Below are 68,856 nucleotides of genomic sequence, written 5' to 3'. Positions count from 1 at the left end.
GGGACCATCCTGCTGCACAGACGCAGATGTGGAGAGCGTGGCAGAGGGAGCAGCAGGCCCTGCTGGGGAGCCGACATCTGCTTCTGCAGAGCTGCTTCTCTTGCTCAGAAGCACATCACAGCCAGGGAACGTGAGGAGCAGCCCTGGAGTCGCCAGCAAGGAACCCAGAGGCTCCAAAGCCCTCACAGCTACAGAGTGCGGGTTAATGAGAAAACCAAGAGCCCCCAGGCCCAGGCGCCTCCCACACAGGGGGCTGTGTGCTCCAGCCCTGGCCATGGATGCTGGAGGCTTGACCACGTGATGGGCGCCTTCTGAATTGGCCTGGCTTCTGCAAACGAAGCTACTGCTTCCAGAAGGGCTGGGCTGCTTTTCTTGAGTCCATGGTTGAGTTCTCAGGGTTCTCAAGTTGTAGTCAGACCAGAGAGAAGTCGGCAGGCTGGTCCAGCTGCAGCCTCTGGGGATGCTGTATGTCCCAGGGGAGCAAGTCGCCCCACCAAGACCACAGGAGACTGGGCTCCCCCGACAGAAGACCACTGCGGAGAGCCCCAGGATGGGGTGGCAGGCGTCAGGGTGGCAGGGCGGGGGCAGGCGCTTATGGACAGAAATATCCAACAGGCTGCGCAGAGACGCCCGTACCAGTCAGTTATCTGAGGGCACCTGGATACTAAGTGTGATGAGTGATATTCTATGCTGTACGGAATGTCATGTAATGTGCAGCTCAAATGATGTAACTATGAGAAAAACTAATGATGTAACCCAAAAAAAAGGTGTAACCAATCAGATAGTATAAAAGAGGTGCAACCAATCAGAGGCAGTGTACAAGAGGCGTAACCAATCAGAGGCAGTGTACAAGAGGCGTAACCAATCAGAGGCAGTGTACGAGAGGCGTAACCAATCAGAGGCAGTGTACAAGAGGCGTAACCAATCAGAGGCAGTGTACAAGAGGCGTAACCAATCAGATTCACTGTAGAACAACCACACCCAGTGCTGCCCACCTTATCAAGCCTCGACAGAAGCAAAGGAGAACTATAAGAAGACCGACCAGAGAGCGGGATAGGACAACAGAGAGCTGAGACGAGAGCCAGACCAGACGACAGAGAAGAGAGATGCCAGCCTCCGCTTCCCCCTGCGGCGAATTCTCCAAGTGCCCTCCTGGTCGGATGGCCTCCCTGCGCAGCCGGCCTTAAGACATGTCCCATGGCGAGCACCGGGGTGTCGGTGCGAGACTTGGCTTAGGTCAGGATAAGTACCTGTGACTGTGCCGTGAACGAACCAGCACTGAGGATTTGTCCTTTCTCTGGTCTCATACCCTTGGGACACTCAACTGGACTCCTGTGGCTTGTCTCACCCTGTCTGGGGAAGACCCAGGAAACAGTCAGTGCCCCCACAGAGCCCAGGGCAAAAGGCATCCAGACTGCTGCTGTGGCTGGTCAGCATGGGTCCCAACCCCAGAAGCCACCTGTCACCTCTAAGTTCCCAGGCTTCTCTAGAAGACTTGGCCTGTACACTTGAACCCCAGATATCTGCCTACCTTCCTACCTGAAGTCCTGCCGTGAAGAGTCCTTAGCACCTCTACGTGAAAAACAAAGGTTTAGTTTGCGGCTCCTTTCTTGTGTCAAGGTAACTTTCTTTCTTTCTTTTTTTTTTTATTGTAAACAAATGGGATACATGTTGTTTCTCTGTACATGGCATAAAGGCATACCATTTGTGTAATCATAAATTTACATAGGGCAATGTTGTTTGATTCATTCAGTTATTTTTTCCCTTCCCCCCATCCCTCCCACCCCTCTTTTCCCTCTATACAGTCCTTCCTCCATTCTTGCCCCCCTCCCTAACCCTAACTCTAACCCTAACACTAACCCCTCCCACCCCCCATTATGTGTCATCATCCACTTATTAGCGATATCATTCGTCCTTTGGTTTTTTGAGATTGGCTTATCTCACTTAGCATGATATTCTCCAATTTCATCCATTTGCCTGCAAATGCCATAATTTTATCATTCTTTATGACTGAGTAATATTCCATTGTATATATATACCACAGTTTCTTTATCCATTCATCAATCAAGGTAACTTTCTAAGGTGACCACAGAGGTCCTAACTGCTCCTGAAGAAGCAGCTAAATGCCAACTGGCAGTACTTAGCAAAATCAACACTTCAAGACTCAGGAAGTTCGGGGCTCATGAAGAGCAAGGAACATTGATTCAAGAAAAGAGCTGAATAACTAAGAACAATGAGCTGTGGGCCCCTTCAGGTTGTCCCAATCTACCCCTCCAGGTGCACAGCAGCCATGAAAAACACAGCTCATAACCTCATGGCCAAGCAGCCAGTGGAGGGTCCTGAGCTCCCAACCCCCACCCCAGAGAACCCATCACCACTGATGGGTTGTGGACCCATCAACCCAGGTCCACACGGGCCCGAGAGGCCCCAGTTTCTCCTTGCTGCTGACCTTCAGGTTCTGTCCAGGGAGTAAGTGAAGCCCATGGGAGGGTGCAATGCCCAGCTGGCATTCTTGGTGGTACCCCAACACACACATGGAGTCAGCGAGAAGAGAAGAAATGGCATCTGGGGACCTCTCTGCTGACCACCAGTTCAGGCAAGCAGAGATTTCAGTGGCTGCTCCTAAGAAGAGCAAAGGCCTGGCCAGCTTCCTGCAAGTGAGGCGCTAGACAGGCTTTCTAGAAACTAGGTCCTGGACCTGGAACAGTTGTGCACACCTGCAGTCCACCTGCTCAGGAGCCCGAGGCATGAGGGTCCTCCAACCCAGGAGTTCTAGGACAGCCTGGGCAACAGTCCAGACACTGGAAAAGAAGAGATCAGGTGCTGCGTTAACAGTGCCCCCAGAGAGAGGCAAATCCCAAATCCTTCCAGAGGAAAACCACCTTCAAAGAGAAGCCCAAAGACTTCCCAGAGATACACTTCCAACAAATACGAAGTCAAAGTCAAAAATAAAAACACTTCATTGAATAGCAAGGAAACAAGACAGGTCCAGGAAAAGCAGCATATGCTAGAGTAAGAGTCACAAAACCACGGAAATCTGGATCACATGCAGCATTTAACAGAATATATGTAAAATGTTCAAAGAATAAAAATTTGTCATGATCAAGATCTGGAAAACAAAAACAATATTTAAATTTGGAGCTCAGAAGCTCCAAATTCAATATTGAATTTGGTTTTAGAAGCGGATGGGCTGCAGATGTGGGAACAACCAGTGAATCTGAAGAAAGTGGCTTAGAACAAAACAGAAAAACATGGTGAGTGCAGTGGCCACACAGTGATCCCAGCCACTCAAGAGACTGAAGCAGGAGGATCCCAAATTTGAGACCAGCCCAAGAAACTTATCAAGAGTCAGTCTCAAAATAAAAACTAAAAAGGACTAGGAGTGTGGCTCAGTGGGGTATGGCACTCCCATACCACAAAAAGAATAGGGTTTTCGAAGGGAGGTCAAATGCAACACAGAGAGCCCTGCACACGGACACGAGCCTCTGAAGGCGGTTGTGGGCTTCCGCAAGCCTGTTGCCACTTCCTGTTCCCTTGCTGAGTCTCCTTGTCAGCGTGTCCTGTCGCTGACTGAGAGAAAGGCTGGCCTCTGGCCAGCGTGGGCCTGTCTGCTTCTCCTTTGGTTCTGCTGTTTTTGCTCTGTGTGTTTTGGAGCTGTCTGTAGGTGCACACACGTTAGGACTGTTACATCTTGAGGAACGGACTTTTCATCCTGTGGAAAGTCTCTCATCCCTGGTGAAATCACTGGACTGGGAACTTCTTTGTTTTACCACAACCATCCTGCGTCCCTCTGCCCCTGTCTTCACGTGCTCTTATCCCAGCATGCCTTGTCCTCAGGAGAGCGCATCACCTCTGTGACCCCTGTCCTCAACTCCAGCAGCACGGCTGATGCTGCCATTTGGAGTCCTCTGCGGTGGGGAAATGGCCCTGCCCCCAGCCTCGTGTAACGGGTGCGAGGGCCTAGCTGGGTGGCTCAGGTTAGTGTCCCCTCTCGAGACCCTTGTCTCTGCAAAGCCATGCGTGTGATGGAACACCCTGACCTTCTGATCTGTCTGAGGGCCCAGCTAGGGCTGTGTGGCCGCTCCTGGGCTTAGCACATGGAACTCAGTCCCCGGCTGCCGCACAGCTTCATCCTGTGAAGCCTCGTAGATCATTTGGGTTTTTCCTGTTTGTGGGGACTGGCTCGCTCCTGTGCCCAGTGCAGCCATGGTAATTCCACTTAATCCTTAGTAAAGGATCAGAGAAGGCCAGGAGCCAGAGGGTGGGAGGAGCGGGGCTGCTGCTGCTCACCATGGAGAACTGGCCACAAACAAGCAACCGGGAGAGATCCGACCTGGAGCTTCTCATGGTTTACCTCGTGAATAAAAACAAAGCCAAGGTGCAAAGACCGGCTCCGGCCAAAACTTCCACAGGCCCTTGGGCGGCGGGCTTCTTAGATGCCCTCTAGCGAGCAGGGTGAGGAGTGCCCGGTGCTCCTTCTCCTAGGGTTAGCACAGTGGCACAAAGGTCCCGGGACTCACCCTCTGCCTCCACACCACAGCGCCACCCGCCCCACGGCTGGACAGGCAACTTGTGTCTACCATGAGGACTTGGCTGTGGTTCATGGTGGTGCCTGTCCTGAGGACAGAGCCAGAGGAGCAGGCACAGCGGGAAGAAAAGGCAAAAGGGGCTTCTCCTGCAACACGCCAGGGTCCACTGGTACTGCCCACATGCACAGTGTCACCTCAGCTTCCTGTGACAGATGTGTGGGCCAGGGCCCGTGGGAAGGAGGTGGCCTCTGTGCCAGGGCTCCCTGCTCCCTGACCACACCAGGCGCGTGAGCAGCCCTAAGAAGCCCAGCAAGATCTCCCTGTACCCCTGCTGACCAGCGCAAAGCCAGACCGTGGCGGTTACGGAGCCTGTCCTCAGTCACTGGCTGGTCGGAGGCAAAACCAGGAGTCGGCCCTGTCGAGCCCTCCTCTCCAGGGACCTCTGCCTGTGTCCTGAACAGGGACGGCTTGTCCTCCCCCAGGAGCTGAGAAGAGCAAAGTCACAGTGTAGTCCCCATCAGCCACTGGGCAGGCGGGGCTTGCTTGGGCACCATCCCCTGATCTACGGGCACACCCGAGGACCCGGGCACCATCCCCTGATCTACGGGCACACCCGAGGACCTCAGCATCTTCCCCTAATCCACCAGCACATCTGTAGAATGTGCTGAGCAAAAGCAGAGTGCCAGCAACTGAAAGGAGGAGGCACTAGAGCCAAGTGTGTAGGTAAATGAAAGAGAGGACAGAAAAGCCACAGAACAACAAAACCAAACATCAGCTGTCTAAAAAGAAACTAACAGCATCTCAGTGCTGCAAACAATTGTTTACCAACAAATTAGATGACCTCAATGGAATGAACGGAGTCGTGGAAATGTGCAAATTACCTGTACTGACTCAAGATGTGAGAGAAATTCTGCATGAACCTGTAACAAGTAGTGATTAAAATTAGAAGCGGAAAACCTCCCCAAAAGAGAAACCCAGAATCTGAGGGCTTCATTGGTGGCTTCTATCAAACACTTACAGGATAGCTCACATCAGGCTTTCCCAAACCCTGCCAGAAAATGGATGAGGAGAGCTTCCTTTCTAACTCATCCATGAGGCCCACCACAACCTCACAGCCAAACAAAAGTATTGCAGGAGGAGGAAACTCAGTAACCTCTGAGCGTGACGTCCGATCTCAAGCAGAGCAGCACCAAGTCAAACTCAGCAGCGTGGTAAAAGGGCTGTACATCAGGACCCGTGGGGTGTAGTCCTGGAACCAGTTGGCTCAGGGGCTGGGGTTGTGGCCCAGCGGTGGAGTGCTTGCCTCGCATGTGTGGGGCACTGGGTTCGATCCTCAGCACCACATAAATAAATTAAGACATCGTGTCCATCTACAGATAAAAAAATTTTTTAAAAAAGTTTGGTTCAGCATCTGAGTGCCAACCACGGCAATGCCATGCTGAAGGCCAAAGGGACCTCGCGTGCACCTTCGCGGGTCAGAAGAGCATGGTGACGTGCACCCTCTCCTGACAAGACCCAGCGAGCTGGAGTGAGGAACTTCCTCAACACAGCCACGCCACGTGGGAGAAGACCACCGCTAATGTCCTACTCAGTGGTGGGAGGCTGAGAGCTCTTCCATCTCAGGTCAGAAACAAAACAGGGATGCTCACTTCCATCGCTTCCAATCACACAGTCAGGGGAAATTAGGCAAAAAGAAAAGAAAAAGAAAAATCCAAACCATCAAATGGAAAGAAAGAGTGACATTCTGCTTACAGATGGTATGAGCTTATGTAGAGAGGCCCCCAAAGATTCCACTCAAGAAGAAAACTAAAGCTGGGCATGGTGACCACACCTGTGATCCCAGCAACTCAAGAGGCCGAGGTAGGAGGATCCCAAGTTCAAGGCCAGCCTCAGCAACTTAGCAAGGTTCTGAGCAACTTAGTGAGACCCTGTCTCAAAATAAAAGATAAAAAGGGCTGGGATGTGACTGGGTGGTAAAGTGCCCCTGGGCTCAATCCCCAGTACCAAAGGGAAGAAATTTTTAAAAAGGAAAACTAATAATAAGTGAATTTCACAAAGTACAGGATGAAAAATCAGTACTAAAAAATCAGTTGCATTTCTATACTCTCACAATGAACAACCCAAAAAGGAAAGTAAGAAAACAATTCCATTTGAAATTTTATCAAAAAAGAACAAAATGCTTAGGAATAAATTTAACCAATGAGGTGAACACTTGTACACTGAAAACTGTGAAGTATTGCTAAAGGGGATGAACACACATAAATAGATGGAGAGACATCCTGTGTTCATGAATTAGAAGACACAATAGTGTTTAGAATAAGATAGTCAAAGCAATCTACAGATTCAATGCAATTCCTATGAAATCATTATGATTTTTTTTTTGCAGAAATAGAATAACCATGTGGAATCTCAAAGAACCCTGAATAGCCCAAACAATAGTAAGAAAGAAGACAAAACTGGAGAACTGATACTTCTGACTTCAATATATGTTACAAAACTGAAGTGAATCAAAATAGCATGGAAGTGACACAAAGAGACATGTGCAGCCAGGTGCAGTAGGGCAGCCTGTAATCCCAGCCGCTCTGGAGGCTGAAGCAAGAGGATAGAAAGTTTGCCAGCCTCAGCAACCTAGTGAGGCCATAAGTGACTTAGTGAGACCATGCCTCAAAAGAAAAAGAAAAAAATTAAAAGGGCTGGGAATGTGTCTCAGTGGTAAAATGCTCCTTAGTGGTTCAAACCCCAGTGCCAAAAAAAAAAAAAAAAAAAAAAAAAGACAGACATGTGCACCAATGTATCAGAAGAGGGAGCCCAGAAATAACCCCTCTGTGTAAGGTCAGACCATCTTGCCAGGGACACACAGATGAAGCAGGTTCTCTGCAATGTGCGCTGGGAATGCGTCTACCAACGTGGAAGGAAGAGTCGAACCTGCCCCACCCCACACAGAGTGGATCTAACGCAGCCGAGCACCAAACACAGAGCCTAGGACTTCAGGCCCTTCACAGAGCGACGCAGCCAGCGGGTGGCGGCCAGGACAGAGCCGGCAGGTCTGAGTCCAGAGCCTCAGGCTCAGCATCTAGAGACCGCGATGAAGAAGCGTGCTGAGCACTGCAGCCTGGGCTGGGGGTGGCTCGGTGGCAGAGCACCTGCCTGGCATGCGCGAGGCCCTGGGTTTGACCCCCAGCACTGAAAAGAAGGCAGGGGAGGAGGGAGGAGAAGGAGGACTTGTAGCCTGGTCATCGTGCAGAATCGTATCCCACGTGGTCCTGATAGGAACCAGGATTGAATAAAAATTGTAGATCCCTCGTTGTTGATATAAAAATGGAGAAAACTAGTAAGAATTGAAATATCTTCAAGATAAAATGAATTTAGGACAGTCCCAATTTTTCTGACCTCTCACAGCATCACATAAGTCTTTTGTTCCCGTGTCTTGCGATGGCGGATGCGTGGTTACGTATTCACACAGGCACCCAACAGAGCAACGAGTACTCCCTCCCCGGCCCTCCCTGCTCTGCTGGTCTCCCTGCGATTTCCCTGAGGTCCACCCACCTTTCTCTTCCTCTTTCCTCTCCAGCTTCCACATATGAAAGAAAACACGTGACTCTGACCTTCTGAGTTTGGTTTGTGTCCTGAACATGATGGTCTCCAGTTCCATCCACTTCCCTGCAGACGCCGCAGGTTTATCTTTCTCTGTGGCCGAGGAAAACTCCGCTGTGTGTACACACCACATTTTCTTTGCGCATTCATCCACTGGTAGACACCTGGGTTGGTTCCGTAGCTTGGCCATCGTGGATTGTGCTGCTGTAAACATGGTCTCCAAGTGTCGCTGTAGTAAGATGGCTTTAAAATTCTTCAGGATAAACACCCAGGAGCAGTAGGGCAGGTCATGTGGTGGTTCCAGGCCTCGTCTGTCCGGGCGCCTCCATACTGAGTCCCAGATGGTCGTACTCATTTGCAGCCCCACCAACAGTGTGAAAGTGCTCCTTTTCTCACGTCCTCTCCAGCGTCTGTTACTGTTTGTATTCTTGAAGACTGCCATTCTGAGTGGTGCAAAATGGAATCTCAGTGTCATTTTGATTTGCACTTCCCTGATTGCTAATGTCGAGCACTTTTTCAGGTATTTGTTGGCATCTGTATTTCTTCTTTTGAGAAGTGTCTGTTGCGTTCATTTGCCTATTTGTTAATTGGGTTATTTGTTTTTTTTGGTGTTAAGCTTTTTGTGTTCTTTATGTATTCTGGATATCAATTTTCTACCAGAAGAGTAACTAGCAAAGATCTTCTCCCTTCCGTGGGTTCTCTTTGCGTTCTGAATCATTCTCTTTGCGTGCAGAAACTTTTTAACTGAGGCCTTCCCACTCGCTAACTCTTGGTCCTACTTCCTGAGCTTTAGGGTTCCTACTGAGAAAACTGTTGCCTGAACCTCTGCTGGAGTGCTGGCCCTACGCTTCCTTCTAGGAGCTGCAGTTTCTGGTCTAATTCGTAGGTCTTCCATTCACTGAGCTGACTTCTGTGCCAGATGAGAGATGAGAGATAAATAACTCGTCTCATTCTTCTACATACAGTTTTCCCAGCACCATTTGTTAAAAAGCCTCTTTTCTCCAATGTATGTTTTAGCACCTTTATCAAGGATGAGATGGCCGTTTCTGTGTGGCCATTCTATACCATGGGTCTACGTGTCTGTTTGTGCCAGTACCATGCAGTTTTGTCACTATGGCTCTGCAGTATAATGGGAAGTCAGATACTGTGAGGCCTCCGGCATTGCCTTTTTGGCTTAGAATTACTTATGCTATTCTGGGTCTTTTATTTTTCCAAATGGATTTTAGGACTGTTTTTTCTAGTTCTGCAAAAACTGTCATTGGTGTTTTGATAAGGATTGCACTGAATCTGTATATTGCTTTTGGTAGTATGGCCATTTTAACAATATTAATTCTCCCTGTCTATGAACACAGGTCTTTCCATCTTCTTAGTTTTTGTTTGTTTGGTTGTTTTTGTTTTTTGTTTGTTTGTTGGCACCAGGAATTGAACCCAGGAGAACTTAACCAATGAACCACATCCCCAGCCCTTTCTATTTTTCATTTTGAGATAGAGTATCATTAAGTTGCTTAGGGCCTCACTAGGTTGATGCTGGCCTTGCACTTGTGATCCTCCTGCCCCAGCCACCCACGTAACTGAGATTACAGGCAGGTGCCCCATGCCCAGGCTTCAATTTCTTTCTTCAGTGTTCTGTAGTTTTCATTATAGAGGCCTGTCACCTCCTTGGTTAGATTTATTCCTGGGTATTTTTTTTAGGCTATTGTGAATGGAATAATTTTCCCAACTTCTTCCTTTGCAGATCCATCATTGGCGAATGTTGATTTTGTAACCTGCTGCTTTGCTGAGTTTATTAGCTCTAGCAGTAGAGTGTTCTGGATATTGTAGGTACAGAATCACATCGTCTGCCAACACTGATAATTTGACTTCTTCATTTCCTCTTTTACCTCTTTATTTCCTTCTCTTGCCTAATTGTCCTGGCTAGAATTTCTAGCACTACATTAAGTGGAGTGGTGAGAGTGGATGTCGGAATTTCGTCCCAGATTTTGCAGGAAGGCTTTCAGGCCTTCTCCACTGACTGTGCTTCAGGTTTGCATACACAGCCGTCATGGTGTTGAAGGAGGCTCCCTCTGTCCCTAGTTTCTTCCCTGTTATGAATGGGTGCTGACTTTCGTCAAAGGCATTCTCTACACCTGCTGAGATGACTGATTTTTGTCCTTACATCTATTTGGGTGATGAATTGCATCTATTGATTTGCATATATCAAGCCATCCTTGCATCTCTGGGATAAAACCAGCTTGTAGTGGTGTGCCATCTTCCTAGTGTGTTGGTGAGTATGCCTTGCTAATAAAAAAAATAAAGGTGTGGTGTCCATCTAAAACTAAAAACATATACAGCACCTTTGTTTTATTTTCGTTATTTTATGTGGAGGATCAAAACCAGTGCCTCACACGTGCTAGGCCAGTACACTACCACTGAGCCTCAACCCAGCCCTAGTTTATTAAGAATTTTTGCATCTAAGTTAATCAGGGACTTTGGGCTGTAGTTTTCTTTCCTTGATGTGTCCTTACCTGGTTTTGGTATGAGTGTGATATTGACCTTATAGAACGGTCTGGAATGTTCCATCCTTTTTATTTTGTGGACTGATTTGAGGAGTATTGGAATCAGATCTTCTCTGAAGGTTTGGTAGAATTCAACTGAGAATCTCCCTCATCCTGGTTTTTTCTCTATTGGAAGGCTTTGATTTCTGCTTCTATTTCATTGCTAGTTGTTGGTCTATTTAGGTTTTCTATGTTTTCTTGTTTCAATTTTGGCAGGTCATGTGTCTAGAAATGTATCCATTTCTTCTGGTTTTCCAATTTATTGGAATATAAAGTGAATTCTGTGTGGTACCACAGATGATGTCCTTGACATCTTTACAATAAACACCTTGGTGACTCAGACTCTTGCAATTGACATACTTACTTGCAAGCAGTGTGAAGCAGACTGCACATTCATTGAGAACATTATGTGTGGGGCCATTGCAGCCTAACCCACGGCTCCCTGGAGAACCTATTTTGATTCTATGTGTGTGTGTGTGTGTGTGTGTGTAAGAATGAACAGACTTATCCAGGGAACCACCATGGCTATTTTAAGAATTATACAGTCCTACTATGATTTCTGAGTTGAACCTGGATGCAGATAGACTATGTTGCTGATTGAAAACAGAGCCCCATAGAGATGGAGGTTAAAATTAAGGACCTAACCAAGATCTGGTCAGCTACCTAAATGGAATAATTTGGTTTTCATCCTTATGAGTTAATATCTCATAAATGTTATTTTTAAATATCAATAAGCAAAATTCTAACCCATTTGTCTCAGTTTATTTTCTGTTGCTATAACAAAATGCCCAAGGCTTGATAGTTTATACAGAAGAGAGGCTTCTTTGAGCCGCAGTTCTGGAGGCCCAAAGGTATGATTCCAGCACCAACTTAACTCTCTGAGGGCCTCTAGCTGCCTCACACCAGCCGAGGGACTCACCCGGACTTCCCACAAGACCAGCACTACTCCCTACTGACAGTGTCTGTGTGACCTAGTCACCTCCCACTGCCACGCAGGGACCATGCTGTCTGCACAAGAACCTTTGGGCACAGTGAAACCATCTCGCAACAACTGCACCATCCTAACCTACTTTAAGAACAACGTGTGAAATGTAAATTTATATGCCAGTGCTACTTGGAGTTCTTCCCATTGTTTTGAAAATAAAATGGTGACTCTTAGTGTTTAATTGTAAACAGAAAGCAGTTTAATCTAATAAATATTGACCGGTCTTGCAAGTGGATTAGGCAGGAGCAAAAGAGGCGTTCCCTGAGGGGACAGCTTTGTGCATGAAGACAGCAATGTGCTTGAAAGGCTTCCTTTTCTTCGCGGTAGAAATAAATGCCTGGGAATGAGGGCTTTTATGAGGCCTTGAGAGGAAGCAGTGAGCTTAAGAGGAACATGGGATGTGGGGATTGGTAAGGAAGAATTAGCCAATGTGCACCAAAACACACAAAGGCCAAATACTACCCGGATGTTGGCCTGCAGATGGTCGCCATGCAGCTTAAAGTACAGAACAAAACACTCAGATGTTTCTATTTAAGCCAGAAATAAAATGAAAAAACGAATATGCTGGCTGCCGAAGAGTGGAGAACCTGCAATTCAGCTCCTCAAACAGTGTTCGTGGGTTTCAGCACAAAAGCAAGACTGAATCCATCCTCGGTCCTCAGGACACTTCTGCTCAGGGAACTCTCCTGGGAACAGGAGTTGGAGACCTGCAGGTGAGACCCAAGCCCTCTGCAGAAGCGAGCGCCCGCGGTGCCCACCCTAAGGAGAACGTGGGCGCTGCCGAGAACCACGCTCTCTTCCTGAGATCAGCACAAGGAACGGGATCCGTTCACCCAGGAAAGTACGGGCCTGTACCAACAGTTTAGGCTCCGTTTTTTCCTGCTGTGATATATAGTAAAGACATTAAGGATTGATGTTTAAGGTGTGATCTGATTTTAGGCAGATTTCTTGATTTGCCTAGAATTAAAATAATTTGGTCAAAATACTCTCCTTTCTTACTGCCTCATTGACATGATACCTTTGTAAGCGTAGCTGATTGGCTCTTCGACCTGGTGTGTCCTTAGATGCAGGTCCTGGGCGCTCTACTACTGTGCCCAGCACCTAGTAGTCAGTACATAACTGTGGCACAGCATGTGTTCAATGAATGAGTGAATTTTCTACAGAGATGTTCTTTGGATGCAAAATAAGATATCCTTGGAACTTACAAAAAATGTTACCCTCTGAGCATGAAACTGACACAGACAAAAAGGCAACAATCATCTGTAAACACAACCAGGAAGACTGCTCTGGGGTGAGGATGAAGAGGTCTGAGAGGTAGGGTGATAAATGGAGGCTCGGCATAATTCTGGGGCCTCACAGTGTGAGCATGGTTACAACCAAGAAAAGAGAAGCTTGACTTTTTACATGTTGCTGGGAAAAGATACATGAAAGAGTGGGGACCTGGGAAATGGGGAACATGAGATTGAGAATGTTCTATTTCTCTGACTTCCTTGCTAGTAAAAAAGAGTAAGTTTCATGAGGGCAGAATATTTTTCCTGTTGGATGGATGGACAGAAGGGTACAGTGAATGGGTAGGTGAGCAAGCAGATGGATGGGTGGATGGATAAGTAGATAGGTGGATGGGAAGATGGATGGATGGATAAGATGGATGGATGGATGAATAGATAGATGAGTGGATGGATGGATGAATGGATGGATAGATGAGTAGATGGATTGGTGGGAGGATGGATGGATGGATGGATGGGTAGATGAATGGATGAGTAGATAGGTGGATGGGAGGATGGATAGATAGATAGGTGGATGGGAGGATGGGTGGATGGATGGGTGGGTGGATGGATGAGTAGATGGGTGGATGGGATGATGGATATATAGATGGATGGAAGGATGGATGTGCAGATAGGTGGATGGGAGGATGAATGGATGGATGGATGGGTGAGCAGATGAATGGATGGAGCTGGGAGCTCCAGGATGCTTGGGTAACTGTGGTCCCTGTCTCTTCCCAGCAGCTGAAGCACACAAGGCATGGTGGCAATCTCTATCCCCTTGGGCCCTCCCCAAGACATCTGCCTCACCTGCACGGCCTAACATGGCTGCATCCCAGGAAGCAGGAACACATACATTTCCTTCCTGTGGATGCACACATTTGGGCTCACATCCACTGGCTAGAGGGCCACCAGCTGCAAAGCAGGGTAGGAAATGTGGTCTTCACATGGGTCTGCTGTCACTGTGGAAGGGAAGGGCAGGTACTGGGACAGCACATAGGACTGTGCTGAGTTCATCTGAAGAGTATATTCCAGGGACCCTGGTATCAATAAAAGCTAAATTACTACAGTTTGTGAATGGTTTTGGCAGTTTCAATTTCTATGTCTCTCGTTCTTCATTTTGACAGGTTTGGGAAGAGGATGGATGGTGCTGCAAGTAGCACCTCCAGGAAGGTGAGGGCAGTGTGGTGGACCCTGCAGGACACCTCGCAGGACCATGCAGCTCCCTGCACACCTCATCCCTGCATCCCATCCCATGACGGGTGGGTAGAGCAACTGTGCGTGAGCAGCTCTGGCATGGTAGCCCGTCAGGGAGCCTTGTCCTCAGCAAACCTTGTGGCTTGGTGACCACGCATCCCGAGTTAGCCCTGAGAACCTTGCTGTTGCTGGGTTTCCTGATACAGTGAAGTTTCTGGAGCTGCCTAGCTGAATCTAGTCCCCAAAACACAGAACTGCATTAGGGATCTCGCACCTGTGCCCTGCCTCAGCAGTAGCCTGAGCGTTTCTGTCAGGGAATCCCAGCCCAGGTCACTCTGCTAGCATGCAACCTCTAGCCTGAAAATGCTCGCACCAGCATGATTTCCAATGGAAGTGCATTATGACAGACAGTCACACTGGTGCACCTGTGGGGTGGGAAGTGCCACTCAAGTCACCAAGACCCAGAAACGATGAGGCCACTATGCACGAGAACGCCAGACCCTTCCCGGCACATGCCAGTGCACACATGCACAGGAGGACAACTTCAGTACTTCTGATCCACAGCTCTGACTTGAGGCTCATTTGCAAGTGGAGGGAAAAGGGAACAGATCTCTTCCCAAACTGGTACAGTGGAAATAAAATAATGAAATTTTACAAAAAGCCCAAATCAGAACTACTTTGCAAATATAGTACAAGGAGCAGAGTGCCCTGCTTACTGGTTTCCTTAAATGATCTTTTCATGTTCTGCAGAAATTACAGACATAGCTCTTCTCAATAAATGTGTAATTTGGATGGAGAAAAGCCCAGAGCTGGCATGAAACTCATCTCTACAAGTTGATTTTCAGATGTTTCTGAAACAAAATAGAGCAGAAGTGATCTTGAACCTCCGGGAAACTGAGCTGTTTCCAAGAGGAGGCAAAAAAAGAGGGGACACCTGCCAATCTCGCGGACACAACAGAGATGCTTCGCCCACCTACCCGGTGTGGGGGGCATCATAGTTCCACACTGGGAGCAGCTGGCATGCGCGGAGCTGGGGCAGGGCAGGGGCCACACGGCAAGGCTCCTGAGCCTCAGCAGGCGCTCTCCCACCATGGGCGCTGGCACCCAGCTTCCAACTTGAGGGCGGCCAGGGGTCAGAGACACCTGCAGCCACATCTCTCAGCTCTGCAGTGACTCCCACGAGCCTCCTCCTCCTGAGCCTCTGCCAGGATGGGGGCAAAGGGGTCTGACCACCTGAATCTCCAGAAAGCATCAGTACCTACTCTCTAACCACGCTTCTGGGAGAAACATGCCTGGCCACAGACCCTCCCAAGGCCCCTGCTGTCCCCACAGAGCCATGCCCCAGCCCCTTGCCTCTCTGCCGGGGTTGGCTTGGGGAGGGAGGGCTGGCGGCTTGTTTGGATCCAACCCAGATTAGCTGTGCTGGCTACATGTGCCTCAGTGTAAGCAACCTCCTCTCCTGCTTCTTTTCTTCCTGGCACTGACTCTTTGGAGTCTGGTGGAACGTCCCGTCTTCTGGTTTTGTGCAGTGGTTCCCTCGTGAGGCCACCTGTCTTGTCTCTCCATTCTTCAAGTTCTGCACACCAGATCCAGAGCAGCAGCCAACAGAAACACCTGGTGAGACACACGTCCTCTCACACTTTCTAATTGTGACACTTTATGCAATTTAAAGCAGGGGATGTTAATTTCAATAGCTATGACATTGTATCTAACTCACTAGACACTATGTGACTCTAGCACTTCATGTTCCAAAATCATCTAGGAGGTATTCCACACTAGTCCCTCACACTGAGGCTTTAAATCTGGGTGCACATCTTGGTTCAGATGCTCTGGGATCACACGTGGCTAGTGGCAGCCATGGAGCAGGTCGGGTTTGGACACTTGACCAGAGTCCAGAACTTGTGCCCAACTGCTCTGGCTCTCAACCAGCCTCAGCTCGTTACTGACCTCTGCCCACCTAATCTCTTCCCCAGCAGCCTGGGGCAGCTCAGCAGGGAGCACGGATGTTACTCAGAAGGTAAGCAGAGGCTCTGGGACAAAACCTTCCACAGTCCAGAAGCCCCCGCAGGAGCAGCTCCTCAGGCAGCAGGGCTCCCACCCATGGGAGTGCTCCTGGCGTGGCCACCCCAGCTGCACCTGCTCCCCCACACAGGAAGGGAGCAAGCGCCCGGGCTTGGGCAAGTTCTGCTGGGCACTCAGGACCGACCGTCCCAGGGGGAGAAGCGTTTGCCTGGAGGCCCGTCCTGGAGGTGACCCAGTGCCCTGGGTTCCAGAGGGGTGCCATCTCACCACACGCGCCCTTGGGCGCCTCCGCCCGGGCACCCTGCCCTCCGGGCCGCCCATCTCTGGAGTGTGTCTCACAGCCAGGGGGTTGTTCTCCTGAGCTGCGGCTCCTGTCCCACTCCCACACTGGCCTTTCCCTTCACACAGCTCGGTGCCGCCGCCAACCACAGCCTCACACCAGGACTACCACCAGAACCCAGTGGCCACGAGCCGGGAGCCAGGTCGCCTCCTGGACACTCCTCTCTCTGACGAGTAGATTTTTCTGCTGAGAGCGGCTGAGCTGAGAAGCAGTTTCCTGGAGAATCTGCCACCATGGCGTCTGCTTTCCCCGGTGGCAGTGCTGGCCCCTACGGTGGAAAGGGTAGACAATGTGAGGGCCACAGAGGGCGGCTGGAGGAGGCAGCCAGGGACGGGACAGAGGCTCAGAGGAAGAGGCTCCAGTACGAGGCTCCCAGCACTGGGCAGCAGGAGACCAGAGGTGGCGATGCTGGGTTTGGGGCCGTGGAGGTGGGCTGCAGCTCTGTTCCTCCTTCCCTCCTCCCAGCCTGCACCCAGTGCGTCTCTAGGGGTCGTTGCTGCTCTTCCCTAGCGCTGGTCTGCCTGTGCTCTGCTGCCCGCTGGTTCTTCCACGTGAGCTCCAGCTCCCAGCTCTCCTTCCTGTGGTGGCTCCGCCATGCCCAGTCTGCCTCTTGTTCCCTGCGGGTGCTCCTTGCAGCTTCATGCCCAAGCTGGAGGGCAGGAGGAACAGCTGCAGCCCCGGCCTCCACAGGGGCTGATGGGACTCCAATCGGACAGCCAGCTCACCACACCAGAGATGCTGGTGCAGCCCAACCAGATGGCACAGGCCTGGCATCCAGCAACTCAGGGGGCAGAGGCAGGAGGGTCACAAGTTCAAGGTCAGTGTGGGAACTTAGCGAGGCCCTGTCTCAAAATTTAAAAAGTGAGAAACAAGAAAAAAGGGCTACAGGTGCAGCTCCGTGGTGGAGCACTGCGGAAGAGGGGCCAAGCAGCTGTGCTGGGAACCAGCCGCCCGGCAGCCCCGCCCGCCTCACTCAGGAAGCGACTGGAAGAAGCTGGGTGGGGGACTGGCTGCAGGAGGCTGCTGCCATCCTCTTGCAGGTGGCCTCATGCTACCGTCCCAAGGCTGCGCCTGCATGCCAAACGCTCTGGCTCCTGACACCCCCCTGGGCAGACCCAGGCCATGGCCTGACGCAGTGTCACCACCCAGTGCCTCCATGGTGGCCTCCCCACAGCAAGGCTGCCTCCACCCCCGGCCCCTCTTGCTGTCTGGCTCGCCCACACCCCGCCAGCATGCCAACTAGAGTGAGCTCCCAGAACCAGGACTGTGACCGGACTCCAGCCTCAAGGGAGCACCACAGTGCCCAGGCGCCAGGCGGGGAGTCACAGCAGGGTGGGGCAGGAGGGTCAGGTCTCAGAGGCTTAGCCCCTGCGTGGGATGGGGTGGAGGCCTCTCCCACCTGCAGGTTGGAACCTTGCACAGCCTCCCACAGTGCCACCTTGAGACGGGATCCTGAGCCCTCCCACCAGCTGAAAGCGACCCTCTCTGTGGGGTCCAGAGCTGACCGAATGGGCAGCGGGGCCCTGACCCCTCGGGAACGCGGCTCTGCGCGCTGCACTTCCACGCAGCAGGGCTGGAAACCGCACCTCCAAGGCCAAGGTCATCCGACGGGCCCTCTGCGGCCCCACAGCGCCACCTCCAGGACGCATGCGGAACTGCTGCGTGGTCTGGAAGGAGTTTCGACCTGAGCCCCACCTGCTGGGCAGCGGCACCCACCTGCGCTCCGCCTATTCCCCCACCCGGTGTCGCTCCTGTGCTGCACCTGCTACCCGCCTGTGCCTGTGCAGGTCAGCCCAGGGCCAGCATGGCCAGGCCCAGTCGCCCTACCTGTCCCTGAGTCCAGCCTCCAGGCCCAACCCAGGAGACAGTCAAGTTCCTACTGTTTAGGTCCCTGAAAGGTGGCCAGCTAGGTCTCCAGGTGGCCCTGGGAGGTTCCTGCAGGGAACTCCACAGGGTAGTAAACTGTAACACAAAGCATGAGCAAAAGGCACCAGAGGGATCGTTCAGCGAAGCGGGCCACACCAGAGGGTGGAGGGTCAAGTTCTCCCCCTGCAAGAGCCCGAGAGGAAAAAGGAAAAGGTAGGGTGGGGGGGTGGAGGGGTATGGGGGACATTTCTGTGACAGAGACCAGCAGAGGAACAGGTGGGGCCCACGGGAATGAAGCTGACTGGATTTCACCGTTACATCCTGTGCGGGTGTACACCTGTAACAACGCATCTCACCTTACCTGTCATTATAATGCTCCGGGAAGAGTATGGGGGAAGGCGGACAAGGCCCAAAAGGCAGATGCAGAGGCATGTCGCCTTCCACATCCAGCCAGCGCAGGAAGGAAAACAGACTTGGGTGTGAGGCTCCGGCTCTTCCTCTTTGATATTCAAAGGTGCTCCACGTTGCCTGCTCCAGACACACGCACTTCAAAAAACCGGGAAGAAAGTCAACGGAGCCATCCTCCCCGTGTGCAGAAGGCTGCACTGCGCAGACTCACGGAGACAGGTGAGGCGGCACGAGGACAGCAGGTACCCATTCAAACGAAACAAGCATGGTGACCCCACAGCACTTCATCTTTTAGAGAAATGCCAAGCACTCTTGTTAAGGAGACAAACCAATGACGCTTACTGACCAGGGCAAAATAAGCCCATGTCTGTCTAGAGGGCAACCTGGCAACACTCAGGGAAGTCTTTTTTGCCTGAACCGGTTTTCAGACAGCTCATGGGACCTGGTCCTGCAGACTCAGCCACAGGAGTCAGTCACAAAAGGAGATGGGAAAGACCCCAACATCTAAATAGAAGGCCCAGCAAACCGGCAGCTGGCTCTGCTCAGTGGACCACTGAGCGGCACGGGAGCTACGTCAGACGTCTTCACTGGTCCAGGGGCCACCCAACTGTCGCAAACAAGACTCTTAAGCAGCTTTTAAAAGTGCACTTTTTGGGGACTGGGGCTGTGGCTTGGCACTAGAGCACTTGCCAAGCACATGTGAGGCACTGAGTTCAATTCTCAGCACCACATATAACTTAAAGAATAAAAATAAGGGTCTATCAATATCTAAAAAAATATTAAAAATAAATAGGGCGGCGACACAAGGCGCTGCGCTAGGGCAGATCACTGGCTTTCTGAGCAGCAAACATGAATGTTGGAGTTGCCCACAGTGAAGTGAATCCAAATACCCGTGTAATGAACAGCCGGGGTGTGTGGCTGACACATGCGTTGGGAGTTGGCTTGCTTCACATTGTCTTACTCAGCATTCCCTTCTTCAGTGTTCCAGTTGCTTGGACCTTAACAAATATCATACATAATCTGGGGATGTATGTACTTTTGCATGCAGTGAAAGGAACACCTTTTGAAACTCCTGACCAAGGTAAAGCAAGGCTCCTAACTCATTGGGAACAACTGGACTATGGAGTACAGTTTACATCTTCATGGAAGTTTTTCACAATTTCTCCAATAATTCTATATTTTCTGGCAAGTTTCTATACGAAGTATGATCCAACTCACTTCATTTTAAACACAGCTTCTCTTCTGAGTGTGCTTATTCCCAAATAACACAGTGTTTGGATCTTTGGAATTAATAAGTATTATGTTTTAAAACTGAACAAAATTTTTACAGCTACTGAATTTCCTGTAAGGAAGGAGTAGTTAGTGAACTGCACTGTTTCTGTGATAATGTGAAATGAGAGGTATCTACATCAGAGGACCAATTGCTGGTTCTTCATATGCTGTCTTGAAGTGCAGAATTCTACTAAATGATACCTCTGTTTAATACATCTGGTATATTTTGAAGAAAGGCTTTTTAGGCAGGCTGGGCAGGCCCAGTTTATAAGTTAATGGCAGTACAGTGAGGATGTAGTAGATAAATCCAAGGGAGTAAGATATTTGGAAGAAACTAGGACCAGCTTAAATATAATGATGGGCATGACATGAGGAAAAGAAAATTTCCAGTCATTCAGTGACAGTTTAGGCAGACTTAACATAAACCAGAATCATCTCTATAAGTTTATTATAGATTCTTTTTATTATCATATATATTTCTCTTATATATAAGAGGATATATACCTTCTTGTTTCATACAAGCCAGTTTCTGTTCTTATGAGTATGTGGTGTTTTGTTTTGTTTTTGTTTTTTTGTTTTGTTTTGTTTTTTTTTTGCTGGCTCAGTATTATGTGTTGATAGATGAAATTATTTTTGCATTTATTACATTACATAGTTCATGAAGGTCCACTTTTATGACTGATGCTGGAAGAGAGCCAGGTATCTAACAGATAGCTTCTGAGTTAGCATTCCAAGTTTGGAACAAAATAGATTTTACATGGTTTTCTAGACACAAGGCTGCTAATAAACCAATTAGGAAAGTAATTTATTTCAAGCAGTTAAAGTACAGGGTAGTTTATAGGTGTCTGCTGTCTTGGTTAAGCAACTTAATTGGTAAAGTCTGTCACTCCTTAGAAAAGGACTATAAAGTGGACAGCTACACAGCTACCTGTGGGGCAACAGTAACCGCTTCTCTAGCCATAGTATCAAAGTAAGTAATGGACATTTTGTTTTAGGTCTATAGTGAAAGATAAGATTGTCTTTCCTTAGTCCTGCTCTCAACCCCCAGTTTGCTTGTTAATATTTTGCCTTTAATCTTGTGAGCCTTAGTATAGGTAACCCCAAATGGTAACTATTTAGAGTAGTGATTGTATTGAATTCTTGTGAGCTAGGAAAGCTACCTATAGTTGTTAATATTAATTGCAAGAAAAAACCTATACACTACTTCAGAAGTAATCACATTTAAAAAAAAAAAAAGTTCTGATATAAGATGAAACTGAAAAACTGAGTAACATATTTAAACAAAATTGAGTAAAAGGAGTTGTAGATCAAGTTAAAAATCAATTTCTGTCAACAAACTGACTTTTTGGGGTAGTGATCATTGTTTTGTATTTCAAAAGTATTGAGTTTAGAAATCAGTTGTATGATACTGCCTTTGTATGTTTGTCTTTCCCATGTATTTTTAAATAACTGGTAATCTATACTTTAATAAAAATTTTTCCTTGGTGTAAAAATAAATAAATAATAAATAAAAGATACAGGTGCACGTCCATCAGCTTAGCTACGTGTGTTTACACGTCCCTCTACGTCGGCATCCACACACAGGGTGATGAGGCACTCGGGGCGGGGTACACCTTGTCTGGGCACGTGGCACCACGAGTGAGTTTTCAAGCCCTCTTCCCTCTTCTTTTTCTCAGGTTGCTCAAATGAAGATGTGTTGCTTAGCACGTTAGTCAGCTTTTCATCTAAGACCAAATGCCTGAAAGGACCACTCAGGGGAGGGGTTTATTGTGGTTCATGGTTTCAGAGGTCCAGTCCACAGTGGGCTTACTCACTGCTATGGGCCCGAGGCAGAGGAAGCTGTCAGCTCATGGACCAGGGACGCACACACATAGTGCCCAAGGCAACCCCAGGGACCCACTCCTCCAGTCACGCCCCACCTGCCCAGTTCCCACAGTGGTCCATTTGTATTATTGATCCACCCCATGGATCAATGCACCGTGAGGTCTCGGCTCTCGATATCTAATCATTTCACTCTGAACATTCCTGCATGCCTAATGCATGAGCTTGAGACACTTCATATCCAAACCATAACAATTAGGTAATATAAACAAAACTACTTTATTAAATGAATTCACAGAGCAAAGCAGAAAGAGCAAGCAGGAGCACTTGCTAGGTGCCAGGGGCCTCCAGGTGCCTGCTGCTGTCTCAGCAGACCAGGGAGTTTCTCCCCAGGGTCATCAGAAGGGTTCTCGGAGGCGAGGCAGAAGAGTGGCATTAGGAATGCACATTTCTTTGGGCTTGAATTTAAAAGGCAGAGGTATTTAAACAGGACTCAATTATAAACCCACGCACCAGAAGCAAAAACCCAGTTCCTCAGAGCTGCTACCCAGGGGAGGGGGAAGAACCCACTGAGCCAAGACAAGCACTACATAATAGTACAGTCCTGAGAACCAGCAACGCTTCTACTGAAGCATCTCACTCCAGGGTCCACTTCCAGGTTTCTAATGCAACACATACGGACAGCAAGACACTCTGGGACCAGGGGTGGAGCTCAGCGGAAGAGTGTGTGCTTAGCACGCGCAAGGCCCTGGATGCAATCACCAGCACCAAAGATGAAGGGGAAGACACAAATCAGACAAAACAGCACACAGATGTACCTTTAAAAACGCCATCAACACAGCACAAGGACCCTCGGGACCCTCACCCTCCCGCTGCGTGGGCTGCAAGGCCCAGGCCGCCGCCGGGGTTCCCTAGGCGCTGTGCCGCAGGCCTAGGCTGCGTATCTTTTCTCTCCTTCATGCTTGGCTTTGTGGTACTTGCGGTAGTCACTGTACAGTTCTTTAAAGACGTCTCTGGCCCCCGGCTGCAGTGAGGCGCGAAGGAACTGGACATCGGGCTCGATGCAGAGGTCCAGGATGAGGTAGATGCCCTCCTGCAGCAGGTCCTTCACCGCGGGGTACAAGGTCACCTGGGAAGCAAGGCGGAGCTCTGGGCCTGGACTGGCAGCACCACAGTCTCAGGGTTTTGGATGGTGAATTTTTAAAAAATGTTTGTTTTTTAGATGTTGATAGACCTTTATTTTATTCATTTATTTACACATGGTGCTGAGAATTGAACCCAGTGCCTCACGCATGCTAGGCAAGCGCTCTACCACGGAGCCACAACCCCAGTCCAGATGGCTAATTTTTAAGACACGAAAAGTTCAACCTGTACAATGCTCAGATCACTGGCCAACACACAAAACACCTCCGCATGGCTGCACGGTGCCTGGGACAGACGGGCAGTTCAAACCGCTCACCCCAAGCCAGCAACGTGGAGGTGCGGTCGTACCCAGGCGGGCCCAGGATGAAGGCAGCCGCAGGAGCCTACCTGTTTCCACTGTGGCTGCCGACCACGGGGGGGACAGGGCTGTGGAGGCCCCGCTGGGCACGCGCCCGCCCCACCCTGCAGCCTGCCTCTCGGGAAGGTCCTCCTGCAGAAGCAGAGGGTGCAGTCTGCCACGCTGCTCTTGCCGTTGGCACTGACTGACCTGAACACACTGTCTGCGGGGATTGGCAGCACTCTCAGGAGAAGCCTCCGGTGCACAGGGAGGGAGCCTTTCTTCACTACTGAATTTAAACACCAGGAGGGCTATGACGTACACTGCGCTAAAACAACACCGTGGATAAGCGAGCACTAGGCCTGAGAGCAAGGCCAGGAGACCAGAGCCTTTCCTGAGCCCGCATCGGAATCACGGTGACCCAGGGCTGCAGCTTGCTTTCTTGGCCCTTAGTGAACTGATCTCACTGCCTCATTTTATTCTTCAGTAGAAGAACATGATGCCGGTTTTTCTTTCATTAAGTTTGTATATTTATGACTCAGTGCTTGGGAAATACCACAATTCACACAAATGCTACAAAAATGCCGTCGCCAAACGACGGGTGCAAGTGCCACTCAAGGACCTCTGGCATTCTGCAGTCTGCACTCCACCAGACGAGGACCCAGCCACCCACACACATGGCCAGGTGGTGCCCAGCCCACTGCCCACACAGAAGATGGACAGGACCACTGGCAGAGGCCAGCATAGGGTGGGTTAGATCATCATTCAGCAGTTAGACTTGCCTGAAGCAGGGGCAGGGAGGTGTGCTGAGAAGCCCACTCAGTCAGACACCCCTGGAGAAAGGAGACCTATGTTCCAGACGCCCCGTGCACGCACCCTGACTTGCTTACCACGCCTGCAGGGGAGGCTGGCTCCTTCACAGCGTGCAGTGTGTGCAATGCACAGCAGATGGACACCCAGGAGCTCCCCCTGGAGTGCTGTCCTGGCCTGCTGCTGTGTGCTTCCACCTAGGGTCATTTCAACAAGTGGTCACGCAGCCCAGGTTTTAGTCCTGCAGCAAATGTACAGAGGGTACCACAGACTTTGGAAAATAGGTAAGGACATCCCAATGTGAGATGGCTCAAGCCAGGCATGTGTGAGCCAGAGCATGGAGTCAGAGAGTCGGAATAACCTGACCAAACCTGCCTGCCTCTCCACCTCGCCATCTGCCTTGAGTGTCTGCGGGCTGCTGGAACTCACACATGGCGACCCCAAGAGCTAAGGTCCAGCTCAGGCTGCAGAGGGGTCCAGACCTAAGGCCCCTTTCTCCTTAGTCTGGTCCCACGACAGTTCTTCTTCTTGCCTCTGAGTGGCACATCAACTGTCAGATCACTCAGGGGACAAACCAAACCAGTGCCCAGTTTGTGCTAGAGTGACAGAGAACCAGGGAGGCCTGGCACCTCCCAGGTGAGGCTCCACTCAGGCCTTACGGCTGCCCCACAGCAACACCATGTACACCTTGCCACGCACAGGACAGTGGGCTCAGAGCCACTTGCCTTTCAGGGGAGAAGCACTCAAGGGCTATGAAAAAAGACCCCGGGGGCTGGGCACAGTGGCATAGGCCGGTAATCCCAGCAGCTCAGGAAGCTGGGGCAGGAGGATCCCAAGTTCAAAGCCAGCCTCGGCAATTTAACAAGGCCCTAAGCAACTCAGCAAGAACCTGTCTCAAAACAAAAAGGGCTGGGGATGTGGCTCAGTGGTTGAGTGCCCTGGGTTCACTCCCCATTTCTAACAAATATAAGAGGACCCTAGGGAGACACTCAGCCTGGACCTCACCTTCTGTGCCTCCGTCACATACTGGGCCACCAGGAAGGGGGACGATGTGGTGAAGTCCTCGGGCCGCGCGGCGACGTGGCTGTACATCCGCTGGACTAGGCGTGCACACTCCAGGACCACCGGCAGGCCATCCGCACCTCCTACAGATGCAAGGGTCGACGGTCAGCTCCAAACACGGCACAGTGAGACCAGCTTCTCTGGTCCTGTCTCTGCCACAAACAGAGACACCTCGAGTCTCCACCTTTTCCAGGCTCTCTGATTGGCTTACTTTGAAGGAGAAGGGAAAAAAGATATGTCCAAATATTTACTTACATAACAAAGGGAGAATGTTCACAACACTCAAGAGCACATGGGATGTTTAAAAGTCCCACCAGAAATCCAAGACTTTCAGGATGGCATCTAGAATTGCTACTGCATTTTAATAGGAAACGGATTTCTATAAGGCAGACTAAAATGGAAAAAACTGTCTTACAAAAAAATAATGGTATACTGATATTACATGGTTGTGTGAGGTTTTCTTGTGATGGACAGATGGATCAGGGACTTTACATTGTCACCACGCAGCCTCCCATCTACCGGGACCCACTTTCCTGCAGCCCTGCAGGACCCCAGACCCTGACTTGGTCCCGAGAACTCCCCTCCCACAGCCTATGCCTTCCCTGCTTGGCTCAGTAGGCGGCAAGCCCAGTTCTGTAAGTCTGAAAAACACTAGCAAATGTAGTGACGCAGGGCAGATTAGCCACAGCTGTCCGGGGCTGGGCCAAGAGGGCAGGGCCTTGGGGCAGCCAGAGGAGGCAGGGGGGAATGCCCTGGCCAGCCGCTGCTGCGGCTGTCAGGATGCACAGTCCTGCACTCTAAGCAGAGGTGGTCTGTCACACAGACGCTGGACCTCAGTAAGCCTGACTCTGAGGACACGCAACACGTTTTGGAAACCCTGAAAGAGCAGACAAGCGTTTCTAATGGGTGCAGTTTTTGAGTGTGATTCCTCTGAAGCTGGAGAACGGCAGCACTCAGGAAGCGCTTCAGCGGCACGTGCAGCAGCCCGCGCTGCTCTAACACCCACCATCTCCCCTCCTCAGCCGCTCGCCACACCGTTCACAGCGAGCCCCTGGCGTGGGCCATTCCGCCACTGACTTCACGCGCGGCCACTTAGGAGCGCCTCAGACACGACAGGAGGAGAATGACAATCAGACACGGAGACCGGGCTGGCCCACGCGCACACAGCAGGACATGGGACAAAGGACACGAGGGCAGGCTGCGGCCATGCAGGCGGCACCGTCAGAACAGCTCTCAGGCACTGCAAGGTGTCATCTGTGGGGACAGAACACGGGAGCCACCACCTGCAGGGCCGGGCTGGGGCAGGGAGGGGACCTGGCTCCCACCTGCTCCCTGCTGAGCACAGAAGGCTGCGCAGCTCGCTGTGCCCAGCAGGCAGGGCGGCTGCACCTGCCCTCCTCCAGTGCAGGAAGGGCCTGTGCTTACCGCGCAGCCTGGAGCACACGTGGGACCCGTGAACGCCTGCTCCGGTCAGCCCAGGCTGCTGGGCTGGGCTCCCTGACACCCGAGGGGACCCAAAACTCCTGTCTGACCAGTGCATCCTACCACGCCTGGTCCCCAGGCTTGAGCACCAAGACTTGACTTCAAAACCATGACATAAACTGCAAGTCCTACTTGAGTACAACCCTTCCCAGTGAGAACTTCCCCAGATCCGAAATGCAGACAGCACTCACAACTTCAGAGCTGAGAGACCCAGACACGGTCCCGGGTACTGCCACGCAGAGTGATTCCCAGGGAACGAGGCACAACACATCCGGTTCAGGATGGAGGGAAGGTGCAGGGCCTTCCCTCTGCCAAGCTGCCAACGGGAAAGCTGTGCACCCTGCTCCTTCTGCCTCCCGCAAACCACAAACTCAAGGGCAGGAACACAGTTGTCATCTCTGTCTGTGCCTCTCTTTTGGTACGGGAGCACTTTACCACTGAGTCACACTGAGACAGGGTCTTACTAAGTTGCTGAGGCTGGCTTGGAACTTGCAATCCTCCTGTCTCAGCCTCCTGAACTGGCTGTAGTCGTTTTTATATCTCCTGTATAAGCTATGTGGTCAATAAAAATTTCCTAATAGCTCAGTGGCAGAGCACTTGCCTCGCATGTGTGAGGCACTGGGTTTGATCCTAGGCACCACATAAAAATAAAATAAAATAACGCCACGCTGTCTATCTACAACTACAAAGAAAAGTTTCCTAAATCTAGATACTTTTCTTTCTAAAAAAAGAATTGTTTCAATTACAGATGCTAAATGTGTCCACTATTTTAAATATGGAAAAATGAGTTTTATTTTTTCTTTAATATCTTGAAGTATTCATTTGATGATCTGAACAGTTCTCTCATTTGAACTCAGCTGAGTACTTTTATTTCAGTCACACCTGTGGCCAGACACACCACGTGATAAATACACTTGGAACTGTCTCTCTGAGGCTGCTATTCTGAATTACCTTTGTCTTTCTGCCGCCCTTCATGCATAACTGAAAACACCAGTCTATTGAAGGAGTTCAAGAAAGATGGGATGGCCTTCAGCATTACCTGCAATGACAGACAAGAGAACAGAGTGAGCAAGCGTCCACCTGCTTCCTTCCTCACCTTGCCTCGCAGGATGCTCAGAACAGGTGCACCCAGGCAGGCTCCTCCGGCCTCATCTCTGGTGTGACTGCTCGCCCATTGTGCACTCGGCTCCTTAACGCTTGCCTCCACCATCTGGGGTACAGGTTCCATGCTGCGCAACTTCTAGAAGCTGGTGGACAACCCTGGTCCAGAGACCGCTGAAGCTGTGCTTTTCTCTAAGCTGGTTCTGACCCTCCTGGAAAGAGGTAGCAAAATCCAACTTATCCAGGGAGAAGTGGTGCTAGGAAAAGGGCCTCACGAGCAAATCCACTTAGAATGGGGCAAGTCTTGTTCAGTGATGAAGGTTGCTGGGGTTCTGTCTTAACAAGTGACTAAAATGACAAACCTCCCATACACTCAGCCCTCCGCTGGGTCATGCCACACACGGTCCAACCAGGCAGCCACGTGCGAAGTTCACATTAAACCAGTGCACACACCCATCACAGTTAGGTGTGCAGCTCTGAGTCACACCAGCCATGCCGGCCACCCACAGCCAGGCTGTCAGCAGGCTAGCGGTCATTGCACTGGACAATACAGAGGCCACTGAGCACTTTACTGGATAGCTTCGCTCTGCTGTGTGCATGCAGCAATGCTCTGGGCAGCACTGCACAGGACTGATCACTGGCATGTTCAGAGAGGTGGACTCTGCAAGGGTCCCAGAGCTCCACCACTCCCAGGCCTCCCCTTGCCCTCTGTTGTCTCATGATGCAAAGTCCACAAATCCAGGGCAGACCCTCCACATGGCCTCCTTATGTGGCTGGGACAAGTCACCTGCCTCTGTGTGTGTGCCTCAGCTTCTTCCTCACAGAACAGAAACAATGATGGGCTCTCACAGGACTGAGACGACACAAGGGCCACTGGCCTCCCGCTGCACCCTCAAGTGTCCCAGAGGCTCATGGGCATCTGTGCCAATGTGAACTCACTATGGTCACCTGTGCACCCTCTCCACTGGCCACAGCAGCACCAGGTGAGTATGGGTCATGGCGCATGTTCATCCAATCAATCGCTGAGACATCTGGCTAAGACACTCATGTGTTCGTGCCTGGTTCCACTAACGCTCATGTATCTGTGCCTGGTTCCACAAACTGCTCATGTGTTCATGCCCAGTTCCTCTAACACTCACGTGTTCACACCTGGTTCCGCTAACACTCATGTGTTCACGCCTGGTTCCGCTAACACTCATGTGTTCACGCCTGGTTCTACTAAGTGCTCACATGCTCACACCTAGTTCTACTAAGTGCTCCTGTGTTCATGTCTGGTTTCACGAAATGCTCACATGATGGTGGTTTTGTAGGAGAGCCACATAGCTTCCTCACATTTCATCGCTTCACGAAATCCTCCAACTTTTGCAAAATTCTGCAGTCTTGGACTGTGCCTGACTTGTGCTGTAGGTGCACTACAGGCATCAAACAACCGACAGGACACTGACAGGAGAGACAGGGCCACAGGCGATGGATGGCTGGGGAAGGTTCTAGAGTGAACCCAACTTGAAGAGTGCTTAGCTTGCCAGAGACCATTTGTCTGAAAAACTGCACTGCCAGCAGGTCTCCCTCCCCAGAACAGCCGACCCTGGAGAACCCTGTATTTATGAAGACGTGTGTACTTCACGTGCATGAGTCCCCACTGCACCCAGTGCTCCCCAGGACCCTGGCCCAGGACACCAGCCCTGCCCAGCAGTGTCACCACCAGAGGGGTGAGCGCCCCCTCACGGGCAGCAACGGTGAGGAAGCACACGTGCAGTGACTGCCAGCTAACTGCACTTTGCGCTGTGAAGCACCAAAGGCAGTCTACTCTGAAGCTGGACCAGGGGCCTCAGTCCCTCCACCACTTGAACTTGAACCCAATAGACTCCAGCAAGGCAGTGGTCTATTCAAACATGAGCCCCCTGAGTTCCAGTAACAAGTACCATGTGATGTGCTAGACCCAGAGAGAACGCACGTGGCTCAGTGCTAGGGACGAGCAGCTCTGTGCTCAGAGAAGCCACGCCCTGGAGCTCACTAGAGCCAAGCAGTCTGCTTAGCAAAGCACCTGGTCGTGTTCCACAGACACCATGGACTGCCTTCCTGAAGGCTGGCGTCCCCCTGCCCACGCTGGAGGCTGCGGCAGCCTTGCCCCTTCTCACCTTCGGATGACACTGCAGGATGGAGAAGAGCACACTGTGCAGCCCTAAGAAGACTCTGCCATACTCTGGAGGCCTCAGGTGATCCAGGGGGACCGTCAAGAGGATGCTGAAGGCCAGACTGACGTGGTGGGGGTTGCTGATGGCCTCCTCGCCCTGCCGCAGCAGGGCAGCCAGGACATCTAGAATGGGTTCGACCACTGTGAGCACCACAGGCCGCTCCTGACAAGCCTCTCGGTTTTGCAGCTACAGGGTCAGAAGGGTAAAGGAAGAAAGCGAAAGTGATTCTCTAAGAAACACAAATGCTGAGCACTGGCAGGCAGATGCGACTATCCATGCTCCAAAATGAACTGGTGAAGGGAGAGGCAGCCAGAGTCCACACCCAAGGCACCTGCCGTGGACACGGACCCTTCCTGTTGGACTCATGTACTGCACAGAGAAGCGATCTTCACAAGGAGCCGATACATCCAACTTCTCACAAGAAAACTAGATGTTAGACATACGTGGCAACGTTTTCTCCATAGGCCACCAGTTCCACAGGTCTGTGACCAAACACAACTGGTTAAACTTCTTTAAATCACATCTAAAGATGTCCAGTCATTGTTTCAGAAAAAAAGAGAACAGGCTGGAGACGAGTAATGGCTTGAACCCTCCCAGCATTCAAGCTGACCCCAGAGCCCCTGGCTGTGTGAAGGACAGGCCACATGCATAAGAGGAAGTGAAGAGCTTTCAGCCTGCATGGCATGGGGTCATCCACATGCCATCACCACCCTGCCCCTGCCCAAATGGCCCTCTGCTTGGGACGCACAACGCACACGCGTGGCCACGACCTGCTTTGGCCACGGTGCACTTGGGGAACATGGGAGGGTGAAGTTCGCTTTCCGGAGCCTGTCCCTCTGGGCATACGCTGACCCAGAGCAGTTTCCTTAGGCGGCGAGGCCAGACAGGACTAGGGACAATGGTGAGCAGATGCTGCCCTGGGCACCATAGCCAGGAGGCTCGGGTCGGGCTCATCTGGGGCGGAGGTGCCAAGCCTGGCCCAAGATGAACTAGGACTTTGTTCAAGTGAAGCAAAGTCAAGAGATGGCTGGATACAGGTCCCGGGTAGGAGGACACGAGCATCCACTTCAAGGGCACCCCCTCACCCGCACGCATGCTCTGCACAGAGCACAGCATCTGGGGGAAGAGCGAGCCCCAGCCGCTCCTCCCTGCGTCCAGCCGCCTGGCACATCCCCCAGGCGTGACCCCCAGCGCTCCTGATGCCCTTCTGCATCCCATGCCAGTGCTGCAGACGGGACACACAAACTGGGTTGCGGCCCACAGTCACCTCCAGGAGGCAGCCCCAGAAACAGGGCCCCAAGCCAGAGCGGGCACTGGCCGTCTTCAGGGAAGGGGCCACTCACCGTCAGAGCGGAGATTATCTGGGGACAGGCACGCCACAGCAGGCCTGCTTTCTCTCCACTGAGCGGGCAGCTTAGTAGCAGCTTGAGCAATCTGACAGCAGACAAAGCAGCCTGAAACGAAGGGGGGTTCAGCACTGACCCACCAGCCCCCACTGCAGGAGACACAGCAGCCCTGGAGAGCCACGCAATGGGCAGCGGGGAGGCCTATGGTGAGGGGGCGCGGCACCCAGAGGCAGGGGAGGTGGCACAGCTCTGGCGAAGCAGGGCCTCTCAGGACCTCTCAGTCAGGCTCGCAGAGGGGCCAGGACAGCGAGCTCAGCCATCTCACCAGCACTGGGGAGAGGACACTGGCTGTCGCTCAGAGCAGGAACACTGGTTTACAAACAGGAAGGGCTGGAAAAAGAGGCTGGGTGAGGTGCCATGGTCCCAGGCAATGGCTTCAAGCCAGGGCACGAGTGGACAGGTACCTACTGCCCACCGAGCATGTCACACCTTGGGTTCTGGCCTCACAACAGCCACTTGGTCCCTAACACTGTGCAGCCCCATACCCTGGCCTCGGCCTGCTCACCTCCCTCTGGCGGAGCCTCAAAGCCCACGTGCTCCCGCGCTCACTTGCTCACTCACCACCCTCTGCTCTGGCGACCAGCACCCTGCCTGCAATGTGCCCACCCGCCCGCCCCTCCAAATCCTGCCATCCTTCAACCCTCAGTGCAAGGCCCCCTCCCCCTGAAGACCTCTGACCGGCTGGTCTACACAGAAACCTGGAGGCTCACTGAAGGAAGCCCAGAGGTACAGAGGCCCAGCTGTGTCACAGAAACACAGTCAAGTCCCAGAGACGGGTGAGCACACAGCAGGGGAGTGGCTGGGCAGAGCCCTGTGCTCACCAGGAGGTGCTGTGCTATCCCTGCACTCTCCATCCTCCCCCAAATCCCAAACTGCCTGCTCTAGCCCTCCTCCCACCCCATCAAAACCAGTCACAGGGTGCTAACAGGGGCCAGGAGTGAAGTCAGCTGGACCAGAGGCCATGGCTACATTCCTGGCCTATCAACTGTCAGCCCCAAGTGATAAGGCGTCTGACCCGTCAGTGCCTGGGACACCCAGAGGAGCTGATTCCAACACCCCGTACTGTGCGTGTGTGTCGGTGCCTGTGGGCAGTGCCACCAAGGCTTTCTGAGGAATGGCACAGGACCTGCACGGGGCTGCAGGCCCACACGCTTCTCCAATGCTGGCCTGTGGGCTATGTGCCCATATCAGGCCATCTTCATGGACATGTGGAGAACAGGTCAGCACTGGGTGCGTGTCACCCTGGCTTCTGCACAGTAAGAAGGCAACTGGTAATCTGGACAACTCCCCTTTGAAATCAAGGGCTCCTCCCAAGGCTGGGCTCCTGCCCACAGGCTCCTGCCTCCCTCCTGTTCTCAGCGTGGATCTGCTCGCTTAGTTCAAGGATGAGCAGAATCTCAAACAAGCTCTCCCACTGGGCCTACCACACAGGCAGAGGGAGGCTACCTGCCTGCAGATCTGCCATCCACACGTGACGGACATCCAGGCCCTGAAGAATAGACCGGACCACCAGCCCAAAGTCCTCCATAGTCCCAGCCTCCAACATCTGGGTGAGCAGGGCTCCCAAGTGAGGCTCAATATCCTGGGCAGCCAGAGCAGGGATGTCAGGATCTGCGGGAAAAAAAACCAAGGCATAAGATGCGATGTGAGCCAGAGTGGCCGCAGCGGGCAGTGTGCAGCCACGCAGACTAGTGAGCACAGGAGTGCTGCTGAGCACAGCAGGGAACACAGCCCGGCCAGGCGACATGTGCCCCCGAGTCACACTTAGGAAAGCGCCCTTGGCAACAGCAGGCTCGGGGACAGCGCACTCTGCCCACAGCAGACTGGCAACTGGTGCCTGTGTCCTTAGTGAGTCCTGGAAATTCAGTAGCGGGGCAGGAGTGGGAGTGTCCTTTTAACTAGACAGGAATGTTGAAAAGAGCAGAAGAAGCCTACCCCCAGGAACGTCAGGGGAGTCATCTGGCCCTCTGCCTCTGGCCCAGCTTGCTCCTCCAGCTAACTGACCACCCTGTGTTGCCAGAATTCCTTCCACTTCCCAGTCTGTACCCACTACTCACAGTACTGGGGACGGGACCACAAGTTCTCCGGGAGACGGAAGTAAGTCTAAGTCTCCTACAAGCCATGGACCCTAGACTCATGGCCTCTGGGCCTCATTCCCCTCATCTGCAGTGGCACTACAGCATTGACTCCTGTGGCCAGCAGAGAGGACACTCATGGACAGTCCTCCTGTGCACCCCCACCTCCACCTGCCCACCACCCTCACACAGCTGGGCTTGGCCGTGTGCACCCTCATGCCCAATCCCCGAGTTCCGGCTGGGTGTCCAGTATCTCATGGCCTCTCCCTGCGATCCATGCAGACGCTGTCATTTCTCAGGTCAAAGCCAGCAGCCCACTGCTGCAGAGTAGACCTACTCCTAGGACAACCAATGCTAAAACTGGTTTCTGTGACCCCAGAGAGGCGGTCTGTTCACTGCCAAAAGCATTCTTCATAAAGGCTCATAGGTCCATGCTGAAAGCCATCTCTGAGCCACCAAGGACACAGAGACCTCCATGTCGCTCACCTGTGGGGCCACCCTCCAGTTCTCTGGGGCCACCTTTGCATTCCCTGTCCCTCCCCAGTGCCTTGAGCCACTCCTTGCAAGGCATCTCTCCTAGATGGCTCACCACTCTGCCACTTCCCTGGACAGTCACGTAGTTCAGGAGTGAGGGCTGGCCTCACCACAGCTGAGGCTCTGTCCCTGGGGTCAGGCATGTATGCCCAGGGACGTGAGAGGCAGGGTTTAAAGACTGCCTCACCTCACCAGGGCGGGCAGGGGATGGGGACAAGGCACTCTGTTAACAAAGAGAGAGAGTGGCCAGAGCTGCAGATCCCCAGCTGCTGGTGCCTGGGAAGCTCACTTAGGATGCTACTGCTGGTCCGAATGGAAGGCTAGGTCTCAGCCCCCATAGGAAGGGGAACACCACCCCTTCAAAGACTTGCTGACGGAAGACACGGCAGCGGGTCCAACTCTTCAGCTGACCCATAGTCCAGCTGGAGGAGAAGGCACTGATGGGACAACGGCAGCCTTGTTCAGACCACCCTCAGGCCTGGCGCGGACCCAGGAAGGCCAGGTGGCTTCACTTCCTCCAAGGCCCCATTGACCCTCACAGCTTCTCTGTGGGAAAGAGAGCTCAGCACATGCTGAGGGTCAGGCTGGGCCCAACTCCCCAGCTTCACCTCAAAAGACTGTCCTAGGTGGGTGCAGTGGTCATGACTGCAATCCCAGCCAATGAGGAGGAGGCTGGGGCAAGAGGATCGCAGGCTGAAGGCCGGCATCAGCAACTTAGCAAAGTTCTGTCTCAAAACAAAACCAAAAGGGCTGGGGGTGTTGCTAGTGGTAGAGCACACAGGGTGGAGTCCCCAGCACCATAAACATAAGACAAGACTGTCCTAACTCCCAGCCCAGTCCCTTACCAATGACTGCAACAAAAAAGAAAGCCCTATGCCAACTGTGGTGAGCTTCTTAGAGCAGGACAATGACCTGCTGACCTTCGTGAGCCTTTGGAGAGAAGTGAAAGTGTGTGTCATTTTGTGTACGAGTGAGGGTAATATATCTCCATGACTTTCATTGTATAATCTACTCATTTTTAAATGAGGTACTCAAAAACACTAACCTAGCCCTTGCTTATGGTAAATTATGTCACAGGAAAACTATTAACCCACTAGTACAACACAGCGCGGGGATGGTGAGAGCACAGCACCCGCACACCGAACCACGGCATTTTAACCTCTGCACCTGCCTCCAGCCCTCACACACGGCACGTGCGCTCTCTGTAGTTGTAATCACAGCATATTCCGCTCTTTATGTTGTGGGACTCTTGCTTCACACTGATACTTGCTCACTAGTTCTGAAGAGCCTGTAATTATCACTGCAGGGCTGCAGTGACCCACTAACCTCAGCCCTGGGACAGCAGGGAGACGACAGCTCTTTCACTGAGCTGCTACTGAGCTGCTGAGGTCCGGGTGAGCGGGCCCGAGGGCGACCTCCACTAACAGCCTGCAGTAAGCCACGCTGAGCGGGACCTGGCTTCCCACTGTCCCTGTGTGGCACCTTGCCAAGACAGCAGGTATTGCTTGCTCCCTGGCGCTGCCCTTGAGGAGCCCTAGGAGGCCCCTACAATTGAGCCATTTGCAATTTTTTTTTAAGTTGGCAGATTTTACATCTTTTAAAAATCAAGTTATAGCCCTTAGAATCTAATAAGGGTGAAATTAACTATGCCCAGTATCCACAGCTAGGGCAAGTTAAGGCCAAAACACAAAGGGGGGCTAGATTTCAAAATGTACATGAGGGTCCCCAGGGTACTCGTGAGAAGCCCTGGGTTCAGTTCCCAGTACTGGGGGAAAAGAAACACCACACGGGCAGGTCCCTCTCGAGTCAGAGAGGAACTGGCACCGAGGGGCACACCTGCGAGGCCACCCCGTGAGCAGGAGAGCCAGAAACAGATGTTAAGGAGAAAAGGAAGCCACCTGGCTTTCCACTGTCCCTGTGTGGCACCTTGCCAAGACAGCAGGTGTTGCTTGCTCCCTGACCAAAAGGAGAGGTGCGCTGGCAGCAGGACTCCAGCTGCCCAAGCCCCTGCTCGGGAGGAGGCGTCTTACCTGCAAGAACTGTCCTCATGGCTTGAAGCATGGAGACAAAAACAGGCCCTTCTGGTGGATGGAGTGCAGAAGCCGAAAAGAACAGAGCCAAGAACCGCAAGGCTGCCTGGAAAGACCGGGTGTCCCCTGCCAGGGCTGGCAACTCTGACAGCAGTTGGGAGTAAACACCCTGGTAGAGGGAAGCGTTGGAGGGCACTGCTCTGTCTGTCCCTTGGGCAATCCCAACCCCACCTGGGTGCTGGCTCAGGTCCACTTCCAAGAGCGTGGCGACAGGCGAGAGGAGCACCACGGGCAGGTGGTGGCGTGGGGTCCCCTGTGCTGAGCACAGCTGCAGTCCAGCAGCCATCTGCAGCATGGCCTGCTGCAGCAACTCTGGCAACGCCGCTGGTGCCTCCTGCGGCTGCCTCCGGTCCTTGACAAGAGGCCCCAGGACTTGGCACAACTTGGTCAGACACACCAGAAGCAGTTGTCTGCCCAGAGGGCTCTGGTTTCCCAACTGCTTGCTGAAAGCTGCCTCAGTGTGCAATTTACACCTTGAGAGGAACGCAGTGATTTTCCCAAAATTGAGCACCAAGCTCAGTTTGCTCTGGATGAGCATCGCCATTAGCTGCTCCAAGAATGACCCCACCCCCTGGAGGAATTCCAGCCAAGAGGGGTCATCCACCTCAACACAGAGTCCACCACTGGCTCGTAACAATGAGGTCAGCACAATCTCAAAAATGTCACTGACGTACATGACCCTGAACACACAGCGGGCGCTCCTTCCCCTCTGCAGGCAACCGAGAAGCCGGTAGCAAGTCGTCAGGAACTGGAGGGCTTGGGGGGGACAGGAATGCCCCTGCGTGCTGACGGCCATGGTCAGTAGCAGAAGGAAGTAATGCAGGTGATGGTGTGGCAGAAGGCTGTCTAGGCGCAGAGCAGAAATGACGTCCAGAAGTCCCAGGAGGTCTCCTAACTGCTCATCCTCCAGCTGGATGGGAAAGTCACTCTTGACCAGGGACAGAAAGTTCTGGGCAGTTTCTCCTCTTGGTTCTACACCTTCAGGTCCAACTTTTGCAAATCTGGATTCCCAGTGAGCCACAAGAGTGTGGTCCTTTTCAAAAAGCCAGGGTACCTGCTGTCTGAGAGGACCTGGGCCACTTTGGGAACCGGAGCACAGAATACTGGAACAGCGTGCAGCTACACACATCAGGAAGGCGGAATGGAGGGCCTGAATCTCTGGAAAGAGAGGGCTATGAAGGAGAGCCATGGACACTCTCTGGAGTGTGACGTATGGTTCTTCATCTGCAGAGGTTTCCTGAGCTTTGCTGGTTGGTAAAGTTCTTAACAGGACGCTAGCCAGGTATTTGATGTCTTCTAGACATAAGTAGGGTATTAAAATCAGGAGGTTTGACACCAACAAGTGCCAGTGTGCTACAGGATACGTAGGTGCACTCACTGTTCCCACCTGCCCGTCCCAGGAAGCCGTCGTCCTTAAACTCAAGCTGCTCCTGCCAGAACCAAGAATGTAGGCAGCATCCCTCCTCAAGGTCTGGAGGACCTGCTCGGCCTGGGAGCTAGTCTGCATCAGTGTCCTCCTCATCCTCTGCAGGTGCAGCTGTTCCAAGCAGTACCTACCAAGAGAGCTGGACTGGGCTGTCAACTTCACCTTCTTCCAAAGCTGGGGTTCCACACCTGGGAGCAGTGAAGGGAAACTGGAGAGCTCCAGAGCATTGCCTGTCAGGGTCCCAGCCACAGAGTGATACTGGCCACAGTTCAAACAGAGCATGGCATCCACCTGGGCCCAGGTATGAGAGAGCAGGAGTGCAGCGTCACTCACCTTCTGGAGCCATAGCTCAGACTCTGGGCTTGGGGTGTCCAGGAGAAGGGCCAGAAGGGGCTTCACGAGCTCTCCCAGGACTCTCTCCATCATGCACTGTGTCCGTCGGACGACAGGCAGGGGCGTGCTACTGTCCAGGCTGGGCATGTTGAACATGATGCAGTGCAGAAGTGAGCTGAGGGACAGGGACTTCAGGGCCATGTCAACATCACTCTTCAAACAGGGCAGGATTAAAGACTGGAACTTGTCCAGCACCAGGGACCACATGTCCAGGATCTGACCTGGCGGCAGCTCCAGGAGGCACGCACGCAGTGCAGCGGAGGGGCCCGAGGCCAGCACAGGCTGCCTCAGTGCCTCGGCAGCTGGGCGGCAGATCACCCCCAGAAGCTCTTCGAACAACCGTGGCACCTGCCGCAGCTTGGCGTATGTCTGGAAGAGGGCGTGAATGAGCACCTCCTGGGCTTTTTTGGTTCGAACCTCTGTGACTTCGGCGTCAATCCAAGCTGAGGACAACAGGTCATCCAGATCTGGCTCCAGAATCAAATGATTCAGAGATATCAAAATCTTGAGGCAGCGGAACCAGGCTGGCACGGGCGCTTGTAGGTGGTTTATCAGCAGCTCAGCCAAATTGCGGTAGAAGTGGAACTGCGCCTCCCCGTGCCGGATCCTGTCGGCGGCCACGTTGTAGATGTTGCTACTGGCCACTGAGCTGAGCAGCTGCTCCACCACCAGAAGCTCTGCGGTCCAATCTAGTGTGGCCCAGGTTTTCCCTTGCTCCTCCTGCAGGTGTGAAATTCGCAGGCAGCCAAACAGCCTGGGGAGAGCCTGGAAGCAGAGAAACTGGTTTCCCTCCTTGAGGTAAGAATCTAGAAAGAGCCTATACAACACGGCGACTGAGTTGGCCACAACAGTGGCATGAAGGTGCGGTTCACAGTGGCCAGCGTCCAGCAGCCTGGTCACCACTGTGTCCAGAGGAGTGAGGAGGCTCTTTGGGGTCCCGATCTTTGTGTCTCTTTGTTGCTGGCCCAGGAGCTCCTCTGTGTAGGAGGAGAGTATATCAGGCCGAAAAACCCCCCCTCGAAGGACGGCCTCAAGCTGACTCCTGACTTCCCGGCTGAGCACCGGGGAAACCTGGCCCTGCCCAGCCTGCGTCCATGTGCCTCCAGAGAGCAGGTGCCTCAGGACCAGACAGGGCTGCAGCAGGTGCCCAGTCACATCCCCAAAGACACGTCTGGGGTTGACCTGCTGCTGCTGGATGGAGAGGTACTGGCCCAGGGCCAGGTGAGTGACCTCGAGCAGTAGGGCTGCTACGGCCCCCTCTGGCTGCCTGCAGGCAGACCAGCACAGTTGGCTCAGCAAGGCCACCAGCAGCTCCTGTTTGGCTGCGTAGATGACAGCCAGGGCAGGTATGGAGAGGATGGCCTGACAGCAGCTCAGGACAGCACAGATGTTTTTCTGGGATCCTGAAAGAGAGAACTCAGCTATTCTCTCATTTATGATCTGAGGATTAAGAAAGAAAGAAAGCTCATTACTTCCCTAAACTCACACATATACAAAAAAGTACAAGAGAATCAATCAACTCGTTCCTCTCACACATCTTGGTATCAAATCTATGGGAACTTGACATTTGCTTAGAGCATCGAAAGGCAGCGCCTGCTTTGATCCATTCACACATCCACCTTTTGCTAGTATCAACTCCAAGAAGGATTAAAGCCTTTGTAGATTTACTAGCCATTTTTAAAAACTCACTTCTTCTCAAAAGAATCTGTTAACTTACCTCTGATATTACCAGATAGGTGGACAGTGGCACTTGGGTCATAACCCTGTCATCTAACATGTTTTTACAGTCAATTATATTTTTCCTTCTTAAAAAAAAAAAAAAAATGGGGGGGCGCTCTATAAACAAAAGCAAATTGCTAGTTACTGCTCATTATTACATAGCAGACCCACTATCTGTTGCTCTCAAAAGTCCAAAATGCACAGATATGAAAGCCAAGCAGATTCCTAAATTCACTGACAAGCAAAGTAACTGGCTCCTTATGGCAGGTTAAGAATCAAATTTGCCAGGATGCTCGCTACTTAGGAGAAACACCCTCACTCCCACCTAGCGAGTGCTGGCTCGGGCCTTTTGGACTGCTCTGGAAAGCTGCAGCAGACATGAAGAGTGCTTGGGCCCCAATGTGCCCTGGGGGCTCCAGGGTTCTCCCACTTTATATCCCTAGGTGTAACTCATTTACAAGCTACCTACACATACTACAATACTAATGTTTTACGTGACTAAAAATGTAAAATTTTAGATTTAGTAGGTGTGGTTTCTTGAACTTGGAGATGTCCTAAATATTCCTTCTCTGCTCCAAAGGACTATTTCAGAATGACCAGCTGTTACTTAAAAGCACACAGAGGCGGCTGCACCTCCAGAACCACCCGCAGCTCACTGCACTCCCCTCCACTGACCTCCCCCTGCCTGTGCCCCCAGGAGGCGAGGCAGGCTGACAGCAGGCTTTGCTATCAGCTCCATCTGGTTCAGATCCCAACTCTGCCTCGCCCTACCCATGTGACAAGAGGCAAGTTCTGTAACCTTTTTAAGCCTGTCCTACACAAAAATCTCTTTAGTTGTGATCTTTATTGTAATTAGCTATTCTTATGGTATTTTAAAATACTGTTTTGACAATGAAATTCACACCTCTGACTTCAGCTTTCAAAATCACTTTCAGTCAAAAACCTTTGAGGGCCAGAGGTGGTAGTAAAAACCTGTAATCTTAGCTACTTAGCAGGCCAAGGCAGGAGATCACAAGTTCCAGGCCAGCCTGGCAATTTAATGAGACTGTGTCTCAAAATAAAAAATTAAAAAGGGCTGGGATGTAGCTCAGTGGTTGAGTGTCCCTGGGTTCAATCCTTGGTATTGGTGGCAAATATTAAGACTAGCATAATTTGCTAGCTACTTTTTCCAACTGAAAAGGTAATCAAAATCTGTTCTGAAATAGTTCTTATCTCTTATTTATTTATTTATTGATACTGGGGATTGAACCCAAGGGTGCTTAACCACTGAGTTAAAACCACAGCCCTTTTTAATATTTTTATTTAGAGACAAGGTCTCGCTGAGCTGCTGAGGCTGGCTTTGAATTTGTGATTCTCCTGCCTCAGGCTCCTGAGCAACTAGGATTATAGGTGTGCACTACGGAACCTGGCCTAAACTCTTCTTTAACATTACATATCATAAAAAGCTTATCAGCAGTGTAGACCACTTGAAATAAATCAGTAAGTCACTCGACTTTCTGTGTCTTCATGAAGGATACTTACCTTGACAAGGGAAGTCTGAAGATCAATCGTTTTTCCATTCTTGAGAAGAGACTGCAATTTCTTGCTATGCAGAATGTCACCTATATAGGCCCAAAGCCTTTCCACAACACCTTCTGTTAGCTCAAGCTTTTTCTTATAGAATGCGACCAACGACTGTCTTGCCCAGTCAAGTAAAACCTGGATTTGGAGGAAACATACTCTCATATAAATGAATTTCTTCTACAAGAGAAGAAGAGGTTGAGCATTATGGGGACATCCAACTGAGACCAAATACAGTGGCAAGGACAGCACTTTCCTAGAAGTAACCTGTGGTAAAATTGCATCATGTAAATGTTGGAGGGTCTTAAAAGATTCACTCTTAAAAGAATAAAAAGGGCCAGGCCTGATGGCTCATGCCTGACATTCAAGTGTCTAGGAAACTGAGGTAGGGGGATCCCAACTTTGAAAACAGTCTCAAAACATCAAAAAACAAGGATCTGAAGATATAGCTCAGTGTTAAAGTGTACCTGGGTCCAAAACACAAAGAGCAAAAAAAGGGAAAAACTACCATCTTTGTCTTTACCTGGGACCAATTAGAAATTCCAGGTGACCCAGCAGTTTGGGAGGCTGAGGCAGGAGGATCACAAGTTCACAGTGAGACCCTGTCTCTAAATAAAATATAAAACAAGGCTGGGGACATGGCTCAGTGGCCGAGTGCCCCGGGTTCAATCCCAGTGTACCCCCCCAACAAACAAAAGGTTCCAGGTGACACTCTAAAACAGTACCCTCTTTCCCAAGCTGTGCCGTTTCATCTGCGTTCCAAGAGGTAGAGGCATGACTGTGTGGAAGGCGGCCACGGGTGAATCACACACTAAGACAAGGGTGAGAGGAGTCAGAACCTCCCAGCCCACCTGTAGCACAGCCGGAGACAGTGGAGTGGACTGAGGCACAGGGCTGGACAAGAAGGGATGCGCACGTGTGCCGCCATGACTGCGCAGAGGCCTCTGCTCTGTGTGCCAGAACTCCCGGAGCGGTCAGCAAGAGGAGGAGGAGGGGCACATGCCAAAAGGGAAAAACTCTCAAGGTAAGGACAGCAAAGGTACAGATCACCCAGCTGCCAGGCCACCCTGGGCAGTACTGGCCAGGTGACCACCAAGCTGCGAGGATGATTCCATGTGCAGCCAGGTGTGGGCAGGACAGGTGCTCCACAACACGATCCATCTCTGATGTCTCACGCCACCTCCTTTAGCACCAGTATCAGATGTGTGTCATACAATGTCTTGAGTCTGTCATCCTACTGTTAACCCATTTTTAGCCAAATAAGCAAAAAGCAATGTCCTTAGGGCCAAACTCTTTCTAGCACAGCTCCCAGCACCCCCCACCAGCAGTAATGGAGATTAAACCCAGTACTAGGCAAGCACTCTGCCACTAAGCTATATCTCCACCCCTTCTCGAATGGTTTAATACCAACGCTTCATTTCCCAACCTTCAACCTAAAAGAAGTCAAAAAGATCTGACTACTTTTTTCACTGACATTACTTTTAATCTCCAACAAAGTTTCCTTCCCAACTTTTCCAACCTTTTTTCTTAAATAAATATCAATATGCACGTTGTATAGTGATTAGTTTAAATCATAAAACTATAAGTTTCATATTAGACTTACTTGCTCTTTATTTGGAAGGAAGCACTGATGGGAAACCCAAGCAAAGTGAGCAAGTTTTAGTTTATCTTCCCAGGAAGTCGTCTTGCTTTTAAGCTTAAGGGAAATGCCAGAATATATGGCAGCCATTGCCCCACGTTATCTACAATCGAAACAATGAAAAGTTGCATTATGGTAAGATCAAACTGAACAGGCACCAGACAAGGAACAGCAGGTGTCTTATTGTGTATTATTAAACATTCTAATGAATTAAAACACACCAACAATGGATTTTCTAGGGGAAATTCAGACAAAAGCGTGCAGGAGATGGATTACAAACATTTTTTGCTGTGAACACATTCCCCAGAGGTGAGTGTGCAAATACTCAACAAGGCAAAAAAATCCCTGCTTAGATCACTGGGGGAAAGAGTCATCCTTTCTTCACCCAGCTCTAAAGCATAGTATATATCACCTGTTAGCATAAGTTCTATTAAACAGGCAAAGAAAGAAATATGCAATACAGTATTTAGAAAAAGTAATGTTTCTCCAGGGAAAAGAGAGAGCATTAACTCATCCCAACAGAAACACTGTTATTTCTGCTGCAACAGTAACGCCCCACTCTAAAGCTAGTTTCACTCATGTAGAAACTTTTACCCTCCCACACACTCATACACACATGCAGAAAAGACTACAAAAGATACAACCACGGTTAATACAAAACTGAGGCAAGCAGCTTAGGGTTTCTTAAGTCATAATTAAAATGCTAAGTCGTTTTCATAATAAAAAAAAGATCAATTTAGCTAAAAAAAAATGCTTCCAATAAACCACACAAATAGTTGTCATAAATAAAAACAAAACAGACTAACACAAGAACTGAAAAAAGATTGCAGGGACTTTTAACTTTGGTCAAAGCAAAGAAACATCTACCCTGAGGACCACGATACCTGCTGCAGCTTCCCTCACAGTTGTGGCTACCTCCCAGCCTCCAAGCTGGCCCAAGGCAGGAAGGAGTGCAGGTGATGCTCAGTTCAAGTGGGGGCTCCCTCTGGTGAGGCTCAGCCCTGGGTGAAGACTCAAACAGGGCAAGGGAGTTCACCCTTTAGGTGCTTCATGGGGGATAGATAACTCATCCCTTAGGGAACTCATGGCTTGGGGAAATTCATTCCTTGCGGGCTCATCCCTGGGGGAGATTCATCCCTTGGGGCTATCATCAAGGCAGGGCTCTTTCCTTGGCGGGGCACATCCCTGAGAGAAGTTCATCCCTTGGGGGTGTCATCCCTGGGGGAGGTTCAGCCTTGGGAGGTTCATCAAGGCGGGGCGCACCCCCTGGCCCTGGACGGGGGCTCATTCCTTGGGGGGCTACCCTGGGGGAGGTTCAGCCTTGGGGGGGTTCATCAAGGAGGGGCGCACCCCGTGGCCCTGGACAGGAGCTCATCCCTTGGGGGGCTACCCTGGGGGAGGTTCACCCTTGAGGGATTCATCAAGGAGGAGCGCACCCCGTGGCCCTGGCCGGGGACTCATCCCTTGGGGGGCTACCCTGGGGGAGGTTCAGCCTTGAGGGGTTCATCAAGGAGGGGCGCACCCCGTGGCCCTGGACGGGGGCTCATCCCTTGGGGGGCTACCCTGGGGGAGGTTCAGCCTTGGGGGGGGTCATCAAGGCGGGGCGCACCCCGTGGCCCTGGCCCGGGGCTCATCCCTTGGGGGCTACCCTGGGGGAGGTTCAGACTTGAGGGGTTCATCAAGGAGGGGCGCACCCCGTGGCCCTGGCCCGGGGCTCATCCCTTGGGGGTCTCATCGCGGGCCGGGCTCCCCCGGCCCAGTCGCCCAGCCCCATCCGCAGGGCCAGCCGGGGTCGAGCCCGCAGCCGCGAGGCGCTCACCTGCCGCTCCGCCGCTCCGCGCCCCACGCGCGGCGGGCGCTTCCGGCCGACGCTGACGCGACGCCGACGGAGCGGGGCGGGGCTAGAGGGCGCGCAGGCATCGCCAGCCGAGCGCCGAGTGCGCCCTGGCCGCGGCGTCGGCGTCGGCGGCCCAGCCCGGCGCGTCCGCTCCCTCCGGCGGTCATGGGGCGGCCGCGCAGAGCCGCAGGCGCGGCGCGGCGCGTGGCGCGTGGCCCGGGCTAGCGGCGGCGGAGCGAGGCGCTGCGGCGGAGGCGGCCGGTCGCGGGCAGCGGGGCAGCCGCGGCCGCCTGGCATGCTCAGTGAGCGCGGGCGGGGGGCGGGGGGCGGGCTCCCGGGGCGGCACCTGCGCGGCCGGGTCCCAGCGGCGGGGGCCGCACGTGGCGGCGGGGCGCCTGCGCGGCGCGGGCGGCGGGCACCGGGGCGCGGCGGGAGGCGGCTGCGCGCTGGGCCGCGCTCGGCCGGCGGAAGTGGGCGGCGGCGCGGACCTCGCGGGCGCGGAGGTTCCGGCGGCGGGAGGTGAGTCCCGGGGCGGGCGAGGGCCGCGGCCGCCGCGCTCAGCCGGCGACACGTGCGCGGGGCAGGGGCACGGGGCCGCGGGCGAGCTCCGGCCGCGCTCTGCGCCGAGAAGCCCGGGAGGCCCCGGTGGCGGACGGACCCGGGGACCGGGATTGCAGCCTTGTAGCCGGCTGGCGGTGGCGTAGCCTCTCCCGGTCCTGGTTTCCTCCTGTGTGAACCAGGACGGTAACTCGCCTGGACCTTTCGAAGGTACCCAGAAGAGGGTGCACCGAAAATGCCTGGCGCGCAGAAGCACTCTTAGGAGCTGCTGTGACTTCCTTTTTGGCTAAGTACCTTCTAGGTTCCTGGTAGGCTTGATTTTCTTGTGTTGAATGTCAAACATGCTGACTTTCTTTTTTCCCTTCTGTTTATTATGAAGCCGTCCTGCCTTGAACGTCACTGTTAACCCAGGACACCAAAAGGTGGGCTCACGTGAGCGTTCTTCTTTGCCATCAAAGATTGGGTTAGGTATCTCGGGAAGGCCTCGTTCTTGTCATGTCCCTGCCTCTGACCGTGAGGTTTGGGTGTGGTCTGTCATTGTGAAGTTAGGTAGAGGCCTCCTGACTACTTGGTAGGTGATTTTGTTTCTGTAGTCGGTGTTTCCCACCTGTGAAGACATTTCAGGAGAAAGTCGTTTCTTCTTGATTGACATTGACTGGGAGGGGCCTAGGAGTCAGATGTTGAGCTAGCCTGTCCAGTGCACAGTACTAGCTGTCACATTAAAAGCCCATGTAGGATTGTGCTGCTCTCTTAGCAATCGTCTGCTGTCCATTCCTCATTCTTGCTCCCCCAGGAAGCCTATGGTCCCATGTGAGATCTGTGGAGCTGCAGTGTTTTGCAAAGGGCTGGGGCCCAGACCCTGCAGCCAGGTGGTACTGGTGCCCATGTAGGAACTGAGTGGCCTTGGGCAAATTTTCTGAGTTCTTTGGGCCTCAGCTTTCCATCTGAAGAAGGTTGCCTGCCTCGTAGAGTTGTCATAAGCTTAGAGGAGATGATCTGCAAAGCACCAGTGTTGTGTATTCAATAAGTGTGAGTTCTTGGTAGTGTAGGAGACACTCAGTGACATGCTGCATGCAGCAGCAGTTTGTTCCAGAAACCTGTGGGTTTGATGGCTCAGGTCAAGATTTCCAGTAAGAGAATCATGTGTGGATTCAGGAAGTTTCTGTGGTAAGTGATTTGGTGCCTATGAAGGTGAGGTGCTTTGAAAAGTGGAATTTGGTGTTCAGAGTGGCTCCAACGGTTGTAGTGCTTGAGATGCTTGTGAATGGTTACAGTAAAAGTTTCTTATGAGTTAGTATGTTGCCATCGGTATTTTTAAATACATGTAAGCTAGTAAATTAGAGACAAAGACTAGATGTTTATTCTTCATCTACAATTAATAAAGTTCTTGTTATCATATTTTCAGTAGACTATAGAGATTTCTTGTCCACTTCCTGTTTGTAAGAGTAACGCAGGTTGAGCCTGCCTTTTGCCTGGGTGTCCTTCCTGTAAGACATGTTGAAGTGTCTGTCTTAATGACCCCGTGGTGTTCGGCAGTGGTAAAGCTAGCTCTGTTTTTACAATCAAAATGCCAACTTTGAGAAATTTTGCAGTTAGAAGTGTTGTGTGAAACCTTGCGAGCCTGCACGTTCAAGCTCTGATGTGATGCTTTTATTTCACAAAGTGGGTGCCTCAGAGCTTGCTGGCCTGGAGGGTGGTGGTCAGCCATTGTGGCTGCTGGAATTCAGACACAGCTCCTCAGCTGCAGTGGCCATGCTTGCTCACAACCCGTGTGACTGGTGCCTGCTGTGATGACCTGTGTGGACTGAGGATGGACACCTGAGGACCATCCTGTTCTGAGGCTCACTCATGTGGGCGTCCTAATGTCACTAAGTCCTCTGAAACCGCACGTGCTGCATTTAATTTGGCTTTGGGAGCACCGGAAGCACGCTCCCCTGTTCTCGGAGAGCCCAGCATCCTGCTTCTCCTGCCTGCAGCGGTAACAGCACACATAAGCATTTCATTCTGTGGCAGAACGTAGGCAGAGGTGTACAGATGCCCTGCGCAGACCTTACTGGCCACTGTGGTAACGAGGCTTTGTATGGGTCAGCTTTTCTGTGCTGTGGAATTGGTATTAAAGGAGGAATAAAATATATGCGGCCTTCTCAGTTTACAGAAATCCCCAAAGACCACAGGCTAAAGTGAGCTGTCAGGAACTCCCAGCAGAAGCGGGACGTGCTCCAGTAGTGTTAGGGGGAGAAGAACCTGTCCCCGGGGTGCTCCGCATGCTCGGGAGAGGGAAGAGCAGGCAGGGCCACAGTGGCTGCCAGGATGGGGCAGAGATGACCCTGGTCTTCACTCTGGGATGCCCCAGAGGAGACTCAGGGTGGGAGAACACCAGGGTCACCCAGTTGGGAAGGGCCTGTGCTGTCGGCAGAGAGCAGGGAGGCAGAAGACGTGTGGGTTACCTTAGAAGTGAGGGAGGGAGGGAAGGGGCGGGACGCCAGCCAGGCTTTGCTCCGTGGAGCTCTGGGCGGGGAGGTCTGGAGGGAGGATGTGCTGTGTGTGCCTGTGAGTCTGCATCTGCATCGTCCACATGGAATGCTTGCTCAGGAGGGGGCCTGACTGAAGACCCCTGAGGGTGGTGTGATGCGGGAATGTGAGGAATGGAGGCGGACAACAGAGGACAAGCTCGGAGGGGAGTGACCAAGGAGAGTTTGAGGGAGGAGATGTGCCCAGCAGTCCTGTCAGCCTCGAGACCACCAAAGACAGGACAGTGCTGAAAGGTGACTTGGGTTGGCCGAGAGTCAAGGAGTCAGAATCTCAGTCAGTAGTCCCCTGCGGTCAGGCGGGGCCATCAGCCAGGTGAGGACACTGGCAGCTGTTCAGAGCAGCTGGGGTGGGGTGCAGAGCATCGTGGCAGTCCCAGCCAACTGGGTTTCTAGCAGCATCTGCCGTGGTTCTCTGCCCTTGCCCATGTACGCAGTGAACAGGAACACAGTTTGCCGGCCAGTTGTGGCTGTCACCTGCAGAAGGGGTCCTTGCCTCAGCGGTGGTGGTGTTTAGCTAGGTGAACACGCTTCATCCAGCCACAGCACAGAGGCTCCATGCTCAGGTCCTACCTAGAATGACCGCTGGACAGGCTACTCAGAGTGGAGAACCAGTGTTGAGCACCTCGCAGGCACTTCACATTTCATACAGCACAAGTACAAAGCAACTTTTCATCTGTTTTTAAACATAAATTTACAGTTGGGAAAATATATTTACTCAACAACAACAGAAAAAATACCCACTAGCTGATGGTCAGAGACTCCTGGGGAGCTGAGTTGAGGGTTGTGTGGTGAGGTTTGCTGGGTTTATTACAAACTCACCCTGCACAAAGCTGCCGCCTTGTGAAGGACAGGTCTCCACGTGACATCGCTTTGCATTTCAGGGACTGCCTGGTGCTCAGCTGGGACCTGGCGGCCTGGTGGTTCCTCCCAGACCCCTTCCGTCAGCCACTCGCATGTGGACCTGGTAGGAGGGGTTGGCATGTGGTGTGTGGCCAGGCCTGGGTCCAGGATCCTGCGCCCCGTCTCCGTGGTGGTGGTTCTGTGAGGTCATCGTGCTGGAGCGCCTTGGGGCAGTGTGGAGTGCAGGTGGAGCAGTAGGAGAAAGAGACACGTGTGTCTGATTTCCAGAAATGCAAAACACGTGAAGAGACAGGTCTTGACCTACGTTTTGCCTTTAAGGATTACGGTACTTGTATAAATCGAAAATATAGGAAATTTGAAATTTTAACAAGGAGGGTGTAGTTATGTCCAAACCTCATGTCCACTAAAGGGTCCATGGCTCCAGGAAGCAAGAGGTGGACAGTGGAAAGTGCAGCGCTGGTCTGGTTCTGAGTCTCAGGGGTGGCAGGTGTTGTAAGGAGGTTCTCATCTGTGGGCATCCCCTGTGGACCTCAGCCCGTGGCTGTTCTCTGAGGAACCTTCTCATTTATTGCTGTCTGGCTATGGCCTGGACATCACACAAGCTGGGGAGGTTGCTCCTGGGCCCTGGGCTCTGGGTGTGTGGAGCCATGCCACCACAGAGAGGTCCTTGTCCTGGGTCCTGGCGTGGTTAGGCAGGGTGCCCTTGGGCAGTTGGTGGGTGTGTTCACAAGGATCGGAGTTGCACACTGACTCCATGCAGTCCTGAATGCAGCCAGGCTGTGCGATGGCAGGGCTTCTGTTGCACCTTGAGAACCTCTGGCCTTCCTCCTCCTCAGAGGCCCCGTGTCACGCCACCTTGATGCTGTGTTCTTGCAGGTCTGGCCTCCCACTGGTTGGTCCTTGCTGCATCTCTCACGGGCAGGTTCTTCCTGCCCAGGGGTCTGACTGGAGTGCTGGGGACACAGCTGGGTGTCAGCAGCGGGCTGGTGTGGACAGCTGGGGAGCAGCACCTGCAGGTCCCACGTGGCTCCAAGTCAGAGTCCCAGCCAGGGCTGGCATTGCGGTGCTCACGCTCCAGGAGGCCTGCACAGCCACGAAGGAGCCGTGGAGAACCACAGGCACAGTCCCTGACGCAGCAGCATCGCGCATCCAAACATAGCAGCTGGCGCTCTGTCTTCATGGTGGACAGGTGACGCTGGGAGCAGGTCACTCCCAGGGCGTCAGACCCTTGTCAGTAGTTAGGAGGAACATCAGTGTCAAGTGGGCATTGGCACAGCAGCAGAGCGGCACCCTTTTGGGCAGAAGGGCAAGCCCCACGGTGGGAAGGCCTCTGCACTTCATCCGCGTCTCCTGTGCTGCGAGCCCGGCCCCTGGCTGCGAGCTGCTCCTCTCTAACGTGGTTTGTGTTCCTTGTGGTCTGGAGGTGGAGTGCCAGGTGGCACCGTCCTCGTGCTGCACAGACCGGGTGCAGGTGTGTCCCCAGCCTCTGCCCTGCCCAGCCACCGTGGAGGGAGGGGAGCGTCCCAGGGGACCTGGGGAGCCAGGTACAGCCTTGGCTATTTGCCGCATGCCATGTACTAGGAAATGGCAAGTGGATAACAAAGTTTTGGAAGAAGTAGGGTTTTAAATCTCCCAGTCCTGGAGCACTCAGAAGAAGACTGCCGCGGCTCGCCTGGAGGCTGAACCCAGGGCATGGCTCAGGCTGTCCGCACGCTCCTGCAGCCCCTTCCCAGGAGCCCTCTGGGGGGCACTGCAGTGGCCCACACTCTGGTCCTGGGAGGAGGCAGCTCTGACAGTGAACCTGGGGAGCTGGCCTGTTCTTGGGGGTTGTGGGCATGGCGGTTTCTCTACTTCTCGCCAAGGAGCATTTGTGGCCACAGCAATGCTAGAGGTTCCTTTCACTCTTGATAGCAAATTTACTGCTGAAGGAAAATGATTCCTCTCCTGTCTTTATTTTGTGTGTGTGTGTGTGAACCCTGGAATTAGTTTGAATCGTTAAAAACAGCCTGTCCCGTTGGTTCCTTGGCTGCCACTTCTCCCCTGGCCTGAGGAGACCCTTGTGGCACACTCGTCGCCCTCAGTGCTGTGCTGCTCTTCTGTGCCTGTGGCTCCAGCCGTCTGCACAGAAAAGACCCCTTTTCAGGAACACATGCTGTGGAGCTGGCGGCTCCGCAGGGTCCTGGTTCCCAGTTTATAGGTTTTGGGTCTTGGGTTCTGCACGGCCTCTGCCCGCATGTTGATGGGTTTGCCGCTGATGAACACCTCTCAGCGGGCAGGGAAGGGAAGCTGCCCTGGCCCGGCCAGCCTGCTGGCTGGTGTCTTGGTGTTTGGGGTGGCCTGCAGGTCTGTCGTGCGTGCTGTTCCTGCTTCTGCGTTGTGGTCATGGGAGCCAGATGAGGTGGACGAGCATGTGGTGGGCGGCAAGCAGTCGGCCTGGGCTGCTCATGTGCGGCACAGCCAGTCCTCCTGGCCTTGGCTGGCCTCTGCTGCAGCCTCCTGTCGCCCTTACGGCCCTCCTGTGCTTCCTCCCCGCAGGTCATGAAACGTGTGCGCACGGAGCAGCTCCAGACGGCAGTGTCCTGCTACCTCAAACGCCGGCAGTACGTGGACTCCGATGGCCCCCTGAAGCAGGGCCTGCGGCTGTCACAGAGTGCAGAGGAGATGGCGGCCAACCTCTCAGGTAAAACTGGCTCCTCGGCCTCTTGTCTTATCTGGACCTGGTGGTCCCTGCAGTGTCTTCGCCCCCCAAGGGGCAGGTCCCCTTGGCTGGCAAGAAACCTCGCCATGGAGGCCAGGTTTGCAGGGTGAATGAGACCTGAGAAGACTGGTGTTTTAAAGTTATTTTCTATTGTCACTGTTTTGAAGGTAGGTTCTGTGGAAAAACCTGTCTGTCCATCTGGAATAGCAAGTGGTCGTTCCTCAGCCCTTCTGAGTCCAGGCCTCTCTGGGACGGGCCTTTATTGGCTGAGTCTCTGCAGTGCTCGCGTGCGCGCCAGGGCCCGTGTCTGCGTGGAGGCGGGGCTCGGCCCAGCGGGCGCCTTCTCCTCTTGTTCCTGAGCTGCTGCTCTGCCACACACCCGCCCCCCTGCCATCCCCAGTCTCCTGCTCCCTCACACTGCCATCAGCGTCTGGGACCCTCTCTGCTGCGAGGGCGGGTTAACTGCTGCCGGAAGGAGATGGGATGGTGCAACCCAAGGACACCCTCCACAGGCTCCGGCTCCCCTGAGGCCCTGCAGGCACAGGGATCTTCAGAATGCCATCCCGGGCAGGATGGGGCCAGCTGCTGGCATGGCATCGTGAAAGTGCTTTGTCTCCTGGAGCCGCTCCTGAGCTGCCCTGGCCCGTAACTGTGCATCGGGCCCTTGAAGGAACACGTCCCTTGTGCAAGGCAGGTGAAGAGGAGCAGAAAGTTCAGCACCATTCTAGCCTTGAGATCAGAAGAGAAGGCCATTTAGGGAGAGAGTGGAGAACGAAACACGTGGTAGTGAGGAGGATTGCGAGTCCCAGCAACCTTCTGGAGCGCAGCAAGACCGAGATGTTGAGCGTGGGGGTCTCACAGGGTTCCTCCAGGAAAAGTGCTGTGGGGTATCCTGGACAGTCAGAGACCTGACCTCTGCTGCCTGCACCGCTGCATGCTGTAGCACAGGGACCTCGGGGCCACTGTTTCTAGACGTCCCTTAGTGATGTGACAGGGCGACAGACTGTCCTTGTCTACCTCGCAGGTCCTGTGCCTCCTGCCTTTCCATTCCTCTGCCCTGGGGTCAGTGTGTCAGGAGGGAGAGGCGGAGCACACGTGACCACTCGCGCATTGTCCAGGCCGCTGGGCAGCCCACATCCCCCGGCCCTCCCCCATCCTGCTATTGATGGCCTTCCCACCTCTCCCTCTTTCTCCTCAGTCCAGTCGGAATCTGGTTGTGCCAACATAGTGTCTGCAGCCCCCTGCCAGGCAGAGCCCCAGCAGTACGAAGTGCAGTTTGGACGACTGCGCAATTTTCTCACTGGTGAGTACTCAGTGCTGGAACTCTTTCTAAGCTAGAGCGATGCAAGTTCCCTTGGTGCTTGTTGTATCCTGGGCACGGTGTTGGGACTGTGTGCAGACAGGCCTCATGGAATTGGCGGGAGAGTTAAATTGTGAGGTTAAAGTGCACAGGCCAGAAGAGAGCCCTGGGCTCCTTCTCTCCTGCCACGGCCTTCAGCACAGGGATGTGATGTGCACTGAGTAGACCGAAGCGGGACCAGCATGTGAAGACGCCCCTCCGTTTCTTGCCAGTCACAGCACATCTCAAGGTAGTCTCTGCCTTGTGTTTCCAAAAGTGGGAGACTTCAGTCTCCTGGATTAGCAGAGGCTGGACACTCACGAGGACAAATGACCACTGAAATGCAGTCGGTAGATGAGCATTCCACCCTCTCCTTTATCACTGTGAGACTCGCTCAGTGCATTGCTGGTGAAAAACGAGTCACTTAACCTCTCTGGGGCCTTAGGGTCCTGGTGTCTGGGTGAAGGCTGTTGAAGGCTGAACCCACCGTCCCCCACAGCCTTGGTGCCTCATTGCAGTGGAGGTGCTGGGAGAGGTGGCGGCAGGGAAAGTGGACGACGAGCTGTCCTCACTGCCTGCTGCGTGCCCTCTGTGCAGAGCTCCAGGTGGGAAGTCCTTGGTGTAAAACTCAGAGCTCCTTTTATTTTTATTTGAACAATCCACATGTTAATAATTTTTAATGGTAAGGTGCATTTGAGGAGACCAGCAAATAAAAAATACTCCCAGACATACACACACCTAAGATTATCCTAGTTTTTTGGTCCACTTACCTGTGGCCCTGAAGCCGGGGCCAGTGTAGCTGGCCACCACCTCTGCCTCCATGCCCCATGCTCTCGCGTCCCAAAGCTCCACCTCCTCCTCGGCGTGTCCTGTGGTTGCTGTCGTGAATGCCACCTGCCCTGGGCAGGCTCCTCTGATGACCCCAACTAAGTGCCTTCTGTCCCCACACGCCTGCCATGGGCCCATGCTGGCCTCTACAGTCAGCAGCCTCCTCAGTGGAGAGATGGAAAGAAGTACAGGCTGGTCGGGGTGGGTACCCCCTGCCGAGGGCGCTTTGGAGGGAGGCTGCAGGAGCAGCGTGAGGCGGGAGTGCCCACGCTCCTGCAGGCCCGGGGGTGGCGTGTCTGAGCACGTGCTTGTGTCCAGAGGGAGCAGAGGCAGCAGTGTGTCCCTGGTGGCAGCTAGGTCTTCCCTGGGCTTGCCGAGCCGAAATGCCTCTTGTTGAAAGGAAGCCTGGAACTAGGATTCTCTGGAGGCAACAGCCTGCATCCCCACAGGAAGTGTTGGGAGTCTGGGCAGGGTGCAGCCTTCCGTTTCTGAAATTGGTACTTAGCAATCGTCCAGCAAATCACGATATTTAAAGACGCATCAGAGTCTGCTCCACCTGGGTTCCCAGAGTAGTAGACCCAACGGAGTGTGAGAGAGGTCTGAGGAGTTGTCTTGGGCAGCGCTGGGATCAGAATTCCTTCCTTGATCACCTGGGTCTTTTTCTGTTGAGACCTTCAACTGATTGAATGAGGCCCGCCGTGTTGTGGAGGGCCGTTGCTTCAAGTCTGGGGAACCGTTAAGCCAGCTGACTTAGATGTTACTTGCTTGTGAAAAATACCTCCACAGCCACATCTAGAATCACTCTGACCAAACATCTGGGTGCCGGGGCTCAGCCAGTTGGACACACAGAATCAGTCATGGCTGAGCCACCTTGTCACCTGTCCCTCAGCCCCTCCTTCCCCCCTTGCCTCGCACGGGTGAGGGCAGCAGGCACTCCACCTCGCACCTGTGTCCCGTGGGTGGCCTCCACACACTCTCCTCCCTACTCAGAGCCAAGTAGGGGGGACTGGGGGCAGTGACGGCCACACACCTGCAGCCGGCTGCCCCTAGAGGGGCTGGCCGAGCACGCGCCTGCCTGCCTGGGCTGGTCCTCGTGGGCCCTTGGACACCGCACTGAGACACAGAGCCACGAGACGCCACGTACTCTTCCTTGCCCAGGTGGAGCAGCTGTCCGGCTACCCTGGGCAGTGGGGCTGTCCCCGACCAGCCAGAGGCCGGAGGTGCAAGCAGCCGTGGTGGTCCAGGCATCTGGCCAGATGGCAGAGCGGCTCCTGTGGACAGGGACGCCGTCTGTGCTGAGGAGGCAGGTCCTCCTGCTCTGGAGCCCTGTGTGACCTGTTGAAACACGTGCAGACGCTGTGCCACCTGTGACCCTCGTGCTGCCTGTGTCCGTGCAAACCCAAGCACACCACAGGTGAGGACAAGTGAGCCGAGGAGTCAGCAGAGCTCAGAGTACAACCTGCGACTGCGCGGTGTCCTGTGGCCAGCACGAGCACTGAGGTGTCTCACGCTTTCAGTCTCATTAACCGATTAAAGCTGGAAAGTTTCTTTGACATCGTTTGTCACACAGTGTCCCAGTAGTGAAGCCTCAGATTGCTAGTGTGGCTTAACTGGCACCAGAGTGTCTCGCTTGTAAATTGTCACTGCAGAAGTTTTATAGTCTGTGGCACACATCCCAGTGACTCCGGAGGCTGGGCAGGAGGATTGCGAGTTCAAAGCCAGCCTCAGCATCTTAGTGAGATCTTGTCTCAAAATAAATAAAAAGGCCCGGGTTCATTCCTAGTGCCAAAAGAGAAAAGGAAAACGACATTTTTAACCCACAGAGTCTATGTGAGGATGCAGGCGGGCAGTGTCGGAACACCTGAGCCCGGACAGTGGGCATGCTGGTCACCCACTGAGTGAGCTCTGGCTCATGCAGCTGGTGCAGCCAGGTGCTCGGGGAAGAGGATCAGAACTGCGCGCCACATAGCCACACAAGTGTTGGGTGTCCTTGTGTTCGTTGCTTTTAAGGTGGTCGCCTCCAGTTAGAATTCCGTCTCCCACAATACCTTCAGGGCCCTCGCACCTGGAGTTTCTCTCAGAGATGCTGGCCTCTGGGGGGCACCGTGCCCCAGCCAGGCACTTCCTCACACTCTTGGCTGGGCCAGGCCCAGGGCACATGCTTTCCTTCCTCCACAGAAAGACGAGTCGGAGGGCGAAGGAGCGCCGTGTGGTGGGCCTCCCAGCCGCCGCTTGTCCCGAGCACTGCTTCCTGAAGCCCCTCCGCTCTCGTTGCAGATTCCGACTCCCAGCATAGCCACGAGGTGATGCCCCTCCTCTACCCCCTCTTCGTCTACCTCCACCTCAACCTGGTCCAGAACAGCCCCAAGAGCACGGTGGAGAGTTTCTACAGCCGCTTCCACGGCATGTTCCTGCAGAACGCGGGCCAGAAGGACGTCGTCGAGCAGCTGCAGACCACGCAGACGGTGCAGGACATCCTGTCCAACTTCAGGCTCCGCGCCTTCCTGGACAACAAGTACGTGGTGCGCCTGCAGGAGGACAGCTACAACTACCTGGTGCGCTATCTGCAGAGCGACAACAACACGGCCCTCTGCAGGGTGCTGGCCGTGCACATCCACCTGGACGTGCAGCCTGCCAAGCGGACAGACTACCAGCTCTACGCCAGCAGCGGCTCCCGCGGCGAGAGCGGCGGCCTGGAGCCCCCCGACGTGCCCAGCCCGCTGCTGCAGAACGAGGCGGCCCTGGAGGTCCTGCAGGACAGCATCAAGCGCGTGAAGGACGGGCCTCCCTCCCTCACCACCATCTGCTTCTACGCCTTCTACAACACGGAGCAGCTGCTCAACACGGCGGAGGTCTCGCCCGACAGCAGGCTGCTGGCCGCCGGCTTTGACAACTCCTGCGTCAAGCTCTGGAGCCTGCGGTCCAAGAGGCTGCGGTCGGAGCCCCACCAGGTGGACACGTCGCGCATCCGCCTGGCTTGCGACACTCTGGAGGAGGAGGTAGGCGTGCCACCGCCCCGCACCCTTCCCAACCACGAGCTGCCCTCCCACGCCCGGCAGAGCTCCCCCGGGGCCCAGAGCCGGTCGTGCCGCGTGCCTTGGCTGCCGCGTCCTGCGCCGTGCCCAGCCCAGGGTCAGAAGCCGTTTCTCACGGCATTGCTTAGCTCTGTCCACCACGGTCAGTACCTACCCCAGTCCAGAAGGTCGTTACCAGCGCTGAGTGTCCCTGAAGACTGCCCTCGCAGTCGACTTGGCCAGGCGACCCCGGGTGTGTGAAGGTGCAGTGGGCCCTGAGCTGTCGGCTGCAGGCCAGCGCAGCAGGACCGGGCGTGCGGGGGTCTGCCCTCTGACCCGGGCAGAGTCTCGTGCCCCTCAGTCAGGGTGGCAGCCGTGACCGACCTGTGACTGCAGTGGGTTGGCAGTGAAAGGCCTGGCGCCAGCGTCCTGGCAACCAGTGTTACTGCCTTAGCAGAGTATGGGACAGGGTCTTCTTGGCCTGTCGCCACTGACACCCAGGGGACACAGCCTTGAGGTGTCTGGGGTGGGCGCTTGCACAGAGTGGCACAATGTGGGAGGGAAGTCACTCTGAGCCCCGCAGGTGCCCAGGGGCTGGGCTCCTTCTCTGCCCAAGCCCCGCCGCCCTGAGGTCCTGAGGCCGCACCAGGCCTCGCCCCGGGAGGTGCTCGGCCACGCTGCTTCCTGCATCTGCAGCCCTCTCCTTGCTTTCTGTGCTCGAGTTTGAATTTTCAAGCCTCTCCGTGCCGGAGCAATTCCAGCTGCTGCTCCCCTAGGCCGAGGCCACTGCCCTCCGTGACTCCGTTTTCTGTAAAGGAGAAGGGAAAACATTCCTGAGAGCCTGTTAGCAGGTGACACCGGCTTTGAAGAGAGGCTGGTGTTGGAAATTAACTGAAGGGTGATGGCGGGTGACTCTTAGGCGTCAGCGGAGGTGTGTCTGGGGTCTGGGTTTAGGGTTAGCACGAGGGACTCCAGAAACAGACAGGCCTGGCGCATGGCTGCAGCTGGGGGATCAGGGGCAGGAATGGCCACGTCCCTCCCGAGTCCTGGTAGCTGCGACCAGGCAGCAACCACAGAAAGGTGGTGTGGGGCAGAGCCCGGTGGTCAGGTGATAGGTGAGTCAGGGGGGACACAGTGGACACACTGCCCATGTCCCCATCTTGAAGGTGCTGCGGATGCTGCCCCTGCTTCACTGGGCACAAGTGCCTCTAGCCCGAGAGCTACGCTGAGGCCCTGGTTGCTGAGGGACTTCCTGTTTGAGTTTCGGTTTGGGGAAATGTCTCTGGTTTCTGACAAGGAGCATCTTGGGAGAAGCCAAGAATGATTTTATTCTGATAGTTGGTGTTTTTTTTGTTGTTGTTTCTTTTTTTTTTTTTTTTTGGTGGTGCTAGGGATCAAACCCAGGGCCTTGTGCTTGCAAGGCAAGCACTCTACCCACTGAGCTATCTCCCCAGCCTGATAGTTGGTTTTTAATGTTTCTCTGGTGAGAACTTGGGCTTGGATTTTTCCCTGTAGAATTTACAGCTAAAAGTGAGGCTCTTACTGCAGGGGCCACCAGCTCACTTGTCCTGGGATGCCAACAGGCGAAAGTCAGGGTGAAGCCCTGGGGGCTGCAGGCAGGTGATAGGAGGCAAGAGAGGGGCACGGAAGCCAAGTGAAAGGGCCAGTGTGCAGCTGCTGCTTCACTCTTCTGAAGCGGTCATTGCGTACGTAAATCAGCCAACTCAAGGTTCTAACAACAGCCGGAAAGTCGGTGTCCCAGCCCAGCAATTCCACTTCTGTGTGTGTGCCAGGAGAGGTGACGACGTAAGTCCCCAGGAGAACTGGCATAAGAACCTTCACAGCGTCGTTCACAGCGGCCCAAAAAGGAGACCGCAGCCTGAACGTTGTCAGACAAACACAAACTGGCCTGCCCTTGGCGCAGGGAAGCCAGGGCACGGCGTCCACCAACGCAATCAGCCTAGAAAACTCAGGCTGTGTGGAAGAGCGGTCTGTGGGGAGAAGCACATTCCCACCTCCCTGTGACGGGCGTTTGGAGCGTAGTAATCGCACCAGAGATGTTGCCCAGGGCTGCTGGCACTCGCAGGATGGGGTGACCCTGCTGGGTGGGTTCTGGGTGAGGCCGTGGTGGTCTTGGCAGACAGTGGTGATGAGGCACAGCACGTGCCTGACCTGGCGCTCTGTCCCTCGGAAGTGTGGCTCCGACAGTCTGTGAGTTTCATCTCAGTGTAGAAGACAGCCCCAGGGCCCAGTATGGCCTGGGGCCAGGTGCCTGCCCAGCAAGTGCAAGGCCCTGGCTTCAAACCCTAGCACCACAAGGAAATTATACATAGTGGTCAGCACAGAAGACAGTAACCAAAAGGTCCTGCGTGGGTGTAAAATTGTCTCTGAGCTGGACCAGAAAGGTCTGGCCGAGGACTTCAGTGCTGCCCTGTTCCATCGTTTCCTGCCCAGCAGTGCCGGAGACGGTGAAGACTGATCGCAGGCAGTGCCTGCTCCCCCAGGGCCAGGTGCTGAGGGTGAGACCGCCCCTCCATCCCTGCTCTTTGCGGCCTGCCCTCCCTGTGGCCAGTCTGTTCAGGCCTGGTGACTCCTGTCCCAGCCCACAGTCCTTGGATTTGAAAAGTAAAGAGGTCTGCAGTGGGCACATGATGTGAGCCCCATACCTAAGGTAAACTTTCTAGTAGCCACTTCAGAAAAGGGCAGACGCGTCAGAATCAGTTTCAACAGTGTGTTTTATGTGATCCAGTGTGGGCAAAATGTCCTCCTCTCATCATATGAGCATCAAAGTAACAGTGAGTCTCCTCCCATCCTAAGCCTCAAAGCCTGAAGCCACGGGCACACGCAGGTGCGTGGTGCCTCGGGTCAGGCAGCTGTGGACTCTCCCTGGGTGGGGCCTCCAGTGGAGGAGCAGGCAGCCTTGGCAGCTGGAGCCTTGGGGACCCCGTGGCCCAGGCAGGACTAGCAAACTGCAGCGACCCCCGCCCCCTGCCCCTGAGACAGTGTGAGGCCCCACCACACGTGGTCCCTTGACCTGTATCTCCGTCTGTTGTGTGTGCCCGGTGTGCACAGCATAGCTGACGATTGTGTGGGTAGCTCACCAGCCGACCTTCGTGTCCAGGATGCATGCCAGTTACGGTGGGGTCCTGTGTCAGCGTGGATGGGAGCAAGAGCCCTGGCACTGCGGCGTGAGTCATGCCCTGGGGCTGTGGTCCTGGCAGAGGGCCAACGGTGACGGCCAGCAGGAGTGTTCTGGTGCCCGTTCCTCAGCTCTGCAGTCAGCGGACACTTCTCCAGGCCTGGGACAGCTCAGGACAGCTGAGGGCTGGCCAGGCCTGTGCACTGCCTCTCTCTCCTCCAGGCAGATGCTCAGTGCTGGGAAGGTGAGGTCCCTGTGCTCAGACAGCCCACAGCCCATGCCCAAGGACCTTTGTTCACGTGCCCGGGGTCAGTTTTGCTTCTGTGGTCCTTAGTGACTTCCCAGTGCAGGGCAGTGAGTCGAGCTTGGAACTTTTAAGTGTTGCTGTAGCTGCTTTAGAGAGGAAGGTTGCTGATATTCTGGGCTGCCCTTGGTAAAACGCTGAGCTTCCAAAAACTGGCGTGTTTTTAATGTGGCATGTGTGCAGTCGCTATTTGGAGCATTCTCAGACACCAGTGTTTTCTTTTAACTCCATAAAATTGTACACGTTGGAGACATTTACTTTCACTTTCAAGTAGGAAAAAGAGCCTTCTGAAAAAAAAAACTTGCCTGTCCTACCCAGGAGCCAGAGCCAACTGGCTGGTGTTCCCATCTTGCCTTTGGTCAGTTAAGAGTCCACTGGGGTCAGGAGTTCCAAGACAGAGGCAGTCGTGCTTGAGGAGGGTGGGGTGGACTGTCCTCCTGAGCATCAGGGTGGCCGTCTCCTCCGTCCGTGAGCCAGGAGTCCAGGTGCTGGGCTGTGCCAGGCAGTCTCTTGGGGGGCCTTCCTGGAAGTGGGTGTCAGGCCCCGCCTTGGTTTCTCCTGAGCCACTGGCTGTAGGGGGGGTCAGAGGAGGGCCTGATGCTGGCCGCTGACCTCTGCTGCCTCACACTCCATTTGGGCTGAAGCCTCCTGAGTTGTGTGTGAGTGCTGAAGCGGGGCCTGCCCAGCTCCTGGTCGCTGACTCCAGTGGAAGCAGGACGTGGAGGGTGGGGTGTGAGGAGACCTGTGGGCTCCCCTGAATACACAGTGGTCCTTCAGTCAGCCATGTGCGCTGCCACAGGCTGGCCACTGCCCTCGCCCAGGGACCTGCTCTCTCTCCTCACCTGTGCACTCTGGCTGCAAGACCAGTTAAGGGAAGCAGGTGGTGCGAGTGAGCGCAGCCCGCCATCCTGCTCCCCGGCTGCCCTCCGGGGTCGCGTTGCCTTTCCCATCCTGATGGGTGCCCTGCGAGACCACTAATCACCCTCTGGTGTGTCCTTCCCCGCCCCCGCCCCAGGATGCCGAGGACGACAGCGCGGGCACAGAGATGAAGACGCTGCGGGGACACTGTGGACCCGTGTACAGCACGCGGTTCCTCGCGGACGGCTCAGGGCTGCTCTCCTGCTCTGAAGACATGTCCATCCGGTACTGGGACCTGGGCAGTTTCAGCAACACCGTGTTGTACCAGGGGCATGCCTACCCTGTGTGGGACCTGGACGTCAGCCCGTACAGCCTCTACTTTGCCAGCGGGTCCCACGACCGCACCGCCAGGCTGTGGTCGCTGGACCGGACGTACCCACTGAGGATATACGCGGGTCACCTGGCAGACGTGGACTGCGTCAAGTTCCACCCGAATTCTAACTACCTGGCCACGGGCTCGACCGACAAGACTGTGCGGCTGTGGAGTGCCCAGCAGGGCAACTCGGTGCGGCTCTTCACGGGCCACCGCGGCCCGGTGCTGGCCCTCGCCTTCTCGCCCAGCGGGAAGTACCTGGCCTCTGCGGGCGAGGACCAGCGGCTGAAGCTGTGGGACCTGGCCTCCGGGACCCTGTTCAAGGAGCTGAGAGGCCACACGGACAGCATCACCAGCCTCGCCTTCAGCCCGGACAGCGGCCTGGTGGCCTCGGCCTCCATGGACAACTCGGTGCGCGTCTGGGACATCAGGAGCGCCTGCAGCAGCGCGCCCGCGGACGGCTCCTCCAGCGAGCTGGTGGGTGTGTACACGGGGCCCATGAGCAGCGTCCTGGGCGTGCAGTTCATGGCCTGCAACCTCCTCCTGGTGACGGGGATCACGCAGGAGAGTCAGGAGCACTGAGTTCTTACCTCGGGTGAAGTGAACTGGGCCGTGGCAGAAGGCCTCTTGCTACAGTCCTGGACACGCGGAGACCGAATCGCTGATGGACTGTGAAAGAGCCCCTCCCTCCCTGCTGGGCCCCCACCCTGCTGCGGGCCCGTGGGGCCCGTGGGCGGGCAGAGCCCTGGTGCCTGCGTGAGAGCTGAGAACGGCCGGCCCCAGGTCGGCTGTCGGCTCCCAGCACCCTCTGGACCGCCTGCTGCCCTCGCCTTCCTTTCTGGCCTGCCTTCTCCTCCTTGCCTGAGGACGGTCCCAGAGTGCCCTGCAGCAGCGGGGTAGTGTTGCCCGGCCACCTGAGGGCGGTCCCAGAGTGCCCTGCAGCAGCGGGGTAGTGTTGCCCGGCCACCTGAGGGCGGTCCCAGAGTGCCCTGCAGCAGCGGGGTAGTGTTGCCGGGCCCCCTCACGGGAGCTCCTCTTGGTGGAGGGGTGGGGATGGGGCCTGGGGAAGAGGGTGATCCTGGCAAAGTCTCTCCTTTTCCTTAGTGACAGAGAACCAGGATTTTTATTATTGTTATTATAATTATTATTATTATTATTGAGAAGAGGAAAACGGGCACTGGCAGAGGGACCTTCTCTGCTTTTATCTTTCAGGTTTGACTCCTGGCACAGGCTGTGATACTGGGAATTTTTAAGGTTCAGGGAACTCAGAGAAGGTGGCAGCACAGTGTCGGGAGAAGGGAAGTCTCCGCAGCCTGATGTGCCAGGGCCTGTTTCTGGAAGCGGGTGGGGGCACTGGGCGCTGGCTCCGGGGGCCCTGGGAGGGCACGTCTTTTCTCGGCTGCACTTTGTCAGTGATTCTCTCCCCTGAAGAGAAGATTATGGTGGGCTGGGTGTGACCCGGCCGCAGCCGCTTGCCTAGCAGGCGCAAGGCCCCGGGTTCAGTCCCCAGCACCAAATTTAAAAAGATTATGACAAAAGATAACTTGGAATAAGTCACAAGACGTGGAGTCTCCAAAGGACCGTCTGTGGCAGTCGCCCTCCGCGTCTTCCTCCTGCAGCGCCCGCTCCGTGGGCACGCTGTGTCCAGCTGTGCTGAGGGCAGAGCGAGTTCTGATGTGTGGGAAAGGGTTAAATATTTCTGTTTTCTGAAAAGAGTTATTTTGTATTTTGTTTTCTATTAAAATGTATTTAGTTTCAACAAACAGTGTCCATGGCGTCTGCTCTCCTTCAGTCTGGACAGGCTGCCTCTTGCCGCTCTCCAAGGCCATCGCCAGCACGACCCAGGCACTTGCATTTCATGTTCTGGGTACTGTCAGATGTACTTCGGGTTGATTGCTCTTGGCGTTCGCCTGGATTGCTGTGGCGTTCCATACCGTCCACGTTCCGGGAGGCAGACAGATATTCTGCCACCAGTGGAGTCTGGTCCCACTGAAGATCTGTGAGGAGCACGAGAACTGGGTTATTTCATGTACTAAAACTGTGGACTCAGAGGTTTCTAAATGATGCCCAAATTAGAACCGATGCCAGGAAGGCATGGTGGAGCAGATTCCCCGTGGTCAGAGGCTGGAGATCTGTTGCCTAGAGCTGTCTCTTAAATCAGCACCCTCATTTGGTAGAGAATGATGGCATTCCTAGAGACAGGATTCCTACGTTGAAACCGTCTTAAAATAGCACGAATCAGGGGCTGTGCTGGGGCTCAGGCCTCGCACGTGTGAGGCACTGGGTTCGATCCTCAGCACCACATAAAAATAAACAAAGATCTAAAAATAAAGAGAACTTTTTTTTTTTTTTTTTAACGTGGTGCTGAGGATCGAACCCAGTGCCTCACACGTGCGAGACGAGCACTCTACCACTGAGCCACGATCCCAGCCCAAGAGAATGCTTTTTAAAAGACAAGCACAGATAAGTAAAACTGGAAGGCTGTTTTCGTTTTTTATAAAAGTAGTGTACTTTGAAATAATTTTCTGGCACCAACACTAAGAATTGTCAAAAAATCAGGTAGGAACGCTAGAATGTGCCTCCTGTTTTTTAACCTGCGCCTGCAGTGCTCACAGCCAGAAGTGCTTTCACTCCTGAAAGAGGGCTGTCTGAGACAGCGAGCTTTCTGTGGCAGCTCAGCCTGCAGGTCGCCCTGGTGTGCTCTGCGGGGAGTGCCTCCAGCTCCGGCAGTCTGGTGACGGAGCCCGGGGGTGTCCGTGCTGCCTTGTTCCCAGAGGTGAGGTGCGGCTCGGGAGGATTTGGGAAGGCTTTGTGTGATGTTGCCAGTGCTGGTCCCCCATCAAGCATGGAAGCCACTGGGCTGCTGGTCCTGGGATCGGTCTGGGCTCTGGGGACCTGCAGAGTCAGCCTGGTTCCCTTGTCTGGTGAACTCGTCTTAGGGTGTCACAGATGATTGGCTTTACAGATTGCCCATCATAACTTCCCCAAACTTGTTCCAGTGTTCAGAGGGTATGTGTTGTGTCTGCAACTGTGGGCGCCTACACAAGGTCACCTCCGGAGCTTGCCCTCCCCCTCAGAGCAGCACCCTGGGAGAACAAGTGCTCAGGAGCTGTTACGATTATGTTATATCCTGTTGTGGTGATCTAAGGAGGATAGCTTGGGAGGTAGAAATACAAGCTCTTTAAGCTGAGTGTGATGGCCCAAGCCTGTGATCCCAGAGCCTCAGGAGGCTGAGGCAGGAGGATTGCAAGTTTGAGGCCAGCCTCAGCAACTTAGTAAGTACCTGTCTCAAAAAACAAAAAGGGCTGGAGATGCAGCTCAGTGGTCGAGGGCTCTTGGGTTCGATCCCCAGGATGAACAAATGAAACTTGAAAGCACTCCAAAGAGAGTTCATCTGTAAATGAACACAGCTCTGCCGTGTGTGCCAGCAGTGTTGGGATGACAAACTCGGAGTGCTGCTTTAATCGAGCAGAAGACTTGCCCATGAGGAACAGGCGTCGGGGGGCATGAGAGGCACAGGCACAACCTCTTGTGCCCTCTCCTTCCTACGCGTGGAGATTCACAGGTGCATCGGTGCCGGCCACGGCTCTGCTCCAGAGGCCTCCCCGTGGGACCCACCAGGCAGCCTCCTCAACACCCGTGTCCCCGACAACCGAAACCGATGGTGGGAATCAGGTGTCCATCGCAGAACATGGAATGCGCCTGTTCCTTGTCCGGGTGACTCGCTGAAGGCAGTTAGCTGTTACCTGTGGGCGAACGTTTCCTCAGAGAACGGGCTGTGTAGTTGTGAGTTGCTGCCAGCCCCGTACGTGTTAGCTGCCGGCCATGCAGGGGTCAGCCAAGCCAGGTGGCCTGTGCTTGCAGTGCCCGCAGGAACCTGGTTCCTTGAGTACGAGCTGACAGGAAGACCACGGATCTGGAGAGGCCTCTGGGGAGGCACAGTTGGCGGGGGACCGGGGGCAACTGGGAGCAAGCCAAGTGCAGGCCAGGAGAAGGAGTCCGCCTGTTGTCCTCGGGACGAGGCTGCCACGGGTGTGGGCCAGGGCTAGTGCTGTCCAGTCTCCACCCTGGCAAGGCCAGAGAGCAGCATGTTGGGCACTGGGATTCTGCTCCAGCATGGGGACGGCTCGCTAGTGTCCCTGAGCCCGGCAGAACCAAGCCCTCAGCGCAGCTGGTAGGGGGTCCGACCAACAGCCCACAAAGAGAATCCTGCAGCCGGCCAGCAGGAGGCGTGGGTGTGGGTGCTGCCCGGGGAGCCTCCAGCAAGCCTGAGACCCTGGCCGCCTCTGTAGCCCAAGAGGGGCCTTGAGGCGGGTGACCGAGCAGAGGCCCAGCTCCTGCCCAGAGAGACTGAGCTGAGGACTGTCGAGCCACAAAGCTTGGGTGACTCCTGCTGCAGTGCACAACGCCCCACCTACCCTGCCTCACGGCCACTCTCCAGGAAATAAAAGGGTTGATGCTTGTCTGAAATCTCTGCTGTAAGGGACCTAGGTGGAGGGCAGCGGGTGCCAATAGGCGGCCGACCACAGTGGACCTGCAATGGACACCACTCCAGGACAGGCTTACTGGACCTGGTGTACACAGACGGCAGGAGGGGAGGAAGAGGATCCGTGGACTGGATGAGCCCCCATCTGTGTTTGGTCTTGAGACCAGAGGTGGAGACAGGGCCTGTGCATGCTGAGCACTCCACGAGGCTGCACCCTGTACCCCTGTCCGACCCGCGCTAGAGGGAGAGGAAGAGGACTTCGGCAAGAGTCCAGAGTTCGGTGGTGTGTTTGGTGGGGGGGTTCTCCGGCAGGGTGTTTGTTTGTCTAGGGTTTTGTCCGTCTGTTTTGGGGGCTGACCCTGGTGCTTTACCACAGAGCCACGCTCCAGCCCGCTTCGCGTATCTGAGAGCCCCTCCACCTCGTCCTGGCAGGTGGCTGGTTCTGCAGGTGCACTCCACTGGGTCCAGCCGAGTCAGTCCTGGCCTCCTCCACTGGAGGAGCTTGTGAGAGAACCTAGCGAACGCCCCGCGAGCAGTTGGGTAGAGGTGCCTGGAGCTTGAGAAGGCCGGATGGAACCCAGCTCCAAGGGGGATGTTACTGGTCACGTAATGGCAAGTCTGGCAGCCAAGATGGTTTCCTGGGCTCTCCTGTTCTGCAGTAGCTCTGTGCTCTGTGGCTGGCTTGGCCCACAGTCGCAAGAGGGCTCCTGGGACCACCTCAGGAAGACACCCTTCTCCATGGCTAGTGCCACTGGGCACTGCCATCCCCTTCCTCGCTCTTGGAGCCCAGAGCAGCTCCCAGAAATACTCAGGCTCCCTGCAATTTAGGTCTGCCCATCAGGGGCCCAGCCCAGCAGCATCCATGGCCCAGTTGGGAAGGTGAACAGTGAGTCGCTGCAGAGGTGCCGGAAGTCCTTGGATTTGGAAGCCTTGTAAATGAATGTGACTGATGATAAGAGCAGGGGTGAGGCGAGCCCGGCTGTGCTGGAAGCTCTCCAAGGTGCAGGGGTGAGGCAAGCCCAGCTGTGCTGGAAGCTCTCCAAGGTGCAGGGGTGAGGCGAGCCCGGCTGTGCTGGAAGCTCTCCAAGGTGCAGGGGTGAGGTGAGCCCGACTCTGCTGGAAGCTCTCCAGGGTGCAGGGGTGAGGAGAGCCCGGCTGTGCTGCAAGCTCTCCATGGTGCAGGGGTGAGGCGAGCCCGGCTCTGCTGGAAGCTCTCGAGGGTGCAGGGGTGAGGTGAGCCTGGCTGTGCTGGAAGCTCTCCAGGGTGCAGGGGTGAGGCGAGCCCGGCTGTGCTGGAAGCTCTCCAGGGTGCAGGGGTGAGGAGAGCCCGGCTGTGCTGGAAGCTCTCCAAGGTGCAGGGGTGAGGAGAGCCTGGCTCTGCTGGAAGCTCTCCAAGGTGCAGGGGTGAGGCGAGCCCTGCTGTGCTGGAAGCTCTCCAAGGTGCAGGGGTGAGGCGAGCCTGGCTGTCCTGGAAGCCTTCCAAGTTGCAGGAGTGAGAAGGGGCAGGCTACAAGGAAGGAAGGCGGAGCTGCACTTCAGCCGGCCTTGTCCTGGGCTGCTCTGCTCAGCATGCACCTGAGGGGGACAGGAGTGTCCCTTGAATCTGGGGCTGGCCATCTGCACTGCAGAGTGGGGCGAGTCCTGGACTGGGTGGGCAAGTGGAAAGGCAGTGGCACCCCCAGCACGACACGTCATTTGTGACAGGTGACACAGTAGCACAGGAGATGACTTTGTTCCAAGTCCCTTGAGGCAGAGCCCAGGGAACCCAGGAGTTCGAGACCAGCCTGGCCAGCCCAGTGAGACCCCTTCAGAAAGGAGAAAAAGGTCAGACTTGTTAAGGACAAGATAACTAGTTAAGGTTAAGATAACTAGTCATCTGTAAGGGAAAAATGAGCTTGAACCCACCTCTTTACATGCTATAGAGTCAATTCTAAAAAAATCTTAGCTACTATTCCAGCAGAGGATTAATATCCAGAATATGTAAAGAAGTCAAAAAACTTAAGATCAGGAAAAACAAATAACCCAATCAATAAATGGGCAAATGAACTAAACAGACATTTCTCAAAAGGAGAAATACAGATGGCCTGGCATGGCGGCACACACCTGTAATTCCAGCAGCTAGGGAGGCTGAGGCAGGAGGATTGCAACTTTGAGACCAGCCTCAGCAACTTAGCGAAACCCTGCCTCAAAATGAAGAATAAAAAAAGAGCTTGGGTGAAGCACCCCTGGGCAGGGCAGAGGAGGAGGTCACGGGATGGAATTGACCAGATGGCGTTACATGCAGGTATGGACTATGTCACGTGGGAATCTGACACATATATTATAATGAACCGATAACGTGCCTGTTAAGGAGCCGAGGATGTGGCTCAGTGGTGGCGTATTTCTGGGTTCATCCCCAGCACCACACACAAAATTCTAAAAAACAAAAAGAAGAAATAGAAGGAGGGGTTGTGGTGGGTGGGGCCCGGGCGGGGCCTCCCCACAGTGGAGGCCTGTGTTGGTCCCAGCGCAGGAGGAGCAGCCCACACCTGCAGCCCTGGTGGCTCTGTTCCGAGGCACGTCTCCCGACCAGGGACCTCGGCCTGGCGTGGTGCCCGTCCCTGGTGCCGGGTGCACGTGCGTGTCTTGCCAACAGCTGCCTTTGATCAGGAGCTAGGTCGCCACGCATGGGCTGCCTTCCCAGAACAGGCTCAGAAGGTGAGGATGCTTTCTGCTTGCTTAGCTCTGCCTCATGCTGGAAGCGAGATCCCCGTGATGGTGTCCCACAGCTCTCTGCACCCCTGTGGCCCAGAGCTCCCACCTATCTCCACACCGCTGGCACGGTGGTGGCCTTCTTGGTCCCCACAGCAGGTGTCCAGCCGGCTCTGCAACACACAGGCCTCACTCCCTCAGCCTGCGCCCGGGTGTCCTGCTCCTGTGCAGGAGTGGCAGTGAGCTGGCTGCCACCGCCACTAGAAACCATGTCACACCACAGCCACCCTGGTAAGGCGCTGGTGCTGGCCATCCAGAAATGCCAAAGGGAGTTGAATCTGAGGGCTCTTGACCACTGAGCCACACACCTGCCCTTTTTTATTTTATTTTGAGACGGTTTCATTGGGTTGCTGATGGTCTCGCTAAGTTGCTGGCTTCAAACCTGCAACCCTCCTGACTCAGCTTCCCAAGCCATTGGATTACAGGCGTGGGCCACCCCACCCAGCAAAGTGTTGTAAATCACATCTGAGCCTCAGC

The 68,856-nt window shown here is 54.0% G+C and overlaps 3 protein-coding genes across 13 annotated transcripts; 2 read left to right on the top strand and 1 right to left on the bottom strand.

Moving 5' to 3' along the window:
* Positions 1-19,581: 19,581 nt before the first annotated feature.
* LOC124962272 (ORM1-like protein 1) lies at positions 19,582-20,003 on the top strand. The gene has a single exon (XM_047521477.1). It carries the CDS (start codon positions 19,587-19,589, stop codon positions 20,001-20,003), a length of 417 nt encoding a protein of 138 aa, XP_047377433.1. The 5' UTR covers positions 19,582-19,586.
* A 2,087-nt stretch (positions 20,004-22,090) lies between these two features.
* On the bottom strand, positions 22,091-44,963 carry Urb2 (URB2 ribosome biogenesis homolog). 6 transcript variants are annotated; one of them, XM_047520902.1, is made up of 11 exons: positions 44,622-44,963; positions 43,687-43,814; positions 42,767-42,905; positions 41,125-41,301; positions 36,006-39,324; positions 32,817-32,977; positions 31,304-31,414; positions 29,904-30,146; positions 27,616-27,703; positions 25,126-25,265; positions 22,091-22,959 (listed from the first exon to the last, which is right to left on the bottom strand). In XM_047520902.1, exons 3-11 carry the CDS (start codon positions 42,890-42,892, stop codon positions 22,762-22,764), a joined length of 4,563 nt encoding a protein of 1,520 aa, XP_047376858.1. In that variant the 5' UTR covers positions 42,893-42,905; positions 43,687-43,814; positions 44,622-44,963; the 3' UTR covers positions 22,091-22,761. The 6 variants fall into 6 exon arrangements, 5 of the variants coding, with proteins under 5 accessions (XP_047376858.1, XP_047376859.1, XP_047376860.1 ...); XM_047520903.1 differs by having other exon boundaries at positions 43,687-43,803; XR_007104341.1 differs by lacking the exon at positions 44,622-44,963 and adding an exon at positions 24,201-24,361 and having other exon boundaries at positions 22,841-22,959; positions 43,687-44,615.
* Positions 44,719-62,899, top strand: Taf5l (TATA-box binding protein associated factor 5 like). Of its 6 annotated transcripts, XM_047520910.1 has the most exons (6): positions 44,719-44,941; positions 45,577-45,619; positions 51,125-51,269; positions 52,486-52,590; positions 55,732-56,453; positions 60,927-62,899. In XM_047520910.1, exons 3-6 carry the CDS (start codon positions 51,128-51,130, stop codon positions 61,722-61,724), a joined length of 1,767 nt encoding a protein of 588 aa, XP_047376866.1. In that variant the 5' UTR covers positions 44,719-44,941; positions 45,577-45,619; positions 51,125-51,127; the 3' UTR covers positions 61,725-62,899. The 6 variants fall into 6 exon arrangements, with proteins under 6 accessions (XP_047376866.1, XP_047376865.1, XP_047376867.1 ...); XM_047520909.1 differs by lacking the exon at positions 45,577-45,619; XM_047520911.1 differs by lacking the exons at positions 44,719-44,941; positions 45,577-45,619 and adding an exon at positions 45,109-45,158.
* The last annotated feature ends 5,957 nt before the right edge of the window (positions 62,900-68,856 follow it).

This window comes from Sciurus carolinensis, chromosome 12, assembly GCF_902686445.1.
Source record: "Sciurus carolinensis chromosome 12, mSciCar1.2, whole genome shotgun sequence".
In the NCBI taxonomy this organism is placed as follows: domain Eukaryota; kingdom Metazoa; phylum Chordata; class Mammalia; order Rodentia; family Sciuridae; genus Sciurus; species Sciurus carolinensis.
This window is presented reverse-complemented; position numbering and strand designations above follow the sequence as displayed.

Bases quoted from the DNA above. Each gene is read 5' to 3' on its own strand.
- LOC124962272 (XM_047521477.1), top strand. From the start codon at position 19,587: ATGAATGTTGGAGTTGCCCACAGTGAAGTGAATCCAAATACCCGTGTA.
- Urb2 (XM_047520902.1), bottom strand. From the start codon at position 42,892: ATGGCTGCCATATATTCTGGCATTTCCCTTAAGCTTAAAAGCAAGACG. The intron at 39,325-41,124 runs GTAAGTATCCTT...CTTAATCCTCAG, and splicing joins TTCAGACTTCCCTTGTCAAG to ATCATAAATGAGAGAATAGC. The intron at 27,704-29,903 runs GTGAGAAGGGGC...CTGTCATTGCAG, and splicing joins TCCTGCAGTGTCATCCGAAG to GTAATGCTGAAGGCCATCCC.
- Taf5l (XM_047520908.1), top strand. From the start codon at position 51,843: ATGCCATCCCGGGCAGGATGGGGCCAGCTGCTGGCATGGCATCGTGAA. The intron at 52,591-55,731 runs GTGAGTACTCAG...CTCTCGTTGCAG, and splicing joins ACTGCGCAATTTTCTCACTG to ATTCCGACTCCCAGCATAGC. The intron at 56,454-60,926 runs GTAGGCGTGCCA...CCCCCGCCCCAG, and splicing joins GCGACACTCTGGAGGAGGAG to GATGCCGAGGACGACAGCGC.